General features: G+C 36.2%; 1 protein-coding gene and 1 non-coding gene across 2 annotated transcripts; both read left to right on the top strand.

Annotated features, from left to right (window-relative positions):
• Positions 1 to 24627: 24627 nt before the first annotated feature.
• LOC111883293 (small nucleolar RNA R71) lies at positions 24628 to 24734 on the top strand. The gene has a single exon (XR_002847399.1). It is a non-coding gene; the product is annotated as a small nucleolar RNA R71 (small nucleolar RNA).
• A 32338-nt stretch (positions 24735 to 57072) lies between these two features.
• Positions 57073 to 59378, top strand: LOC111883279 (zinc finger protein ZAT1). The gene has a single exon (XM_023879617.3). The coding sequence runs from the start codon at positions 57589 to 57591 to the stop codon at positions 58846 to 58848; it is 1260 nt and encodes a 419-aa protein (XP_023735385.1). The 5' UTR covers positions 57073 to 57588; the 3' UTR covers positions 58849 to 59378.
• Positions 59379 to 72089: the final 12711 nt, after the last annotated feature.

Below are 72089 nucleotides of genomic sequence, written 5' to 3'. Positions count from 1 at the left end.
GCTAGGGAGGTTCCCTAGCTTTTCCGGGGGGTTTCGGGGCTAGAGAGAGGTTCTAGAGAGAGAATAAAAAGAAGAAAGAATGGGAAATGTGTGAAGAAAATGAGGGTGGTAGAGGTTCTATTTATAGGGTGAAAATGGGTGAACTTGGTGCCACATATCTCCATCTAGTGGCAAGACTTGGGAAGAAAGCAATGGCCAAGATTGTGCCACATCACCCATTTTCGCACAACACACTTTCGACTTCTAAAATCCGTAACTTTCACATACGACCTCCTTTTTTAACGTTCTTTATATCCACGCGTAGGTAAAAATAAGATCTACAACTTTCATTTTGACTCCGTCGGCTAATTCTCGACCGGTCTTAAATTTAACAGTACGGGGATATTATAATGTTAAATGTCCGCGTAAAATTCATAACTTCTACATACAGACTCTGTTTTTGTCTGTCTTTTTACCGTTGAGTTCTTATTAATGAGATCTTCAATTCTCATTTAGGTCGCGTAGGCCAAAAACCGCTCGAACTAAAATTCGAGTTTCGGGCCGTGCCTGCTATGCCAAATCTTAGAAAATTCATAACTTCCTCATACGAAGTCAGATTTGGGCGTTCTTTTTTGTATGTTATCGGTTTAACATATACTACAACTTTTATTTGGATCGATAAGGCTAAAAAGTCATTTATCAAAAATTCACTATTTACGTCTCCCGGTACCGTGCCGGTTTTGCCGTAAAACTTCGACTGGCCATAACTTCTTCGTTATAACTCGGATTTCGGCGTTCTTTATATCTACGGAACCCTTGAGACATATTATAAAACTCGGTTAAGATTTTTTATTCTAAATAATCTTTTGTCAAAAAGTCATTTTCAACCCCTATTATCTCTAAATTGACTAGCCCGGATCTACAGACGTTACATGAACTCGCTGAGTCGTTTGTACTCGGCGACTCCAGATCCAGACTCGACGAGTCAGCGGGTATGGCAGGCTGTTTTCGCGATTTTCTTGTTGTTTTGGCTTGGGATACTTACCATAAACGTTTTTAATTCATAAAATCCAATTTTTATTGATTTTGGGTGAATATCCTTACCAAAATAGAAGATAATTGTCAAAATTTAGATAATCTTTTGTTTTATTAGATAAATATTGATTATTTGTAATTTAGATTTGAATTATCTTGTGAAAAAGTTTCAAATTGCACCCTTTAGGTTTATAGTTTAAATTTGAACTTAAACGTTTTGTTTTTGAAATTTAAATAAGTTAAACCCTAATGTTTTGAAAAGTTTCAAAACTTGCCTCAAGTTTTGGAATTAAAATTTTTTGATTAAAAGTTTAATTTTGAAATATTTAAATTCTAAACCCTAATGTTTTGAAATGGTTCAAAACTTGCCCTCAAGTTTTGGAATTTAAAAGTTAATTAAAAGTTTAATTTTGAAATGTTAAATTCTAAAACCCTAGTAATTTGAAAAGTTCAAATCACACCCTTATGGTTTTATTAATTAATTAAAGTGTATAATTAAAAGTGATTTAATAAACCCATAAAGGTTTGGTCTTTTAATTAAATTAAAAGTATAATTTACTAAATTGAACCACCTAGTATTTTAAAAGTGTAAAATACACCCTATACTATATATAACATTAAAAGTCTAATATTATGTATATATGAGTAAACAGTCAGTCTTACCGTTAGTAGGCCTCATTCACAAAGGTGGTCTATAAGGGGTGTTTAAGGAAATTTCCTATAAAATGGCGATTGAATGGGTATCCACTCTTACCCACCGCACTCTTGACTAGTGGAGGGTCGTTAGCCGAACGGGTAGGATAGGACAGAAACCTTCCATTATAAGTATAATGAAATATACAAAGTAACTAAATACTTTCATAAATTCCCAAATCATAGTTACTTTAGGCAAAATGTGAAATTGTATGCTAATCCATGGAATGACACTTTGTACCCTTGTCAAACGTTAGTGGAGCATGTGTGGTTAACTGGCACACTAATTTGGGTTTGGAATTAGTGGAGAAGGTGGCTCGATATTTGTCATAGATCAATGGAGTGTGTGTGGCTAACCGGCACATTGATTAGGTGATAGTAGCATTGAGTGCACCACGTGATTTGTATGGTTATTCACACCTTATTTGTGATCCTCGACATCCCAGTCACAAATAGTAGGGCATAATCGAGATTTAAACATGCCATTAAAAAGTTCAATGAATCTCAAAAGATCTAGGAGTTTCAATTCATTTAAAACTTAAACTTCATTTTTGTTTTTCGTGGTGGAAATTGGTAAATCGTCATTTACCTACCTTCAAATATTATGCAACTAGATTACGGCATCCCTTTTCTAGGTTGTAGAATATTGTGTTGGATCCTAGCTTTAATAACTCATTTAGGTGTTTTCTTAAGGACTCAATCAACTTAACTTGAATTTTCTCCCATTTTGTAGATGTCTGAATCTTACAATGGTCTTCCCAAATCCTTTGGAACAAGCTTTCCAAATGAAGATGACGTTCCGAGATACGATCAAGGAAATGAGATTCATGCTTCACTTCCTCCACCTCCTCCAATTGTTCTCCCTGACCCATAAGTTCAAAGGCTTGAAAAGTTCAAGCTCACTCAAGCCCTTTTGGCAAGTAAACACGTAGATGGGAAACCTGTATGTGCATACGTCTTAGAGATGAAGTCACACATTGATAGGTTAAGCGTGTTGGGTGTCGAGATTTTGAGTGAGTTGGCTGTTGACTGGGTTCTTCAGTCACTTACTGAATCATATAGTGAGTTCGTTAGAGAGTACTATATGATGGATCATGACATGACCCTCATTGATCTCACCTATATGCTAATAGCTGTTGAATCAGCAATGATTTGGCGTGCTGGTCTAGCAAATTTGTCTGGTGAATCAAACTCCCAAGCTTCAATGGAAACTAGCAACATTGGAAGTCCAGAAAGAAATAAGTCTGTGATTGTCCGATGTGTTGTGCCAAAGGAGTCCATTTTCTTTTATTGCCAAGAGAAGGGGCATTGGAGACGAAGCTGCCCTGTTTACCTGAGAGATCTAAGAGATGGGAGAGTCAAGACGTATGGCTCTGCTTCAGGTAAAATCCATTAACTAACTCTGTAAGTTCCTATTTTTTGATTCTTAATACATGATGTGATAAGATTACATTTTGATGTTTTGCAGGATCGAAGAAAATATAGGAAGCTTAATGAAGAAGCTGCTGAATCTAAACACGAAGAAATGGATTTCGATCGCATGGATTCAAAGATCGGATTTTTGAGCTGCTACTTTAGAGTTAGGGTAGATTGCTAAGAAATATGTAATAACATAGTTTTTCAGTTGAATTGCATTGTAAGGACAAGTTTTTCCGCAATAAAATAAATTTTTATTTTATCTTATTTATTTATCCTTGCAATGGCGTGTGTGAAAAATTGATGTTTGAAGGTTTCTATTATTAGCAATAATGGATTTGATTCTTAATTATGTTATTTGTGGAAATGTCGAGAATTTACCAAATAGGGAGAGTTTCTCATCGCCCAAGTTTCAATTGGACAGAAACTTGGAATCATACAACTTGGTTGCGTGATGAATGAGAAATTTCATATTTGGAAATTAGACTAATTCTTTGACAAAGTGTCAAGTGAAGGACTAGGAAATCAAGTACACTAGGTTGTGCGTTGAATTTAGTCCACCACAAGAGTGATAAAAAATTATTCGTCATGATTTACTAAAGTTTAGTAAATATGATTATACTTATAAGAATAAGTGTAATTCTGAGTTCATTGAAAGAGTTTCAATGAGTAGCAGAACGAATAAAGAAGAATCAAGTAGGCAGAAAGATAAAAGTTTCTCTATTCTAAGAAGAAGGGAGAATACCTTTTATTGTGTTTTATGATAGGTCTTAATGATTAAGAACCATGTCTTAATTGATCCTCTAGGTGAGTCTTAGTGCAATTGCATGTCTAAGAAAAGGAATCAAGAATTGTAGAAAAGGTTAAAATCAAAAAGTCAATCATACTTTGTTCCAATATCAAGTCTTAGATTCAAGATTGTGACTTGAGTGAAAAAGTCTTAAGTAGGTTTGAAACACTCATCAAATGTAGAATAAGAAAAGTTCTTATTCTTGTACATTTGAAATTGATAAGTTGTGATGTCTTGGATAAGACAAAGACCAACTAGGACCAATTTATGAAGTGTTTTTGTCTTGATAATAAATGTACTAACTCTTGAATATTTTCAAGAAATATTTCTTGACAAAGAGAATCATATATGTCAAGAGGTCAGTGGGAGTTTTAATGATCTTGAAAAAGGTTTCAAGAACAAATCAAGAATAAACCTTATCGATCATCACTAGCACACGACTTGAGGTTTACAACCTATCGTATTGACATTATTTTGTTTATGTGCCATTCTAATTGAGTTAATTATGCATGTGAGTTCTATGAGTTCTCATTTGAATGCATAAAGACAAAGCACCTTGATCGATGGAAATTACATTGATATGTAAGGATAAGTTGCCAAACTACTTGGAAGACATGGTGGGAAATCGTGTCACCATAAGGCAAGAAATCAAGATTAGGAAAGTTCAGTCCATATGAGTTTGGATTTGTTGCAAACTTTGGTTTTGGCAAATTAACATGGATAGGAACTTATACACCATAAAATCTAAGTGTCATAGGATTCCCTCCTTCATGAAAATGACTGTGAGGAAATGCTTTTACTAAGAGAGATTTTAAGAAGAAAGCAATTGTGAAAATTGTATTCTCAAATTTGATTATGGTTACGGCATCCCTTTCCATAGTTCGAATTGTGAGATTTGGCAATTAGTCTAACATTTGGGACTTATTGACATAAGTTCTGAATTGTTTAGACACACATATGAGCTATCTAAGGCAAAGGTGTATAAGTTTGAGAAGCTTAGATAAAGGATTATCGAAGCATCTAGTATTAGAAATATGAATTTTTGTGGAATTCATTTAGCATTGTTTTCTAGAAGTTCAGCTGTTTTCAGAATACATGTCAAAGCTAGTGGGAGCATAAGTGTTATGCTTATATGATAATAATCATCATGATAGTGGGAGCATAAGTGTTATGCTTGTATGATTATTATGGAAAGTATTGCAAGTTAGCAATATTAATTATAGAAAAACAAAGATTCAATTTGCAAAGTTGCATGGTTTGAAAAGTTGTTTTGCTATAATTAAGGGAGAGAATATTATACTTCGTTTCAAAATCTAAAGCTTAGATTGAGAAATTTTAATATTTTCAGTCAAAGGATACATTGTGTGTTCTTAAAATTCGATTATGATTACGGCATCCCTCTTCATAGTTCGAATTGTGAGAACATGACACATAAAATATTATGGCAAAAGATTGGTAAAGTATCATATCTTTATGTAAGACATTATGCATCGTGTCCCATACGCTTCGGGTATAGGATCGATTGCAAATGTTATAATATTTTACCATTCTAAAATTTTCTAAATTTCTAGCGTATTAAGAGGGAAAAAGGACTAGAATTGGTTTTGACTAAAATAATTAAACAACTATCAAAGGATGATCCAAAGTTCGCTGAGGATTGGTCGCTTGGAGTAGTTGGAAGTATGGTATTGGATGGACCATATCGACATTATTATGAATAGATAAGATTCTATTAAGAATGAGTTATCATATGGAAAATGTGGAAATGTTTCCATATTGGGAGTTGGATATTGAGATTCTATGCCTAGATTAGAAACTTTTATGCAGGAAGGATGTTCAAATGAATGTACTTTGAATGTGAGACTTCACGTCTATGGAATTGTCTTGTAACAATGTCCGATATAGTACTTTGTAATTTCATTGGCCAAGTCTTGTGACTTTTGTGCTATGACTTTGCGAAAGGATCGTTGCATAAAATGTTAGAATCTAGCATATTCTAGTAGTGGCAAGAACCTTGTGTTCTAACACTAATGATAAGGATTGGGAATTGTGAAATGAGCATCATTGGAAAAGTTTTCAATTGATTTATTTCACAAAGTAAGGACCATAGGAAACATAGTGTGCATTCTTTGTGCATGGGACAGCTATTGTTGTAATTTGAGTAATAAGTTGATTTTCTGAAACAGTAAACGATAAATAATGAGTAATCAATATGGTGGCTAAATAGAAGTGTTTTATTTACTCTCACAAGTTTGGGGCCATATAGGATTAAGTATTGTTGTTGTGTTTTAGTTTTCATGTTTTGACTTCCAGAATAACTAGGTTATTCGAACCTCCACAGTCATTCATACGTTGGAAGTAGGTATGAAGGAAGACTGTCATGAAGAGTCTGTAGATTGTCTAAAGAGTTTAGATATAGCACAAGTTTGCTGCAGAGTTCATGAGTGCTTTGATAAGATTAGGGTATTGGATTAAACCCACGCTCACTTGGATCACTTCATGGATTTATCACTGGTGATTAGTGAGACGATAATCTTGTATATTCTTGAAATCGAGACATGTGAGTTGTTATTTGTTGGTCGGTTGCACATTGATAATAAGTAAATGCACCAGTAACTTGGTGTCATAAAACTTATTGTTGTGTGTGATTCGATCAGTAAATGCAAGCGAGCATTTGAGTTGAAGTTTATCCATTCCTTTTACCCAAAGTGGGATAAAAGCGATATATGTGGGCCCCTCGATGATTTAGTGATGACACCTAAGCGATTGGCCAAGCCGATACTAAGTTGATGTGTTCAATAGTAGTCTGTTGTCAGTCGTCATAAATCGGAAGTCGGGAAACAGTATAGTGAGAATGATTGAAATTCATGTCTTATGTCTATACGATATCTTGAGAATGGAGGAATATATATTCCCTTATCTAAAGGACACGTCTATCTGATAAGATCAGAGTTGACAACGGCTTTTGAAAGTTACGATTGCTGATCAGGTTCTGAAGTTATGCAAAATAGTTATTAGACTTATCCAAGTGGGAGACTGTTGGATTAGTGTCTAAGTCCATAACTATTTTGGTATGTACTTGACCCGATTATGAGCATGGTCTTTTTGGGTTGCCTTCACCATAGCAATATGTAGGATGAATTAAGGAGAGAAAGGTTTAATTATGATTTATTAATATATTATGAGAATAATATATTAAAAGAGAAATCATGTTGTTTAATTAATATTAGTCAAGAATTAATTAAGAATTAATTTTGTGGCTAAAAGAGATTAATTAAACTTGGGGGACTGAAGTTGTAATTATAAGATAATTATAATTGGGCTATAGATCACGTAATAATATATAGGTTGGACGTATTCTATGGGAAGCCCATTAGAAATCGTCCAAGGATATGTTAAAGGAGTCCATGGGCTGTTTAGGGCTTAAGCAGCCAGATTAGGGTTTCCTAGTTGTAAACCCTAATAGCCTACATGTATATAAAGGGCCCCTATGCCCCAAAAACGTGGACAAGAGTTCATTTAGGGTTTCTGTACGTTTTGGGCAGCCTCCTCTCTTCTCCTCTTCATCCAAGTTGCTTAGTGGTGTTTATGACTCCATTAGAGGGTCAACACTTGAGGCACTAAGCTTTCTAAAGCTAAGGATTGATTGTTATTGCTATATAACAATCAAAGGTAAGATCTAAACCCTATTTTATGTTAATATGATTAATTGTATGCTAGATCTAGGATTTATAGCTTTGGATATTCAATTGCATGTTCATTAGACAAACTAGATCCAAAAGCTTTTAGGGTTTGCATGTACACCGTAGGATTGATGTATTGCTTAAAACCCATCAGTTATGGACTTTGCAGTAAATTAGGGTTTGAGGGAAACCCTATTACGCGGGGTATACCTAGGGAGTACGTAGGGCGTACTGGTGCAAGGGTTGGTAGACGAAGCGTACATTGGTATAGGCTTAGCGTACTAGGAAGGACTGGTCGTGGATGTCAGACCTCGTACACTGGGCATACGAGGGTTACGCGGGGCGTACGAGGAGTTAGTGGAAACCCTAATTTATGGTTTTGTACCCTATATAAGCAACTAAAGTCTTTAGGGATGGCCTCTTTACCGGCCTTCACGCCTCCAAAACCCTTGAAATCGCCCCTCAACCTCCATTAATGTTCACTTGATTCATTTGAGGAGAATTTGCTGTTATTTTTCTCATTTTAAAGAGATTGATGAAGGAGGAAGGTCCATAACTTGATGGGGACCTTAGAGATCTAGAATCTTTCATCACTTTGCAAGCTCCTAGAGGTATCAATTTCAAATCTTCACTTGTTAATCCTTAGATCTCTTATTGTCTTGATTTTCATGTTTTTGGGTCCCTTTTGGGTTGATTGATGAGTTAAGATGTTTGAAGGACTTATTCTTTTAGATCTAAGTTCATTGGGAGTTCCTCATGCATAAAGGTGCCAACTTTATGGGGTACATGCATAAAGGTGCCAACTTTATGGGGTATTAGGTCTCAGTCATGCATTAAGTCATATGTAAAATGATTTTAAAGCTTAAGAGATTCATTTAGCCATGCATGAACCTAATGTTGGTAACTTTACGTGATTATCCAGCACAAAGAAGTCAGATCTACATTATGGGATCAATGTCTTAGCGGATTAAGAAGCAAATTGAGTTTGGGATGAATGGAGGAGTACGCACGGCGTACAAGCCCTTAAGCCAATACGCTTAGCGTACATGATACGTGTTTGATTGTACTAGTTTTAATCCTACTAACTTAGACACAGAAACAAACACACAAAAGGTAGTATACCTATCAATTAACAGTTTAGTTCAAGCAAGTAGGGTATGCAACACACGGAATGGTAAACAATTAAAATTAATACTAATATTATCTAAATAAAGAAGTATTTAAAAGGGGGTTTTTCTCTAGTTTTGCATGACTAGAAACTTAAGCAATTACTAAACACTTAAACAAAGGACAATTAGCAACTAAAAGAGAAACAAAAGACAACTAGATTTAATAATATAAAAGAGACTTCCATTCAGATTCGATTCACTTATTTATGTGGTTGATTTCTTGGCAAGTGTAATGGATTAATATATAAATGATTAGTGATTTCTAATATGATTAAGTTCATGTTCACTATTGCTAATCCTTTAATAAACAAGCTAATTCAAACAGTGGCCAGTTGATTAAACTAACAACTTTCCTAGTGTTCAGTTCGAATCAAGTAAGACTTGTAATATTAGTTAAATAAATTGGTTGATTTAATTAACTCGTATGTGGTTGGTCATCACACATGCTCACACATTAACTTAGTTATTTTCTAGTTCACCCTAGGTTCATGTTCACTAATACTAGGCATACAATCTTGTTTTCACAAAACTATAAGATTCAAGCAATCATAAAGATGTTCAAACAACTCAATATACTTGGTTATTAACTAGAAATTAATTATCATTAACACATAAGGATCTTATAACAAGCTGAACAAGATAAATTACTAAATCAATATAATCCAAGCCACTTAACCAAACCATACTCATAAGATCCTCTACATCTAAACAAAAGCATGGAGTTTAGCCCATAACTTCAACAAATAACATCATAAAGACGAAATTCATCATTGTAGACATAATGTAAACAAGAGAATTGAGTAATTTACTAATGATTATGCCTTTAGATCTCTTCAATTCCAAGCCTCTAGTTGAATCTCGAAAACCACAGCTTCTAAGAACCTCTATGGCCTCCAAAAGTCGCTAAAAGCCTCCAACAAAAGTTAGGGTTTTGGAAGAAAACGATCTATATATAGATTCCAAAAATCAAGTTTTCGGAAGAGAACTCCAACTCGTCGAGTTTTATGACTAAACCCGCCGAGTTTTTTTTACTTAAAACACGTGTACGACAAGGCATTCTTTTATCGGGAACTTTCTTGGCAACTCGTCGAGTTAATTGATTAAACTCGACGATTTCTTCTTCAAATTTTAATTATTTCTTCAAAATCGAAGTTCCAAGCTTGCAATTGCTAGATCCGCTTCCTTTCACATCTGAGCATGTCTTTGTTCCTAAAAATGAAATTTTAACATAATTAAGTACCTTTTGTCCATTATTTGAGATAAAATCAATATAAAGTATTAAGATAATGAATGAAATTTATGATTAAATATGCCCATATCAAATTACCCGACACTTGAATTTTGCTTTCCCCCAAGCAAAACTGAATTTTAACACACCAATATCATATAAGACAATCCCAATCGAACCCAGCCATTATGCCAAGACCGTAACAGATACATTTGTGTCTAAATTTTTCCTAAGGACTCCCTAATCCTAAATACTAACAATCCTCATAAACACTCTCCCACTTCTTTTGAACAATGCTCGTTTTATGTATCCCTCCGAATCCATCCCCAGAAAACTTTCTTAACCTTAAGGAATATTTGGTTAAACCCCAAGCACACATATGGAAAATAACCTAGATAAGAAAATTACAATAAAAATAATATACTTGATAACTTGAATCCTCAATAATTTGTAGCTTTTCTTCATAATTTTTCTTTGTTCTTCATAGCTTGTAGATTCTTTCAAACATTTCATGATTTTTTTAACCGCACTTTTCTCACTCAAGTCTAAAAACCTAAAAAAAACCTTTGCTTACGCACGGGGATTTAACTTCATCCTTTATTAATTAAAGGCATCAGTCTCATGTGCAATGACTACTTAAGCTTTCCTGAATATATTTCAAGTACACGATGCTAAACATGTTCTGTAGCATTATAACGTATATAAGCTCAACTAAATATTATAACATATATAGGCTCAAATAAACATTTAGGTCGTCAAGGAATCATAAAACACAATACTAGCATGGAATCCTAATTGGTTTTACCATGATTTTCTAAATTAACACAAGTAATTTTTTTATGCAAAATTTTTTAAAATTAAACCTAGGATTCTAATTTAACTAATGTAACCAACCCCCTACCCCACACTTAATTTATGCAATGTACCCATTGCATGTTATGCATGATAAAAAAAATAAAATAAAAGTAAAGAGAGAATCGGAACAAACTCCCTGGGATAGAAGTTGCGAGGTTGATATTCTTCTTTTTAAGCTTCATCTTCAGCTGACTTTGGCATGGGAACAACTCATCCACGCCTTGGGTGTCAAACTTCTCCTGTGGTTGACAGCTCTAAATATTCTGGAAAAAGCTTCTTGGAAAACTTCAAAAAATGGACTTCAAACATATAGCCAATGCCCGCCTTGACTGGAATCAAACCGAAGACTCAAAAATAAAAGACTAAGAAACATACCGAGTTGTATGTGGAGACTCATCGAGTTTAATCGTCAGCAGAAAACGTGAAATTCCTTTGGAACTCGTCGAGTTACATATGTGCACTCGACGAGTTTTCGGCTCTGATTGGGCAATTTCTCCTTTCTTCTTCAGTTCTGATTTTATGTTCAAGGAGGGTATTAAGGTAATACACCTCGTATATTCTTCAGTGACGAGACTCCTTTTTAACCATTTTAAGTATCGGACTCAATGTATCATTCAAATCTTCTAATCTTCTTGTAAACGACTCGACCCCTCACTTAAATTCCCTTACACTTTAATTATTATATCACTCTCACCCTAATTTTCTGCAAAATCAACGACAAAACACCACATAATAACAAGGAAAACAAACATCAAACCTAAAATTCCTACATTATCCCTAATTACTACAAGTTTTCAAACATAAACAAATAACCCATACAAAAACACAAAAACAAATAAAAATAAAATTGTCTCAAACAAACTTCAAACATAAATAAAAGGATAATCACTTGTCATCCTCGTCTCCTCCTCCGGTTCCACTTCCTCCCGCACCACCTTGTCTGTCCCTCCAATGGTCCTCCCAATTTTGAATATAAGGATAGTTGGGAAAAGATCCGTTGCGTGGTATTTGCATGTGACTTATCATGTACTCCAAGGTCATGTTAGTGTGATTTAAACCACGACCTATATCATCTTGGTATTATCTCAGGCCTACGTTGTACGGGTCCATGGGTAGTTCATCTTCAACTGGGATCACCGGTGGGTCTTCATGCATGGGTGCGGGTCGAGCCCTCACTCTCCTCCCCGGTCCCTCTGGTGCAATCAACTCATCATCATCAGGAATGGAAAAGTTTCCTCCACCATTATCATCAACAATCCTAACCCTCTTATAGATAATAGGATTAAACAGGTGTGTATGCATCATTGTCAGGTAGTTTCCGGCCCCTCTTTCAAATATCCCATACAACCTCGCCAACTTGGTCACCAACATTCCCCTACAAATCCTTGAGATTTTCTGAACCTTAACTCCCCCCTCCACTAAGTACTTCGCCAAACAATATGGAATATTGAAAAAAGTGTTTGGCATGATGATGCACCATAAGTAAAAGACATCAAGACTTGGCACTTTATCATCATCATTCCTCATGTTAATGGTGCTCGAGATAAACATATGGATGAGTCAGTAGACCGGCGACTGGATACTTCCTTCCTGCGCCACCGATCAAATGTAAACATATGCAGTTGTCGTCCACTAATTGGCTCCGTTTACCCCATCCAGAAATACCTTGTGATAAATATCAAGAAATTCACCAAACGCTTCACTCATGACCTCCGATTGATCATACAATCCCACTCTCCAATCCAACTCGGCGATGCTACATTCCTTATACTCTCCACCAAGACAAAAAGTCAAAGCGCATGTGTTAAAGTAATCGTCCCCCCCCCCCCCCCCGAAATTGGACCGTTGCATAGAACTCCAAGCATAATTCCATATAGACTAGTTCTTGAATCTGAAATAACCTTCTCCATGGATCACATGTAACCCGTACCCCATTGATCACAAACACCTTCATTAGATAGGGATTTATCGCGTCCACTAACCAACAACATAGGAGACCAAACAAACAAACAAAAGAGGTTGAGTGCATTCTAGATAATCAACTCGTCGAGTTGTATGAGCAACTTGGCGAGTCCGATGAACAATCTAATTTTTTTTTTGTGATTCAAACAGATTCGACCATATTATCTCAAAATCATTCCAGGGGTTTGTTTAGGGTACCATATCATGTATTAAATCACAAGAAAAACTAATTAAAACAACCTAATTTGCTCAAAATTGAAACCCTATAGTTTATGTTAAGTTCAAAATCGGGGTTCTTTCAACTAATCAAACACCAAACATATAAAAATCCTTACTTTAACCGTATTATGTGTGAAAAATCTAACCTTTGTTGAGAATTTCGAGTGGAAACTGAAAGGAGTTGAAAATTTGTTGCACATGAGAGAGAACACGGCAAATTCTTTGAGTGTGACGGTGAAAACTGCCGAATTTTCCTTTTAGGGTTAAAACCCTCTTTTACTGAGTATAAAAACCTTTTTTATTTTCGATAATAAATGTCAACTTGTCAAGCAGAGATGGGTTTTGAACAAAAGTCACGAAAAATCAAATGAACTCGTCGAGTACACTATTGGAACTCGCCGAGTTTAAGGATTTGGTGAAAAAATTTTTTGAAGTTTTTCTCACAAAAATTTCACCACACCTCACACTCAAACCTTGCTTGCTCTCAAGCAAAATTTAAAAAAAAAAAAACATTAGAAGACTAAGAGTGAAAATCCTAAAAAAAACACAAAGAAATAAAGGAAATAAAAGACTAAAAATAAAAAGAAAAGAAAAAGGAAAAAAGAAAGCAAACTCAAAAGACGTGTTGTCTCCCGCAAGCGCTTCTTTTTTAGGAGTCTTTAGCTGGACTCCTTCCCGCTCTACGTTGTGGCGGCTTCGAACAGAACTTCCATCTTCACCCTTTGCTCTTTCCATCTTCTTTTGTAAGCTTGACTTTCTCTTTATATGCTTTACCACTTCCATCTTATCTATCTCAATTTCCTTTTCACTTATCCCCTCATCATCACTTGAAATCATAGTTTCTGTCTCACTTTCTTGGGAATCGGTGGTTGAAAGGTAAAGACTTCAAAAGTAGTAGACAATACAACGCGAGGCTTGGTTCGTTTTACTTTTGTTGAATGAATACCTTCCACCTTCTGATCAATCTTGTGCAAGTCAATGGAAGGGTTATCATTCTTCTTGTCATTCCAAACCATGGTGTTCTTGTTTGGGTTAAGATCAAAAGTAACTTCCGCCTTGTTGTCTTTATTTTCTTCACCATGCCGCGAATGTTGGTCTAAACGTGTCGAGTTTGTTTCATAAACTCGACGAGTTTCTGTTTTAGAACTTTTTGTATCTTCTTCACTTACAATTCCTTCAATTAGTTTCTCCAATTCTTGTAGGTCTCTTTGAGCATCAAAGTTCTCTTCTAAATAACATGTGAATTCCTTTGAATTGTTTTCTTCCCAAAGCGTTAGCTCATTTTCTAACAATTCGTCAATCGTATCCACCGAGGAAATCGCATCTTTGTTAGACCATGAATGCTTTATCGCTTGATTGACTCCAAAAGTGACCGACTCATCTCCCACCCAGAGAGTAAGTTTGGACTCTCGCACATTTACTATAGCACAAGCAGTGTTTAGAAACGGTCTTCCAAGAATAATTGGGACTTTATGGTCCTCGTCCATATCTAACACTATGAAATTAGTCGGAAACACCAATTTGTCAACCTTGACCAAAAAATCCTCGCACATTTACTATAGCACAAGCATTGTTTAGAAATTTTCTTCGGAGAATAATTGGGACTTTGTGGTCCTCTTCCGTATCTAACACTATGAAATTAGCAGGAAACACCAATTTGTCAACCGTAATCAAAAGATCCTCGCAGATTCCCCTTGGATAAGTTACCATCTTATTAGCAAGATGGATTGCCATATAGATGGGCTTTGATTCGGGAAGGTTTAACTTCTTGAAGAATGAATATGGCATTAGGTTGACACTAGCCCTGAATCAGCCAATGCATAAGTAGTATTCAAGTTTCCAAATTGGCATGGAAAAGTTATACTACCTGGATCTCACATATTTTTTGGTAGTTTGTTCATTATAGCAGCTTAACAATTTTCATTTAAAACTATCTCCAATACATCCTCCTGTTGGATTAGTGTCTAAGTCCATAACTATTTTGGTATGTACTTGACCCGATGGTGCATGGTCCTTTTGGGTTGCCTTACCAAAGCAACTTGATAGGATGAATAATGGAGAGAAAGGATTAAATATGATTTATTAATATATTATGAGAATAATATATTAAAGGAGAAATCATATTGTTTAATTAATATTAGTCAAGAATTAATAAGAATTAAGTTTGTGACTAAAAGACATTAATTAAACTAAGGGACTAGAACTGTCAATTGTATGATAGTTGAATATTGAGCTAATGGACTCCATATTAAAGGGGTGGACGAATTCTATGGGAAACCCATTAGAAATCGTCCCAAGGCCTTTAAGGAAGGAGCCCATGGGTTTCTTAGGGCTTAAGCATCCAAATTAGGGTTTCCTTGTTAGATAACCCTAATGGCCTCACTATATATAGAACCCTTATGCCCCAAAAACGTGGTGAACTAATGGTCTAGGGTTTCCACATGTTTTTGAGAGTCTCCTTCTCTTCTCCTCTTCATGCTCTTTCCCTTGGTGTTTGTGAACCATTAGAGGAGTGACATTTGTGACTCTAAGCTTTCTAAAGTCATTACAAGGAGAATTGTGTTTGTTATTGCTACATAACAATCAAGGTAATATCTTAAACCCATTATTATGTTAATATGATTACTTGTATGCTAGAATTAGGGTTTATAGTCTTGGATAACTTGCATGTACAATAGAGAAACCTAGATCCAAGCATTAAGGTTTGTATGAGCACATAGGATGTTCTTATGAACAAAACCCATCAGTGGTATCAGAGCCTTGACTGTTTTCTATTGTATTGATGCCTTGTTTGTTTGTTCAAGCTGTAAAATCGATTTTTTGGCCCCCTGTCTGATGAACTCGGCGAGTAGCTCCAACTCGGCGAGTCCATAGAGGAACTTGGCGAGTTCGAGCGTCAGAAGGAGGCTGTTTCGGGATTTTTGCCTATTTTGACTTAGGATAATTGCCATAATTGTTTAAAATTAATAAAATTCGAATTTTATTGATTCCTTATGATTATCCTTGTCAAAAATAAAAGATTTTGGTAATCTAATTAGATAATTGTTACCTTATTTGATAAATGTTAAGTTATGGAAATCATTTGATCATTATCTTGCAAGAATTTGAACTAGATCTAATTAGATAACCACCAATTATAGTTAATTGCCTTATTTGAATTATGTGATCTAGAATATTCTTGACAAAGTTTGGAAAAGTTTCAAATTAATCCCTTTAGGTTTTATAGTTTAAATTAGAACTTGAAAGTTTAGAATTTAAATAGTTGAAACCCTAATGTTTTGAAAAAGGTTTTAAAACTTGCCCTCAAGTTTTGGAATTTAAATTTTGATTGAAAAGTTTGATTTTGAAATATTTAAATTCTAAACCCTGATGTTTTGAAATGTTTCAAAACTTGCCCTCAAGTTTTGGAATTTAAAAGTTGATTAAAAGTTTAATTTAGGAATGTTAAATTCTAAAACCCTAGTATTGTTTTGAAAAGTTCAAATCACACCCTAATGGTTTTATTAATTAATTAAGGTGTATAATTAAAAGAGGTTTAATAAATCCATAAAAGTTTAGGTTTACAATTTAATTGAATTAAAAGTATAATTGTTAAACTTAACCTCCTAGTATTTTAAAAGTGTAAAATACACCCTATACTATATATAACATTAAAAGTCTAACATATTATATATATATATATATATATATATATATATATATATATATATATATATATATATATATATATATATATATGTATGAGTAAAAGTCAGTCTTACCGTTAGTAGGCCTCATTCACGAAGCTGGTCTATAAGGGGTGTTTAAGGAAAATGCCTATAAAATGGCGATTAAATGGGTATCTACTCTTACCCACCGCACTCTTGACTAGTGGAGGGTTGTTAGCCGAATGGGTAGGATAGGAAAAAACCTTCCATTATAAGTATAATGAAGTACAAAAGTAACTAAATGTTTTACAAATTCCCAATCTTAGTTACTTAGGCAAAAGTGAATTGATGCAATTCCATGAAATTACACTTTGTGTCCTTGCGAAGACGTTAGTGGAGCGTGTGTGGTTAACCGACACACTAAATGGTTCTAAGCAAAGGTAGCAAAGGGTGACTCAATGTTTGTCATAGTTTGGTGGAGCGTGTGTGGTTTACCGGCACATCGAATGGGTGACTGTAACATGTGAGGGCACCATGTAAGTTTGCATGGTTATTCACACCCGCTTTGTGATCATCGGCATCCCAGTCACAAACTAGAGGGGCATATCGAGATTTAAACATGCGATTGAAAAGTTCAATGAATCTCAAAGGATCTAGGAGTTTTCATAGATTTAAAACTTAAATTTCTTTTTCGTTTTTCATGGTGAAAATTAGTGAATCGTCATTCACTTACCTTCAAATATTCTTCAACTAGATTACGGCATCCCTTTTCTAGGTTGTAACATATTGTGTTGGGTCCTAGCCTTAGTATCTCATTTGGGTGATTTACTAAGGACTCAATCAATCAACTAACTTGAATTCGTTTTCTCCCGTTTTGTAGATGTCAAAGTACGACAACTATGGTCTTCCCAAATCCTGTGGAACAAGCATTCCGCATGAAGATGATATTCCACGATTCGATCGAGGAAAAAAAGATCATGCTTCACTTCCTCCACCTCCTCTAATTATTCTCCCTAACCCACAAGTTCGAAGACTTGAAAAGTTCAAGCTCACTCAAGCCCTTTTGGCAAGTAAACATAAAGAAGGAAAGTCGGTGTGTGCACACGTCCTAGGGATGAAGTCACACATTGATAGGTTAAGAATGATGGGATCCGTTGTCTGTGAGGAGATGGCTATTGATTGGGTTATTCAGTCACTTCCTAACTCGTATAGTGAGTTCGTAAGAGAGTACTATATGATGAACCACGACGTCACCCTTATAGATCTCACCTACATGCTTATTGCCGCTGAATCTGCAATGGTTTGGCGCAATGGAAAACCAAAGTTGATTGGTGAATCTACCTTCCAGACCTCTATGGATATAGGCAATGACAACGAAAGACATGCTATGATCGAAGAGTTTGATCATAAGAGAAAGGCAATATCTGAAGTAGTTCCATGTGTTGTTCCAAAAGAGTCAATTTGCTTTTATTGCCAAGAAAAGGGGCATTGGAGACGAAGCTGCCCTATTACCCAAGAGATCTAAGAGATGGGAGAGTCAAAACGTATGACTCTGCTTTAGGTAAAATCCATTGACTAACTCTTTTAAGCTCCTATTCTAGATTCTTAATACATAATGTGATAAGATTACAATTGATGTTTTGTAGGATCGAAGAAAAGAGAGGAAGCTTAAGGGAAGAAGTGAGCGGAATCTAATCATGAAGAAATGGATTTCGATCGCATTACTTAAAGATTAGATTCTTAAGCTACTACTTAGAGTTAGAATAAGATTGCTAAGAAATATGTATTAGCGTAGTTTTTCAATGAATTGCATTGTAAGGACAAATTTTTCCGCAATAAAATAAATTTTGATTTTATATTATTTATTTATCCTTGCAATGGCGTGTATGAAAAATTGATGTTAGAATGTTTCTATTATTAGCAATAATGGATTTGATTCTTAATTATGTTATTTGTGAAAATGTCGGAAATTTACTGAATAGGGAAAGTTTCTCATCGCCCAAGTTTCAATTGGACAGAAACTTGGAATCATGCAACTTGGTTGCACGATGAATGAGAAATTTCATATTTGGAAATTAGACTAATTCATTGACAAAGTGTCAAGTGAAGGACTAGGAAATCAAGTACACAAAGTTGTGTGTTGATCAAGTCCACCACAAGAATAACAAAGATATTCGTCATGATTTATTAAAGGTTTAGTAAATATGATTATACTTACATGATTAGGTGTAATTCTTAATTGATTAAAGGGTTTAAATCAATAGCAGAACGAATAAGAAGAATCAAGTAGGCAGAAAGATAAAAGTTTCTCCATTCTAAGATGAAGGGAGAGTACCTTTTATGCTTTATGATAGGTCTTAATGATTAAGAACCATATCTCAATTGATCCTCTAAGTGAGTCTTAGTGCAATTGTATGTCTAAGAAGAGAAATCAAGAATTGAAGAAATGGTTAAATCAGAAAGTCAATCATACTTCATTCCAAAACAAGTCTTAGAGTTAAGATTGTGATATTGAGTGACAAGTATTAGGAAGGTTTATAACATTCATCAAATATGGAAAGTTGTGATGTCTCGGATAAGACAAAGACCAACTAGGACCAATTTATGAAGTGTTTTGATAAAAACTACACTAACTCTTGAATATTTGTTTGTCAAGAAATGTTTATTGACAAGAAAATCTTATATGTCAAGGAGTCAGTAGGAGTCTTAATGATCTTGAAAGGTTTCAAGAACAAATCAAAATAAACCTTATCGATCATCACTAGCACACGAGTTGAGGTTTACAACCTATCGTGTTGACATTATATTGTTTCTGTGTCGTTCCAATTAAGTTAATTATGCATGTGAGTTCTATGAGTTCTCATTTGAATGCATAAAAGGCAAGGACCTTGATCAATGAAAAGTACATTGATAGGAAAAGGTGAGCTGCTTAACTACTTGGAAGACATGGTGGGCAGCTGTGTTACCATAAGGCAAGAAGTCAAGATTAAGAAAGTTCAGTCCATATGAGTTTGATTTGTCGTAAACTTTGGTTTTGACAAATTCACATGGATAGGAACAAATACACCATTAAAATCTAAGTGTCATAAGATTCCCTCCTTCATGAAAATGACTGTGAGGAAATGCTTTCACTAAGAGAGATTTTAAAAGGATAGTGAATGTGAAAATTGGATTCTCAAATTTGATTATGGTTACGGTATCCCTTTCCATGATTTGAATTGTGAGTTTTGGCAATTAGTCTAAATTGTTCAGACACACATATGAGCTATCTAAGGGAAAGGTGTATAAGCTTAGATAAAGGATTATCAAAGCATTAAGTATTAGAAATATGAACTTAAGAAATTCAATAAGTATTGTTTTTTTAGAAGTTAAGCTGGTTTCTGAATACATGCCAAAGCTAGTGGAAGCATAAGTGTTATGTTTATAATAATCATCGTGATAGTGGGAGCATAAATGTTATGATTGTATGATTATTAAGGCAAGTACTGCAAGTTAGCAGTATTAATTATAGAAAACAAGAGTTATACTTTGCAAAGTTGTAAGGGTTGAATAGTTGTTTTGCTATAATTAAGGGAGAATATTATGCTTCATTTCAAATCTAAAGGCTTAGGTTGTGGAATAATTTAGTCAAGGAAACATAGTGCGTTCTTAAAAATCTGATTATGATTATGGCATTCATCTTCATAGTTCAAATTTTGAGAACGTAGCACATAAAATATTATGGCAGAAGATTGATAAAGTATCGAATCTTCGTGTAAGACATTATGCATCGTGTCCATACGCTTCGGGTATAGGATTGATTGCAAATGCTATAATATTTGACCATTCTAAAATTTTCCAAATGTCTAGCGCATTTAGAGGGAAAAAGGATGAGAATCGGTTTTGACTAAGAGAATTAAACAACTATCAAAGGACAATCCAAAGTTCGCCGAGGATCGGTCGCTTGTGAGTAGTTGGAAGTATAGTATTGGATGGACCATATACACATTATTATGAATAGATAGGATTCTATTGAGAATGAGTTGTCATATGGTAAGTATGGAAAGATTTCCATATTGGGAATTGAATATTGAAAATCTATGTCTAGATTAGAAACTTTTATGCAAAAGGATGTTCAAAGGAATGTACTTTGAGTGAGAGACATCATATCTAAGGAATTGTCTTGTAACAATCTCCGATAGAGGACTTTGTAATTTCATTGGCAATAGTCATTGTGACTTTAGTGCAGTGACATTACAAAAGGATCATTGCATAAAATGTTAGAATCTAACATATTCCATAAGTGGCAAGAATTTGATATTCTTTCACTTATGAAAATGGATTAGGAGTTGTGAAATGAGTATGATTGGAAATGTGTTCATTTGATCTATTTCACAAAGTAAGAACCGTAGGTAAACATTGTATGCATGCTAAGAGCATGGGACAAGTGTAATAATTCAAGTAAGAAGTTGATTACCCGAAACAACAAATAATGAGTAATCGATATGGTGATAAATAAAAGGTGTTTTATTTATGCTCAAAGGTTTGATGCCATAAGGGATTAGTATTATTCTTGTGTTTCACTTTGCATGTTTTCACTTCCTGAATAATTTAATTGGTTTAGAACAGTCAAATTATTCGAACAGGCCACAGTCGTTCATATGTTGGAAGTAGGTATGAATAAAGATTGTCGTGAATTGGTGTGTGGATTGTCTAAAGAGAATTAGACACAAGAAAATGTTTGCTGCAACGTTCATGAGTGCTTATGAATATGATTTGAGCATTGGATTAAACCCACGCTCACTTGGATCACTCCATGAATTGTATCACGAGTGATTGGTGAGACGATAACATCTTATATTCTTGAAACCGAGATGTGTGAGTTGTATCTAGCAAATCGGTTGCACATTGATAATATGTAAACGCACCAGTAACTTGGTGTCATAAAACATATTGTTGTGTGTGATTCGGTGAGTGAGTGCAAGCGAGCATTGAATCAAAGTTTATCTGTTCCTTTTATCCAAAGTAGGATAAAGGCGATATCTTTGGGCCCCTTGATGATTTAGTAATGACAAACGTAAATGCTCGGCCGGGCTAGGGCTAATTTGATTTGTTCAATTAGTCAGTCGTCATAAATCGGAAGTAGAGAAATAGTACAGAGAGAATGATTAGAAATCATATCTCATACATCCTCCTGTTGGACAATTTTCATTTAAAACTATCTCCAATACATCCTCCTGTTGGATTAGTGTCTAAGTCCATAACTATTTTGGTATGTACTTGACCCGATGGTGCATGGTCCTTTTGGGTTGCCTTCACCAAAGCAACTTATTAGGATGAATAATGGAGAGAAAGGATTAAATATGATTTATTAATATATTATGAGAATAATATATTAAAGGAGAAATCATATTGTTTAATTAATATTAGTCAAGAATTAATAAGAATTAAGTTTGTGACTAAAAGACATTAATTAAACTAAGGGACTAGAACTGTCAATTGTATGATAGTTGAATATTGAGCTAATGGACTCCATATTAAAGGGGTGGACGAATTCTATGGGAAACCCATTAGAAATCGTCCCAAGGCCTTTAAGGAAGGAGCCCATGTGTTGCTTAGGGCTTAAGCATCCAAATTAGGGTTTCCTTGTTAGATAACCCTAATGGCCTCACTATATATAGAACCCTTATGCCCCAAAAACGTGGTGAACTAATGGTCTAGGGTTTCCACACGTTTTTGAGAGCCTCCTTCTCTTCTCCTCTTCATCCTCTTGCTCTTGGTGTTTGTGAACCATTAGAGGAGTGACATTTGTGACTCTAAGCTTTCTAAAGTCATTACAAGGAGAATTGTGTTTGTTATTGCTACATAACAATCAAGGTAATATCTTAAACCCATTCTTATGTTAATATGATTACTTGTATGCTAGAATAAGGGTTTATAGTCTTGGATAACTTGCATGTACAATAGAGAAACCTAGATCCAAGCATTAGGGTTTGTATGAGCACATAGGATGTTCTTATGAACAAAACCCATCACCTCCATCTTCCTTAGATTTGTGAGGAGTTCTTTAAGGAATCTTTCATACTTGGGCATTTGTGTTATCGCTTCAATGAACAGAATGTTAACTTGGAGGGTCTTTATGTGCTCTAAAAACATCTGCTACTCTTTATTTTGTCTATCTTGTATGGATCGACCTGGGAATGGCAAGGGAGGCTGGTACGATTTTAATGGAGGATCTTTTTGTTGGATTAGTGTCTAAGTCCATAACTATTTTGGTATGTACTTGACCCGATGGTGCATGGTCCTTTTGGGTTGCCTTCACCAAACCAACTTGATAGGATGAATTATGGAGAGAAAGGATTAAATATGATTTATTAATATGTTATGGGAATAATATATTAAAGGAGAAATCATATTGTTTAATTAATATTAGTCAATAATTAATTGGTAATTAGTTTTGTGACTAAAAGAGATTAATTAAACTTAAGGGACTGGAATTGTAATTATAAGATAATTGCAATTTGGGCCATGGATTGTCTTGAATCAAGGGGTGGACGAATTCTATGGGGAAACCCATAAGGAAATCGTCCATGGGCTTGATTAAAGGAGTCTATGGGTTGCTTAGGGCTTAAGCAACCAAATTAGGGTTTCCTTGTTAGATAACCCTAATAGCCTCACTATAAATAGAACCCTTAAGGCTCAAAAACGTGAACAAGCAACCTTCTAGGGTTAGAACACGTTTTGGGCAGCCTCTATCCTCTCTCCTCTTCATCCTCTTGCTTATAGTGTTTGTGAGCCATTAGAGGAGTGACACTTGTGAGTCTAAGCCTTCCAAAGTCAATTCAAAGGAGGAATTGGGATTTTTATTGCTACATAACAATCAAGGTAATATCTTAAACCTAATTATATGTTAATATTGATTTCCATATGCTAGAATTAGGGTTTATAGTCTTGGATTCAAAGCATGTACAATAGAGAAACCTAGATCCAAGCATTAGGGTTTGTATGAGCACATAGGATGTCTTATGACCAAAACCCATCACTTTTTTCTAATCAGCGGTAAAAGTCGTCGAGTTCCTTATCTGAACACGTCGCGTTTGTTCGTCTATTTGTGATTCTTGGATTTATTTCTTTATTTCTTGCACCACTTTTGGATCCTCATTATGGATTGGTGTCACATGAGTGAAACTCTTCTCAGACCTTGTTGTTATTGCATTTACATGAGCTACTCTCGGGTTTTGCTTGGTATTGCTTGGAAGTCCGCCCAACAACCGCTCATTGATTTGCCTTGCAAGTTACCCTAGTTGCTTCTCGATGTTGAGGATCGAGGCTTGCTGATTCCTCATCAATGCTTGCTGCTCTTTCATCATTGCTTGTTGCTCTCGTATTGCTGCATCGATTTCATTGTTTCTCTTCTAGGATGCGGATGCAAATCGGGTAAGCATCTCTTCAAAATCCCTCTTATTTTATTGAAAAAGTTATTCTTTTTGGTAAAAACCCCTCGCCTTTTGTCTGAATTTCTCCTCCTTCGCCTTTTTGTATTCTTCATAGGGTAGCACTCCTTTTTAGGTTTATCCAATCTTCGTCATACCTATCCCCGCTCGAGTAACACACTTGAAATTTCCGATTCCCATTCTCATCCAAGTCACAATATTTAGTAAGACGTGGCCTGCTATAATTGTCACAACCCACCCGGATGGCGTAGATGGATTGATCCATCTTTGTAATCCTACGATCCATGCCCTCTAACTTAGCCATGACTACCGACATGTCATCGGAAACTGAGTTCACCACTCCTTTAGTTGAGTCATGTCTTGGGTTATGATATTCTATAGCATGCTTAGAGAACTCTTCAATCAACTATTTTATCACTGTGGGTGCCTTCTTTGTGAGTGGCCCTTGGGAGTCAAGGAGCTGCCTGGTTGTCACATTCACTCCATCATAGAAGATGGAGACTTCTTGCTGAATGTTTAGGTCATTATGAGGGCAGTTCCTCAACAAGCCTTTGTATCTTTCCCATGCCTCATTGAGTGACTCACCTCCTTGTTGTTCGAAGTTTGTAATGGCTTTCTTCAACTTTGCTACTTAGGATGGTAGGCATAACTGATCTATGAATTCTTCTCACATCTTTTTCCATGTCGTAATGGATCCTGGGCGTAGTGATTTCAGCTAATCTTTTGCGGCTCCCTTGAACGTAACCGGTCGCATCCGAAGTAGAACAGTCTCGTGAGGCACATTAGGGATATTGAAGTAGTTGGCTATATTGTTGACCTCATCAATATGATTGTACGTGTCCATAGAACGGGATGTCCTTCAGTTGGACGAGAATGTGACCTTTCAATTCAAAGTTTGTTGTTGCTGGAATCGTGGGGTGCACAGTATCGTCACACATCCTTCGTTTGTATTCGCCCATGGATATGTTTGCAATGTTTGACATTTCTTCTTCTAGTTCAGTTTCACTCTCTTTTTCAGATTCAGGTGCTTTGATCTCGTAATCTTCTACCTTCTCGTCTTGAACTTTCTCAAAACCGCTTGATCCCTCGATTGATTTGTCTTTCTTTTTGCGGATAATCGATTCCGGAATCGTGGGTTGCACAGTATTGTCACACATCCTTCGTTTGTATTCGCCCAGGGACATGTTTGCAATGTTTTCCATTTCTTCTTCTAGTTCGGTTTCACTCTCCTTTTCAAATTCAGGTGCTTTGATCTAGTAATCTTCTACCTTATCGATTTGAACTTTCTCAAAACCGCTTGATCCCTCGATTGATTTGTCTTTCTTTTTGTGAATAATTGATTCCGGATCTTCCACATGTGGTACTACTGAAGTATTGGAACTCCTGGTCATAAAATTCCTGAAACAAAACAAAAATCACGCGTAAAACGAACAAAAACGAAGAAAAAACGAAACTGGAAACGCGACAAACTCATCAAGTTCAGAATTGCACTCGTCAAGTTTAACGCTAAAACAGAAAAAATAAAAACAAAAATTTAAAAAAGAAAAACTTTTACTTTATGTGAGGTAAATCCCACACAAAGGATCGATAACATTAGTAAATAATATTAACTATTTAGAACCGTTCCTCGGCAACGGCGCCAAAAGCCTGATACGTGTTTGCTAGTACTAATTTTAATCTTACTAACTTAGATATAGAAACAAACACACGGAAAGCAGTGTTCCTGTCGATTATCAGTTTAGTTCAAGCAAGTAGGGTATCAAACACAAGGAACGGTACACAATTAAAATTAATACTAATATTATCTAAATAAAACAATATTTAAAAGGGGGTTTTTCTCTAGTTTTGCAAGACTAGAAACTTAAGCAATTACTAAACAGTTAAACAAAGGACAATTAACAACTAAAAGAGAAACAAAAGACAACTAGATTTAATAAGATAAAAGATACTTCCATTTAGATTCGATTCACTTATTTCTGTGGTTGATTTCATGGCAAGTGCAATGGATTAATATACCAATGATTACCGATTTCTAATATGATTAAGTTCATGTTCACTATTACTAATCCTTTAGTAAACAAGTTAATTCAAACAGTGGCCAGTTGATTAAACTAACAACTTTCCTAGTGTTCAGTTCGAATCAAGTAAGACTTGTAATATTAGTTAACTAAATTGGTTGATTTAGTTAACTCATATGTGGTTGGTCATCACACATGCTCACACATTAGCTTACTTATTTTCTAGTTCACCCTAGGTTCATGTTCTCTAATACTAGGCATACAATCTTGTTTTCACAAAACTATAAGATTCAAGCAATCAAGAAGATGGTCATACAACTCAATATACTTGATTATTAATAGAAAATAATTATCATTAATACATAAGGATCTTTTAATAAGCTTAACAAGATAAATAACCAAATCAATATAATCCATGCCACTTAATCAAACCATATTCATAAGATCCTCTACATCTAAACATAAGTATGGAGTTTAGCCGATAACTTCAGCAAATAACATCCTAAAAACAAAATTCATCAATGTAAACATAATGTACACAAGAGAATTGAGTAATTTACAAATGATTATGCCTTTAGATCTCTTTAATTCCAAGCCTCTAGTTGAATCTTGAAAACACCATAGCTTCTAAGAACCTCTCTGGCCTCCAAAAGTCGCAAAAAGCCTCCAGCAAAAGTTAGGGTTTCAGAAGAAAACGATCTATATATAGATTCAAAAAATCAACTCTAACTCGTCGAGTTTTATGACTAAACTCGCCGAGTTTTTTTACATAAAACGCGTGTATGGCAAGACATTCTTTTATCGGGAACTTTCTTGGTAACTCGTCAAGTTAGTTGAGTAAACTCGATGGGTTCTTCTTCAAATTTGACTTCTTTCTTCAAAATCCAAGTTCCAAGCTTCCAATTGCTATATATACTTTCTTTCACATCTGAGCATGTCTTTGCTGCTAAAAATGAAATTTTAACATAATTAAGTACCTTTTTTCCATTATTTGAGATAAAATCAACATAAATTATTAAGATAATGCATGAATTTTATGAATAAATAAGGCCATATCAAAATACCCCACACTTGATTTTTGTTTGCCTCCAAGCAAAACCGGAATTTAGCTAACCATTATCATATAAGACAATCCCAATCGAACCCAACCATTATACCAAGAACGAAACGCATTCATTTGTGTCTAAATTTTTCCTAAGCACCCCCCTAATCCTAAATACTAACAATTCTCATAAACACTCGCCCACTTTTTTGAATAATGCTCATTTTATGTATCCCTTCGAATCCATCCCTGGAAAGCTTTCTTAACCTCAAGGAATATTTGGTAAACCCCCAAGCACAAATACCTTAAATTAACCTAGAAAAGAAAATTACAACCTTGAACAATGCTCATTTTATGTATCCCGCTGCCACAGCTCCTCCCCCTCCCTGCAACCTCGGACAATCGGCCTGTTTCTAGCTGGTCTGTTTGTAGTGAAAACAAATCAAATCCTTCTTGGGGCAGTCCCTACTCACGTGGCCCGGCTGTCCACAGGTATAGTACACCGTGCCCGTCCCTTGGCAAGCTCCACCATGTGATCTCCCACACTTGGCACACCGGCCACGACCCTACTGGCCCCTACTATGAGAATCTGACGTCTTGGGCTTTTTAGCCAGACCTACTGCTGTTTGTGCTTGCTCCGACTTCCGCTTTGTGCGGAAGTCCAACTCCATCTCTCACTCATGGGCCTTCTCCACCATCTCATTCAGGGTTTTGCACCCTGTAAAACTCACAAAATCACGGATATCATTCCTCAACATGAAATGACACCTCGTCCTCCTCATGTCCTCATCGGTAGCATACTGTGGAATCAACAATGCCCGTTCCCGAAACTTGGTGATCATCTCCACCACAGTCTCGGTGGTCTGCTGGAGTTCATGAAACTCCCTTACCAGCCATTGCACCTCATTAGGTGGTGCAAACTCCAAATCAAATCGATTAACAAACTCGGCCCACATCATCTTAGCCACACCGACCGCTCCCACCTGACTCGTCACCTCTACCCACCAATCCCGGGCCCGATCCCTCAGCATATATGAAGCAAACCCCACCTTCACCGCATCAGGGTATGAACTCATGCGTTGGGCGTTCTCTATGTCTGCCACCGAGTGTCGGCTAACAATGGGGTCCCTGACCCCGTAAAACTCTGGCGCCCCTCACGCCTTGAACTCCTGGAACGAGGGAGTTTGGGCCCCAACCAGACCCACAACAATCTCGGTTCTGAATGCCCCGAGCCTCTCCTCCATGATCTCCATTATACCCTCATTGACCGTCCCGAAGATATGTGACATCCCAAATTTCACGGTCAGAAAAGACCTATTTGTTTATGCTTTGTTTTAAAATCAGATTAATCTTTTAAAGAAAACAGTTGCGGAATTTGTTCCCAAACAAAATATGATAAAACTTTATCAAAACGTTTTTCAAATAGAATGTACTTTTCATTAAATAATAAAACCTTGGGATGTCATGTTCCGATACAGACCAAAAAGCATAAATAGTACAATTTAACCTTACATCAGTTATTTACAACTACTGGACTATAATCCAAAATCTCTCATCAAGTCAACCAACTTATACTCTTGTGCCATTACCTGTAATGCAAAGGTAACTGAGTGGGTTAGGCTTGGGAGCCTGGTGAGCATATAGGGTTTTTGACCCACAATAATATAATTATTATATTCAATCATCGATCAATAAATCAATCAATTAATCCAAATTACACATCTCCATTATCTCCTTTATTTCTTAAGGATTTACCATAAGAATCAACTATCCTTTATTTATTTATTCCTAAGGATTGACATAAGGAATTGACACAAAGTCCACCACTGCCAAGGTCCTCAAATTACGATCGGTAAACACTTAGTTCAACATACTTAACGAACACCTAGTTCTAACACTCCTAGTGAACACTTAATTCAAAACATCTTGTGAATACTTAGTTCTAATACACTTAGTGAACACACTCAGTTCAAAAACACCAAGTGAACACAACAAGTTCAAAAATACTTAATGAACACATTAAGTTCAAAAATACCAAGTGAGCACATAGAGTTCAAAAATACCTAATGAACACATAGAGTACAAAAACACCAAGTGAACACATAGAGTTCAAAAATACCCAACGAACACATAGAGTTCAAAAACACCAAGTGAACACATAGAGTTCAAAAATACCTAATGAAAACGTTGAGTTCAAAAACACTTATTATTTCGTCTCACATCAACTATTTCATCTACCCATGTTCTACCCAACATATTTGTAGATGCAAACACATATACAATTCAAATCTTTTAAAACCTGTATAAAACATTAAATCAACATCCATCTCAAGTAAACAAACAATGTATAAACACATAGCATGTACTTCATAGCAAATACTTCATGTATATGTGTTAGAAGAAAGTAACTACACACTCACTTGTTAGACGATTATCATACAGCACTACGGTTCTAAAAGTAGTATTCTTCGGTGAAACTGGGAGATCTTCACAAAAACCGGGCTTCTCGCAGGCAAAGTTTCGGCTCGGGAACTCTATTTCTCGGGCTCTTTAGGGCTTCAGGACTTGCTTCGGCTGTCGGGATGATATCGGGGCTTCGGGGGTAGTTTAAGAAGGCTATATATGGTATCGGGAGTGAGAGAGTGAAGGAATTAGCAACTATGGTCGGTTGCCCTTCGATTTTTATTTATAGGGCTGAAATACCGAATTCACGTTGTGAATCTCAAAATTCACGTCCTGAGTCCAGTAGTCATCAGGTGCATCATCGCAACTTGCGTCCGTCACGCTCCAGAATTCATTAATATTGAGTTCACGTCGTGAACACTGTATTCACGTCGTGAACTCTGACACGGTGTCGGGGTTCGCGCCCTGAACTTTAGAAATTCATATCTTTTGTATACGAGCTCCGTTTTCAACGTTCTTTATATCCACGCGTAGGTGAGATTATGCATTACAACTCTCGTTTAGACTATGTTGGCTTATTTTGATTTTATTTTTTTATTATATTATTTTTTTAGTAGGCCAGGACAGGAAAACTCCGTTAGGAATTCACAACTCCTTCATCTGACGTCCGTTTTCGTCTGTCTTTTTACCGTTGGACTACTATCGATGAGATCTTCGATTCTCATTTAGATTGTTTCGGCTAGAAACCACTCGATCTCATTTTTGAACTTTGGGCTGCTTACCGCTAAGTCGAAACTTCGAAAAATCATAACTTCCTCATACGAAGTCAGATTTAGATGTTCTTCTTATGAAGAAGATGCCATTCGTTTGATGAGAAATAAAAAGGAATATCGAAAATTCGAGTGGCTGAAGCTGTAGCAGCTACTTTCAAAGTAACAGAAAGAAAAGCAACGACTGGAGTGGGAGGGTTAGAGTCGAAAAGAGGATTCCTCACTTCTTTCTCTCATTCAAAACTGTGTATGAGACTTTCATCTCAGACGGCTCCTAAGTGATAAAAGAAAGAAGAACTCATCTTCTTTCTTTTTTGATTACCTTCCTCGTGTATGTATAAGACCGAATCCATTTGATTTCTAAAAAAGATTACTAATCCTTAACTTTTCGAGGAATCCTTCATCAGTGGTTGTGAATGACTGATTTTTCAATCTTTTCGATCTTGGTTCCGTAGGAGCAAGTCATAAAGTTTTTCTTTCTTTTCCTCATCCCATGTCGTGGAAGTGAGCTCCTTCGTCGCTCCTTCATTCTTCATAACGACTATAACCAAGCTACCAACCAATAAAGCAAGCACCTTCATGGACTGAGACCGTGGAAGCTCCGTTAGCACCTTAAGGCTGTCTTTATCCTGAGAACCCTCGGGAATATTCAGAGACTCGGCTAATGCTTCTAGGCCCACATTCGGAGACAGACCAAGCACCTCTCTTACCCACTCACTATCTAACAATCAAAAAAATGGAAATTGAATTCAGTGATTGAGATAGCGACAAGTTAAAGCTGAGAGGACGCACCCATTCCCGAAATCCACTTTAATTAAAGCCTTTTCAAAGGCGCGAAAGTTCACATTTTATCTTTTCTTCAAGCTTTCGCTTGTATTTTCATAGACTAAGTTTAGTAATCACTCTCTAGTAAAGGCAATCGATTAGCTGGAAAAGGCGCTCTTCTTTCCATTTTATGTTATTTGAAGATAGAAATAGATAGAACTCGATCGAACTAAATGCTTTTTGTCTTATCGTATATAAGAGAAAGGTTGCATTTAGGAGTGACCTTTCTCGATTTCAACAAAACAAGCCGATGGTGATCTCACTTTCTAAAGAGAATAGAAAGCGTATTGACTCTGACTGCTATCTACGATGCGATCAGGGGGGAATAGTGCAAGGGCTTAAGTCATCGATTCAAATCCTATCTTTTTTTCGGTATGCCGCTCCGCGAGCAAGGAGTGAATGACAAAGATATATAATAAAATCATGGCTTCCTTTTTGGTTTCATTTTAAGTCCTTATTTTTACTCGCTCTCGGTTTAACTTATTCTATGACTTTCGTTTAGATCGCTAAGGCAAAATATCGCTCTATCGTAAATTCACAATTTACGTCGCGCTGTGTCGTGTTGGTTCTGTCGCGAAACTTCGACAGGTCATAACTTCTTCGTTATAACTCGGATTTCGGCATTCTTTATATATCCGGAATCCTTTTCACAACCACCAAAACTTAGTTAAGATTATTCATTCTAAATAATCTTCTATCAAAAAGTCAGTTTTTATGCTTATCGTCTCTAGATTGACTAGCCCGGATCTACAGGTGTTACAAGATAACTAGGGTGACGTCAAGGATGCCCCTCGTAACCTCGGCTACGATGAGCTCACGTAGCCTCTCGTTAATGGGCTCGGTACCATCGCCCGACCCAAATCCAGATCCCGATCCTGATCCCCCAACACCGTGTCGTGTAACCACCATATTGTACTTCAATACCATAAACATAATGATGAGGATGTCTATAGATGTGACATCCCCAAAATCACGGCCAGAAAAGACCGATTTTGTTTATGCTTTATGAAAATCAGAGTACTTCGTTTTATAAAAAGGTTGCGGAATGTGTTCCCAGAAAAACATGGTAAATACGTTATTAAAACATTTTCGAGGAAACGTATTTATTTCATTTTAAAACGTTTGGGATGTCATCGTTAATACCGAAACATAAGCATAAACAGAACTTACAATGATTTACACTAGTGATCTACATATCTTTAAATCTCTCAGTGTAATGTCACTTCACTTCGTCACCTGTGATATACATAAGCTGAGTGGGTCAGGTTGGGAAACCTGGTGAGTACATAGGGTTTTCAACCCACAATAATATAATTGTTATGTTTAATCATCAAACAATTAACCCCATTACCCATCCCCGTTATCTTCTTTACTCTTAAGGATTTAACCTAAGAGTCGTCTATCCTGCATTCGTTTATTCCGAAGTCCCTTACTTCCAGGGTTATAGGACTGGCACTAAATCCATAGCTACCAATGTTCGTTCATAAAGCACTAATTCCATAGCTGCTATAGTCTATTCATCGGGTACTAAATCCATAGCTACCAGTCTTTATCTAATAGGTACTAAGTCCATAGCTACCAATGTTCAACAGGTACTAAATCCTTAGCTACCAGCGTCTAACTAATAGGTACTAAGTCCATAGCTACCAATTCCCAATAGGTACTAAATCCATAGCTACCAACGTCTAAAAGGTACTAAGTCCATAGCTACCAGTGTTCGTCTCATAGGCACTAAGTCTATAGCTGCCAATATATACTCACGTCATCTTCTATCTCTCATCATTCATCTACCCATCTCATACCCAACATATTCGTATATATAAAATACGTATACAGTTTAAATCCTTTAAAACATGTATAAAACGTTCATCCAACATAGACAGCAAGTATTCAGATAATATGCACACATAGCACGTAAAATACTTCATATCTATGTGTAAGATGAAAGGGACCATGCACTCACTTGAAAGGTGGTGAGTCGGCACTCGGACAGCACTTCGTTACTCTTAAAACAATTATCCCTTGACGAAACCTAGTATCATTACCACTAGAGTTTAGTCTAACGCTTGACGAGACTAATTTAATAGTCTAGCTATTATTACTATTATATAAGCGTTAAATAACACTCAATATAACTCATAATAATAGCCTAAATAATTATTTTAAGGTCCTAACAATGTTACTATAATTAAATAAAATCTATATTAAATATACTATAGGCGTAGCTTACTTACAGCGGGTTTTTATTAAAAACCGGGCTTCGCTGGAGCAGCGTTTCCGAGCCGAAAGCTTTTCTTCTCGGAGCCGTCGGGCGCTCCGGGGCTTTCTTCTCGTGATAGGGAGGTTCCCTAGACTTGGGAGGGGTTTAGGGAGGTTAGAGAGAAGTTAGAGAGAGAAAGAAAGGCTTATGGTGTGAAGAAAATATGAGGAGTTCACCCTTGTATTTATAGGAAGTGTATAGTAAAGTAGTCTCCAAGCTTCGTCCGTAACTTTTGCATACGAGCTCCGTTTTTGTCTGTCTTTTTACTGTTGAGTTCCTATTAATGAGATATTCAACTTTCATTTAGACCTCGTTGGCTAATTCTCATTCTATCTCGGATTTACAAAACTGTATCAAATTCGCCGCGCTCGAAAAGTAGGGACTAAGCTTCGTCCATAACTTTTGCATACGAGCTCCATTTTTGTCTATCTTTTTACCGTTGAGTTCCTATTAATGAGATCTTCAACTCTCATTTAGACCTCGTTGGCTAATTCTCATTCTATCTCGTATTTACAAAACTGTATCGAATTCGCCGCGCTCGAAAAGTAGGGACTAAGCTTCGTCCATAACTTTTGCATACGAGCTCTATTATCGACGTTCTTTATATCCACGCGTTGGTATTTACGAGTACTACAACTTTCATTTAGATCCCGTCGGCTAAAAATCGACCGATCTAAAATTCAGATTTTGGGCTGTGCACTGCTATGCTAAATCTTAGAAAAAGTTCATAACTTCCTCATACGAAGTCAGATTTAGGCGTTCTTTTTATCAATGTTCTTAGTTTAACATATTCTATGACTTTTGTTTAGATCGCTAAGGCTAAATCTCGCTCTATCGTAAATTCACTATTTACGCTTCCCGGTATCGTGCCGGTTCCGTCGCGAAATTTCAACGGGTCATAACTTCTTCGTTATAACTCGGTTTTCGGCGTTCTTTATATGTACGAAAACCTTGTAACATACTCTACAACTTGATTAAGATTATTTATTCTAAATAATCTTTTGTCGAAAAGTCGTTTTCGACCCCTATTGCCTCTAATTTGACTAGCCCAGATTTGCGGGCGTTACAATAGAGGGGATCCTCCCACACCAGTCCTTCTTAGAGCTTCCAGGTCTAACATTGGTTCGGGTAAAGGTCTTGTGCTTTTAGTAGTACGGGTCCAATACTACCTTCCACACCTACATTTACCTTCCCCAAGGTCCTACCTGATAACTCTAATTAGTCCCAAAATAAATCATATCTCATAGCTTAAATCCTATGCTAACCTAAGATTTCCTCCATACATATCAAACTAGAACTCAATCATAACAGGTTTCCTTATGCATGCAAATTATACACAGAATAGGATCAAATGGACTTTCGAATAATAGACTCTATCCTAAGACCACAACCAAACAAGGAATAGGAAATAAGGCCAAATCAATCATTATGAGGCTATAAGATCCTAACTGTATACAATTTTAAAAGCATACACATATCAAGATTCATATGAATATCAAAATGTACATATCAGTATAACATGGCTAACATATTGGGGAACTACTTACTAGGCTCGATCGATCACGAGCATTGCACTCTCCTCTTTTCCAGTCTAAGAAGTTTTTAACTTTTATTTTTTAAAAAAAACAATTTTACCATTTCCTTAGTTTGAGTCCTGGCACACCCGAGAGTGCGCCTGAATCCCTCAAACCAAGGCTCTGACACCAACTTATAACGACCCAAATTTTTCAAATAGATTTTTCATTTTTAATTAGCCAAACATTCCCATAAAATATGAAGTAACATTAACCACTATTTTCAAAATTCATAACATTAACATTTTATTCAAAACATCAGAGTGTCCCATCAAAACAAATGTCGGACATTGCATGCCGCGCCATCAAGCCTTGCCCTTGCCCTTAGGCTCAGAAGTACTTGAAACAAATCAACAAACTGTAAGCTAATGCTTAGTGAGTTCCCCAAAGCATACCCCACATACAATCCACATAAACACGTATCAAATTATCAATAACAGCTACATATACCACATAAGCCATGCATACAACATATAGGGATGCCCTAGAAACCCACCAGGGTCTTATTCCGGGTGCCTCGGGAACCCCCGAGGTCTTAGCCCAAGGATGCCCCGGAAACCTTATAGGGTCTTACTCTGGGTGCCTCAGGAACCCCCGAGGTCTTAGCCAAATGCCTCGGGAACCCCCCGAGGTCTTTACTAAGGATGCCTTAGAAACCCTCCAAGGTCTTACACATAGGTGCCTTGGGAACCCCCCGAGGTCTTTCATGCAAGTATCACAAATAACTGGCATACCACATATCCCATAACCAACTAGCATATCACATAACAAATAATGGGTCGGCCTTGGTGCCTTAGACCCATTGGCATGGTGAGGAAACTCACCTCTTGTGAATGTTGAACCAACAAGCTAATATCAGATAAATCCCACGTGTTGCTCCAACCTAACTGCCTATAATCAATATGTAATTGACTTGTCTTAATCCTAAATTACCATAAATATCCTCAGTCAACCCTAGTCAACCCTCGTCAAAGTCAAGGTCAAGAGTCAATGTTGACCTCAACTCGTTGAGTGCATCCAACAACTCGTCGAGTTACCTAAGTAACTCCTCAATGTCCAGAAGACTGAAAACCCATGTAGACCGAAAACCCTAATCCTTCATAGAAATCACACGGAATCTCGAAAACAGGTAAACCCTACTCGACTCATCGAGTTGTCCAAGGGACTCGACGAGTTCCTTCAGTCCTTTTGTGTTCAGACGTTTTTAAGCTACCCTAAAGCTCCAGATTGCATATCTAGCCTCCTAAGGCATGGTTTCCACGTAAAGTTGCAAACTTTGCGTGCATACAAGCTCTTAATCGCCAAAACCAAGCTGAGGGAGGGGTTTTAGTCAAAGAGAAGGATCAAACTTGATAAATTCAACAACTTTATAATTCTAAGGACTTAGAGGAGTCCAGATCTAAAGTTACAACTCAAGATCTTACCCAACACCCGAAATGCTTCACAAATATACAAGAAATGGCCTAAAACCCAAGAAAAGGGGGATCTAATGCTAGGATGATCAAGGTAACAGCTTGTTACCTTCAAATAGGTGTCCAAACGTTGTAGATGTTGGATCTACAGTCTCCTTCTCTCTCCAAGCTCCTCAATCTTCAACTCCTTCAACTAAATGCACCAAAAACTCTCTCTTAGCCTCTTAATCTCAAGGAAATAGCAATGAATGGCTTACGGTTTCTTCTTTGGATAGTGAAGTGATCAGGGAGGCCACAAGAGGCAGATTAAGTCCATTAAATAGGGTGTAAACCCTAAAAATTAGGTTTTCCTTTATAGTGCCTACTCGTCGAGTCGGGGCCTTCCGACTCGTCGAGTAGGATCTGAATCCCGCATCCTCATAAATGACTCTACTCGACGAGTTGGAGCTCCCGAACTCGCCGAGTCCAATCTCAAAACCCTAAAAAATTAGATAAATTAAATGATACCTGGAACATGTGTTACACACCACATTTTTTTAACCGCACTTTTTTCACTCAAATCGAAAAACCTAGAAAAACATATGCTTACTCAAGGGGATTTAATTTCATCCTTTGTTGATTAAATACATTAGTCTCATGTGTAATGACTACTTAAGCTTTCCTGGATACATTTCAAGTACACGACACTAAACATGTTGTGTCCCTCAAACTAAGCGAGGTTGTATTTTCGTCCCATGATTTCACTATAATAAAGGAGGCCACAAATGCATTATAACGTATATAGGCTCAACTAAACGTTTAGGTCCTCAAGGAATCATCAAACACAATACTAGCATGGAATCCTAATTACTTTTACCATGATTTTCTAAATTAACCATAACAATATTTTTATGTAAAAAATTTTAAAATTAAACCTAGGATTCTAATTTAACTAATGTAACTAACCCCCTACCCCATACTTAATTTATGAAATGTCTCCATTGCATGTTATGCATGATAAAGAATATAAAAGTAAAGAGAGAATTAGAACAGACTCTCCCTAGGATAGAAGTTGAGAGGTTGATATTCTTCTTTTTAAGCTCCATCTCCAGCTAACTTTGGCATGGGAACAGCTCATCCACGCCTTGGGTGTCAAACGTCTCGTGTAGTTCACAACTCTAAATATTATGGAAAAAGCTTCTTGGAAAACTTCACAAAATAGACTTCAAACATATAGTCAATGTCCGCCTTGAATGGAATCAAATCGAAGACCTGAAAATAAAAGACTGAGAAACTCGTCGTGTTAAATCGTGACTCAGTAGAAAACGCGAAATTCCTTTGGAACTCGTCAAGTTTCATACGTGCACTCGACGAGTTTTCGGCTCTGATTGGGCAATTTCTCCTTTCTTCTTCAGTTCTGATTATATGTTCAAGGAGGGTATTAGGGTAATACCCCTCCATATATTCTTCTGTGACGAGACTCCTTTTTAATCATTTTAAGTATCGGACTCAAAGTATCATTCAGATCTTCTAATCTTCTCGTAAACGACTCAACCCCTCACTTTAATTCCCTCACACTTTAATCATTAGATCACTCTCACCCTAATTTTCTGCAAAATCAAAGACATAAAACCACATAATAACAAGAAAAACACACATCAAACTTAAAATTCCTATATTATCCCTAATTACTAAAAGTTTTCAAACATAAACAAATCAACCATATAAAAACACATAAACAAATAAAAATAAAATTGTCTCAAACAAACTTCAAACATAAATAAAAGGATAATCACTCGTCTTCCTTGTCTCCTCCTCCGGTTCCACTTCCTCCTGCACCACCTTGTCTCGCCCTCCAACAATCCTCCCAATTTCGAATATAAGGGTAATTAGGAAAAGATTTTGTAACGCCCGTAGATTAGGGCTAGTCAATTTAAGGACAATAAACGTCAAAAATGAATTTTTGATGAAAGATTATTTGAAGGAATAATCTTAACTAAGTTGTAGTATATGTTACAAGGATTCCGTACATATAAAGAACGCTTAAATCCGAGTTATAACGAAGAAGTTATGACCCATCGAAGTTTCGCAACAGAACCGACACGACGCTGAATGACGTAAAAAGTGAACTTATGTTAGATCGATATTTAGCCTTAGTGATCTAAACGAAATTCATAGAGTTCGTTAAACTATTAGCGCGCATAAAAAGGACGTCCAAATCTGACTTTGTATGAGGAAGTTATGGTTTTTCTAAGTTTCGACTTAGCGGTATGCAGCCCGAATACTCGATTTGTGATCGAGCGGTTTTTAGCCGAAACAATCTAAACGATAATCGAAGATCTTGTCATTAGTAGCGCAACAATAAAAAGACAGAAGAAAACGGACGTCGGATGAAGAAGTTATGAATTTATAACAGAGTTTTCCTGGCCCGGCCTACTAAAAAAAATAATAAAAATAAATTTAGAAATACCCAACGGAGTCTAAACGAAAGTTGTAGAGTGTAGTCTCACCTACACGTGAATATAAAGAACGTTGAAAACGGAGTTCGTATGAGAAAGATATGAATTTTTGAAGTTTTTTAAATAATTAAAATATATATTTAATCTTTAATTCGGATGTATATCCGAAGGAGTCATTGATCTTATCTGAAGTACGCCCAGCGTACCCTGGTGCATGAACCCCTCGGACTCGAGTGCCTCGCATACGTAAGCGATGACGTTTTTTGGCACTACGTCCCGCATAGCTAAGCATTACGCCCAACGTAATTCGAGGGTTCAACCCTATAAATACCTTGCGAGGGCAACCGGCCTTCTTGCTCATTTTCTCTTCTCTCTCTCCCGTTTTACCTCGTTTTTCGTGTAAGAAATATCTTGAAGCCCCGGTATCATTCCCGAGCCCCGAAGCAAGTCCCAAAACCCCGAAGATCCCGAGAAGTGCAATTCCCGAGCCGAAGCTCTGCTCGCGAGAAGCCAATTTTTGTGAAGATCTTCCAGATCTACCGAAGAATACTACTTCTACAAGCCGTAGTGATGTCTGATCATCTTCTGATCAAGTGAGTGTGTGCTCACTTTCTTATATCACATAATTATAAAGTATTTGATATGAAATACGTGTTATGTGTACATATTGTTGTTTATATGAGAGAATGCATATTCACTTTCTTCTAACACATAAATACGAAGTATTTGCTATGAAATACGTGCTATGTGTTTATATATTGTTTTTCTATTTGATATGGGCATAGAATTGATGTTTTATACAGGTGTTAAATGATTTAAACTGTGTAAGTATTTGTATATACGAAAATGTTGGGTAGAACATGGGTAGATGGGATAGTTGGTGACTATGGAGTTAGCGCCTATTGTATAAACCTTGGTGACTATGGAGTTAGCGCCTATTGTATAAACCTTGGTGACTATAAAGTTAGCGCCTATTGTATAAATCTTGGTGACTATGGAGTTAGCGTCTATTGTATAAACCTTGGTGACTATGGAGTTAGCGCCTATTGTATAAACCTTGGTGACTGTGGAGTTAGCGCCTATTAAATAAACCTTGGTGAGTATGGAGTTAGTGCCTATTGAGTAAACCATGGCGACGATGTGACTTCATGCCTATACCTCAGGTCAATCCTTAAGAATGAAGGATAGATGATTCTTAGGGTAGATCCTTAAGATAAATGGAGATAATGGGGGATGGGTAATTGGGTTGATTGTTTGATGATTAAATATAATAATTATATTATTATGGGTTGAAAACCCTATATGCTCACCAGGCTTCCAAGCCTGACCCACTCAGTTTTCTTTGCATTACAGGTAATGGCACAAGGGTATAAGTTGGTGGACTTGACGAGAGATTTGGATTATAGATCAGTAGTTATAAATAACTGTTGTAAGATCTATTTTATATTGTTTATGCTTTTGGTCTGTATCGTAACATGACATCCTGAGATTTTGTTATTTAATGAAAATACATTTCTTTAAGAAATGCTTTGATAAATTTTATTTTATCATACTTTATTTTGGGAACAAATTCCGCAACTCTTTTAACCAAATGATTACTCTGATTTTATAAAACAAAGCATAAACAAATCGGTCTTTTCTGGCCGTGAAATTGGGGATGTCACAGATTCGTTGCGTGGTATTTGCATGTGACTCATCATGTACTCCAAGGTCATGTTAGTGTGATTTAAACCATGCCTATATCATCTTGGTATTCTCTCAAGGCTATGTTTTATGGGCCCATGGGTAGTTCATCATCAACCGAGATCATCAGTGGGTCTTCATGCATGGGTGCGGGTCGAGCCCTCACTCTCCTACCTGGTCCCTTCGATGCCATCACCTCATCATCATCGGGAATGGAAAAGTTTCCTCCACGATTATCATTAACAATCCTAGCCCTTTTATAAATAAAAGGACTAAACGGGTGTGGTGTGTTTGCATCATTGTCAAGTAGTTTATGGCCCCTCTTTCATATATCCCATACGACCTCGCCAACTTAGTCACCCACATTCCCCCACAAATCCTTGAGGTTTTCTGATCCTTGACTCCCCCATCCGCTAAGTACTTCACCAAAAAATATGGAATATTGAAAAAAGTGTTTGGCATGAAGATGCACCATAAGTAAAAGACATGAAGACTTGGCACTTTATCATCATCTTTCCTCATGTTAACGGTGCTCGAGATAAACCTATGTAGGATTCAATGGACCGACGATCGGATACTTCCTTCCTGCACCGCCCATGGAATCTAAACCCATTTGCATTTGTCGTCCACCAATTGGCTTTGTTTACCCCGTCCGGAAGTACCTTCTGATAACTATCAATAAATTCACCAAATGCCTCACTCATGACCTCCGATTGATCATACAATCCCACTCACCAATCCAACTCAGCAATGATACATTCCTGATACTCTCCACCAAGACAAAAAAGTCAAAGCGCATGTGTTAAAGTAATCATCACCCCCCCCCCCCTAAAATCGGACCGTTGCATAGAACTACAGGCATTATTCCCTATAGAATGGTTCTTGGATCTGAAATAACCTTCTCCATGCATCACATGTAACCCGTACCCCATTGTTCACAAACACCTTCGTTAGATAGGGGTTTATCGCGTATGCTAAACCAACTTGGTCCAACCATGTCCAAAATACTTCATTGGCTATGTAAAAATCTTTCTTTTTCAATGTTTCTAGCTTTTTGTTCCATTCAACCATAGTTCTCTTGGACACCACTTGAGGGAAATTAAACCAAGGTAAATCCCCTTGGTCTCTTGGAATTTGTTGCCCTCTATTACCCCTCCTCATTTTTGTACAAAACAACAACATAGGAGACCAAACAAACAACAAAAGAGGTTAACAGACAAAATCTGAGTCAAACTGTGCATTTTGGAAAATCAACTCGTCGAGTTGTATGAGCAAATCGGCGAGTCCGACGAACAATTCGAATTTTTTTTCTGATTCAAACAGATTCAACCATATTATCTCAAAATCATTCCATGGGTTTGTTTAGGGTACCATATCATGTATTAAATCACAAGAAAAACTAACTAAAACAACCTAATTTTCTCAAAACTGAAACCCTATAGTTTATGTTAAGTTCAAAATCGGGGTTCTTTCAACTAATTCAAACACCAAACATTAAAAATCCTTACTTTAACCGTATTATGTGTGAAAAATCTAACCTTTGTTGAGAATTTCGAGTGGAAACCGAAAGGAGTTGAAATTTTTTTGCACATGAGAGAGAACACGGTGAATTCTTGGAGTGTGATGGTGAAAACTGCCGAATTTTCCTTTTAGGGTTAAAACCCTCTTTTACTGAGTATAAAAACCTTTTTTATTTTCGGTAATAAATGTCAACTTGTCAAGTAGATACGGGTTTTGAACAAAAGTCACGAAAAATCAAATGAACTCGTCGAGTGCACAATTGGAAATCGCCGAGTTTAAGGCTTTGGTTAAAAAATTTTGAAGTTTTTCTCACAAAAATTTGACCACACCCCACACTCAAATCTTGCTTGCTCTCAAGCAACATTTTAAAAAACATTAGAAGACTAAGAGTGAAAATCCTAACAAAAACACAAATAAATAAAGGAAATAAAAGACTAAAAATAAAAAGAAAATAAAAAGGGAAAAAGAAAGAAAACTCAAACGACGGGTTGTCTCCCGCAAGCGCTTCTTTTTGAGGAGTCTTTAGTTGGACTCCTTCCCGCTCTACGTTGCGGCGGCTTCGAATGGAACTACCATCTTCGGTCCTGTTGACCGGTACTAAGGACTATTTCACCCCTTACTTCTACCACATATCATACTAGTGCATAACATATAAATCATATACTGCCTAGCTTATTCGTGTGCTGGTATACCCCTTCGGCCCTATCGACCGGTACTAGGGTCTATCCTGCCCTTTCTACCATTATCACATATCATTATATCATACCATAACATAACATACCATATAATTATCACAAAGACAATCATCTAACAAACATCTCCTACTAGTGGGCCGACATTGTGGCCTTAGACCCACTTCTACTGGAAGGTAACTCACCTCAATGTCGTGCAGTAACTGACGATAGTCGTTGCTGGAATCGACTCCACTCAAACTCCTAAACACAACAACCTTCCTTAATTACCGTTTCATACTCATAACCCTTCCAAGGGTCAACTCAGGTCAAAGTCAAAGTCAAATTCAATGCCCTGGCCAAAGTCAACTTTTGAGTCAAAGTCAACATCTGGTTGACTCAACTCGCCAAGTTGGTCTACCAACTCGTCGAGTCCCATAATCCACAAAAACACTGGAACTTCGCTCCTACTCGACAAGTCTTTCAAGAACTCGTCGAGTTCTCCTACATACAAAATCGAGACCTTTTTGCTCTTGACTCGTCGAGTTCTTCTTAAACTCGTTGATTACTTCTTCATATATGTTGAAGTGTTTAGCCCTTTACTTGCCAAGTTCTTCTTCACATAAGTTGGGACATTTCCATAAACTCGTCGAGTTCTTTTATCCTCGATTCCATAATCACGTCCAACTTGTTGAGTCCTCTTCTAGACTCAACTATATCAATCAGAAACATAAAAGGTTGGGGAACCATAAACCGACTCGCCAAGTCCTAAGAGCGACTCGCCGATTCCCCCGAAGTCCAAGTCTACCAATTCGATTTTAGTCGGGCTCAATGCATCCAGAACATAGATCTGACCTCCTAGGATTGATATAGCACGTAAAGTAACAAACTTTACGTGCATGCATGGGTTAACTAGATCATAAGGACCCAAATTGAAGTCTATAAGGTGCATGGGACTCCCATGGCCATAAAGTTAGCACCTTTATGCCATGGGAACCCTTAAAGGTCCAAGATCTGAAGTACAACTCCATTGATACTCATAATCCCGAACATGGCTTTACTAAGACTTCGAAAAGGTAGAAAATAGCCCTAAATGAAGATCTAAGAAATGTATAATTAAGGTATCAGCTTTATACCTCAAATAAGCTGGGAATGTGCTAAAACCTTTGGATCTACTTGTTTTCTCTTGATCTCCCAAGCTTCCTTCTTCTTCTCAAGCTTCAAATACACACAAATGGCTCAAAAAGTTCAAGAACACTAAATAATTGATTAGGGTTTCGAGGATAGGGTCTAAGGGTGATGGAGGCTAGAGTGGAGGCTAGTTAAAGTGTTTAAATAGGGTGCAAACCCTAAATTTTAGGGTTTCATCCATACAGGTCTACTCATCGAGTTGGGGTTCCGACTCGGCGAGTAGACTCTTCCACCCGCGTCCAACCCTTGGCATCTACTCGACGAGTTGGGCCTCCAACCCAAAAATACGTACCAGGAACCGGGTGTTACAATCTTATTCGTGTTATTGACCGTAGGGTCTTATTCGTGTTATTGACTGGAGGATCTTATTTGCTTATACTGAGATATGTGTTATTATGCATTCTGTCTTTGTGACTTATGTTGTTATATTATTCTGTGCATATATTGAGTTATGACCGGAGGGTCCATACCGAGACGTGAGACCGGAGGGTCTTCACTGAGACAGATGACCGGAGGGTCCATACCGATACGTGAGACCGGAGGGTCTTCATTGAGACACATGACCAGAGGGTCCTTAACGAGATATAGCCATGAGAGGCTAATTATTTGTGTATGTGGTATTTTGGGGAACTCACTAAGCTCCGTGCTTATAATGTTGATTTAAATGTGTTTCAAGTACTTTTGTAGATTCCAGGAAGGCGGAGGCATGATTCTACACATTTTCCGGCTTACGAAGATTTGAGGATTTTGGGATACACTGATATTGTTTTGATTATAACTTACAATTTATGTGATGACTTGAATTTATGAGTAATATCTGGAGAATTAAAAATGAACAATTTTTCTTGAAATTTGAGGTGTTACAATTGGTGTCACGGGAGTGAAACTCTTCTCAGACCTTGTTGTTATTGCATTTACATGAGCTACTCTCGGGTTTTGCTCAGTATTGCTTGGAAGTCTGCCCGACGACCGCTCATTGATTTGCCTTGCAAGTTACCCTAGTTGCATCTCGATGTTGAGGATCGAGGCTTGTTGATTCCTCATCAATGCTTGCTGCTCTTTCATCATTGCTTGCTGCTCTCGTATCTCCGCATCGGTTTCATTAAGTCTCTTCTCGGATGCGGATGCAAATCGGGTAAGCATCTCTTCAAAATACATCTTCTTTTCTTGAACAAGTTCATCTTTTTCGTAAAAACCCCTCGCCTTTTGTCTGAATTTCTCCTCATTTGCCTTTTTGTATTCTTCATAGGGTAGCCACTCCTTTTTAGGTTTTCTCCAATCTTCGTCATATCGATCCCCGCTCGAGTAACACACTTGAACTTTCCGATTCCCATTCTTATCCAAGTCACAATCTTTAGTAAGATGAGGCCCGCTACAATTGTCACTACCCACCCCGATGGCATGGATGGATTGATCCATCTTTGTCATCCTACGATCCATGCTCTCTAACTTAGCCATGACTACCGATATGTCATTGGAAACTGTGTTCACCACTCTTTTAGTTGATTCATGTCTTGGGTTATGATATTCTCTAGCATGCTTAGAGAACTCTTCAATCAACTCTTTTATCACCGTGGGTGCCTTCTTCGTGAGTGGTCCTTGGGAGTCAAGGAGCTGCCTGGTTATCACATTCACTCCATCATAGAAGATGGAGACTTCTTGCTGAATGTTTAGGTCATTATCGGGGAAGTTCCTCAACAAGACTTTGTATCTTTCCCACGCCTCATAGAGTGACTCGCCTCCTTGTTGTTCGAAGTTTGCAATGGCTGTCTTCAACTTTGCTACTTTGGATGGTAGGCAGAACTGATCTATGAATTCTTCACACATCTTTTTCAATGTCGTAATGGATCCTAAGGGTAGTGATTTCAACCAATCTTTTGCATCTCCCTTAAACGTCACTGGTAGCATCCGAAGTAGAACAATCTCACGAGGCACATTAGGGATGTTGAAGTAGTCGGCTATGTCGTTGACCTCATCAATATGCTTGTACACGTCTTCGTGATCTTTTCCATAGAACGAGATGTCCTTCAGTTGGGCGAGAATGTGATCTTTCACTACAAAGTTTGTTGTTGCTTGAATCGCGGGTTGCACAGTATCGTTACGCATCCTCCATTTGTATTCGCCCATGGGTATGTCTGCAATATTTGCCATTTCTTCTTCTGGTTCGGTTTCAATCTCCTCTTCAAATCTAGGTGCTTTGGGCTTGTAATCTTCTACCTTCTCGTCTTGAACTTTCTCAAAACCGCTTGATCCCTCGATTGATTTGTCTTTCTTTTTGTGAATAATCGATTTCATATCTTCCATAGGTGGCACTACTGAAGAATTGGAACTCCTGGTCATAAAATTCCTGAAACAAAACAAAAATCACGCATAAAATGAACAAAAACGAAGAAAAAACGAAACTGGAAACGCGACAAACTCATCGAGTTTAGAATTGCACTCGTCGAGTTCAACGCTAAAACAGAAAAAATAAAAACAAAATTTTAAAAAAGAAAAACTTGTACTTTATGTGAGGTAAATCCCACACAAAGGATCGATAACATTAGTAAATAATATTAACTATTTAGAACCGTTCCTCGGCAACGACGCCAAAAGCCTGATACGTGTTTGATAGTACTAATTTTAATATTACTAACTTAGATATAGAAATAAACACACGGAAAGCAGTGTTCCTATTGATTAGCAATTTTGTTCAAGCAAGTAGGGTATCGAACACAGGGAACGGTACACAATTAAAATTAATACTAATATTATCTAAATAAAACAATATTTAAAAGGGGGTTTTCTCTAGTTTTGCAAGACTAGAAACTTAAGCAATTACTAAACAGTTAAACAAAGGACAATTAACAACTAAAAGAGAAACAAAAGACAACTAGATTTAATAAGATAAAAGATATTTCCATTTAGATTCGATTCACTTATTTCTGTGGTTGATTTCGTGGCAGGTGGCAATGGATTAATATATCAATGATTACCGATTTCTAATATGATTAAGTTCATGTTCACTATTACTAATCCTTTAGTAAACAAGTTAATTCAAACAGTGGCCAGTTGATTAAACTAACAACTTTCCTAGTGTTCAGTTCGAATCAAGTAAGACTTGTAATATTAGTTAACTAAATTGGTTGATTTAGTTAACTCATATGTGGTTGGTCATCACACATGCTCACACATTAGCTTACTTATTTTCTAGTTCACCCTAGGTTCATGTTCACTAATACTAGGCATACAATCTTGTTTTCACAAAACTATAAGATTCAAGCAATCAAGAAGAGGGTCATACAACTCAATATACTTGATTATTAATAGAAAATAATTATCATTAATACATAAGGATCTTTTAAAAAGCTTAACAAGATAAACAACCAAATCAATATGATCCATGCCACTTAATCAAACCATATTCATAAGATCCTTTACATCTAAACATAAGTATGGAGTTTAGCCGATAACTTCAGCAAATAACATCATAAAAACGAAATTCATCAATGTAGACATAATGTAAACAAGAGAATTGAGTAATTTACAAATGATTATGCCTTTAGATCTCTTCAATTCCAAGCCTATAATTGAATCTTGAAAACACCACAGCTTCTAAGAACCTCCCTGGCCTCCAAAAGTCGCAAAAAGCCTCCAGCAAAAGTTAGGGTTTCAGAAGAAAACGATCTATATATAGATTCAAAAAATCAACTCTAACTCGTCGAGTTTTATGACTAAACTCGCCGAGCTTTTTTACATAAAACGCGTGTATGGCAAGACATTATTTTATCGGGAACTTTCTTGGTAACTCGTCAAGTTAGTTGAGTAAACTCGACGAGTTCTTCTTCAAATTTGACTTCTTTCTTCAAAATCCAAGTTCCAGGCTTCCAATTGCTAGATCCGCTTCCTTTCACATTTGAGCATGTATTTGCTGCTAAAATGAAATTTTAACATAATTAAGTACCTTTTGTCCATTATTTGAGATAAAATCAACATAAAGTATTAAGATAATGCACTATGATTAAATATGCCCATATCAGTACAAGCTGAGTACGCCCCGTGATTAAACTCGACGAGTTCTTCTTCAAATTTGACTTCTTTCTTCAAAATCCAAGTTCCAAGCTTCCAATTGCTAGATCCGCTTCCTTTCACATCTGAGCATGTATTTGCTGCTAAAAATGAAATTTTAACATAATTAAGTACCTTTTGTCCATTATTTGAGATAAAATCAACATAAAGTATTAAGATAATGCATTATAATTAAATATGCCCATATCAGTACAAGCTGAGTACGCCCCATGTACTCAGCAAGATGGGATTTCAGTGTTTGGGCTTCAGTTTGGGCCATCTTTTGGGTTTAGTTGCTTTGGGCCCTGTTAGGCCATTTGGTTTTGGATTGATATTTATTTGAGGAGGCCCACTATGGGATTTGATCCCAATTTGGAAAATGTGGTCGTGATTTGGGCCCTGGTGGCTTATTAGGATTGGGCCTTTGGATTGTTGGATTAGGCCTTGGCCTTGGGACAAGTTATGGAGTGGGTAAAAAGGTCTTTTACCCTAGTTCAAACTTTTAGTATGATTTGGGATCCCAATATTTATTTGGATTATGTTTTGTGATTATAATGTGGGGATTTTAGCAGGTCATGAGCCAAAGATTTATCTACGGGATTTAGAAGTGCAAACTGAGTTTCCTCACCGTGTTTAGCGGGTATAAGGCACCAATGTCGACCCATGATTGTTATGGTTAGGATGTAAGATGTATGCTTGACTCTTGCATAGGTTTGTGGATTGTATGTTTACCGATCAAGACTGATGTCGGGCGGGGACTTATGAGTATATTGTACGCTAGTTATCAGTATGTGTTCTTATGCTTAGTGGGCAAGGCCCAATGCCGGGCGGAGCTCGATGAATTTATGGTATGCTATTGTCTTTATGATTATTGTGAAAACCTATTATTTTCTATCTTGTAAAAGTCAACAAAGGTCAAACATATAAAATAAAAGTCAACTTTGTTTTGTTAATTTAATAAAGTTAAATTAATAATGTTGGTATGTATAGACTTTTAGTAAAAGTGTTGTAAGAATTAGAAGTAAAATCATCCAAAAATCCAAGGAGTCTCGCATATACCTTCTAAGTATCGGACCGAAAAAAGTTCCCAACCGAGAACCTTCGCATCTAGACCCTTCTCCTCGCACCGCAAATGTTTACAACCGCAAACCTCGGATAGCAACCCTCGTTTTTGGCCGTAAACACCTTTGGTCTGAAAAGGAAACCCACCGAAGAGGTTTACGGTCCGAAGGTGTTAACAACCGAAAACGAGGTTTGTTCCGAGGTTTGCGGTGAGAGGAGAAGGGTCTAGATGCGAAGGTTCTCGATTAGGAACTGTTTTCGGTCCGAGACTTATAAGGTATATGCGAGACTCCTCGGATTTTTGGATGATTTTACTTCTAATTCTTAACACTTTTTACTAAAAGTCTATACATACCAACATTATTAATTTAACTTTATTAAATTAACAAAACAAAGTTGACTTTTATTATATATGTTTGACCTTTGTTGACTTTCACAAGATAGAAAATAACGGATTGTCACATTATCCCCCCGTTAAAGAGAATTTTGTCCTGAAATTTAAGACTATAGAGGTACAATAAGACTAGGGAAAGAGATGCAGGTGTTTTTGTTTCATTTGATCCTCCCGCTCCCAAATGAATTCAGGTCCTCGCTTTGCATTCCAGCGAACCTTCACTATCGGGATACAACTTTTTTTAGTTCTCTTGACTTCCCTATCTAGGATTTCTACTTGTTCTTCCACGAAATTGAGGCTCTCATTTATCTCGATTTTGTAAACCTCTTCGTTGGGTTTCCTTTTCGGACTGAAAACCCTGCAATGCTATCCTCTTCGGACCGCAAAACTCTCGCTTCGGTTTGTGTTCTCGGCCGAAAACCCACATGTATATATAAGTTGCCCAAAATCTACCTCATTCTTACATCTTTCAACCGGAAACCTCACCTTTTTTCTCAAGAACTTCAACCGAAAACTCCTCTCTCCTCTCAAGAACATGCGAAACCTCTCACTTCTCATTAATTCCATGCGAAAATCCTTTGTATCTTCTTAGAATCTTGCAAAGTATCATATTTTGTTCTTGATATCATCCATAAACACCTTCCAATCTCCTTATATTGGGCCGAAAACACCAAAATACTCTAGTTTTCACGAAGAACACGAATAATACTAAGAGCACCCACACACTATTCTAAGGATTATTGTAAGTTTTCTTACAATAATTAAGTGTTGTTTAACACTTTAAACACTACTAGATTATCTAATTTATACTAAATTTTATGTTAATATAAATTAGGATTCGGTTTTTATCACGAGTTCTAACTTGTGGATTTAGCTCCACTACACTGTATCTTCAGCCGGAAACTCACAAAAAGTGAGTTCATACCCCTACATTTTTACTGTTTTTCATCGTTTTAGGGGGGATACAAGTCTAACACAAGAATATTGTGTTTACAAATAAATGATTTCTAAATATTTCTAAAATGACTTTAAATTACTGAAACTCTTTTAAATATCGTTAAACTCCTTTAAATGTTTTATAAACTCTGTTAACTTATATTTTACCAAAATCATATATATATATATATATATATATATATATATATATATATATATATATATATATATAAGTTACTTCAAACAGATTCATTACCATTTGTATCTTGCCGAGCAAAGGGGTACATTTATGATAAACTCATTTCAAACAGAGCATACATATAAATTATAATATGTATAATTTATGATACATTCACACTATTTTACTAGTCAAGTTTACAAGGTTACACTATTTCGCTAAGACGTGAATACAATACAAAACTAAGCACGCAAGTACAATTCACTTTACATTTAAAAAGGAATGTACTATCAGTTCATTATTTCAGAATAACTATTCATCATTATATACTCGTAATCGTGAATATGGTTTTTGTGAGACAAAGTTCACCCGCTTAATTATTTAAGCAATACTATTAAAGACCTGATAATTATAACCAGAATATCCTGATAGAGAGCGAGACAAATTTGTATAAATATATACGGGATTGACAATCCCACACTCAGACTGTTCGCTATAGTTAGGCTGGTACGCCTATGAGTGACAAATGTTGTTACAGTTTTAAAGCACGTAAAGCGTTGTATCAGGCTTACTAGTCTTAGTATGGTTATAATAACTCACAAAAAGATATGAATAATACGATGAGTGTATGAATAAATAAACCAAAGAGTACAAATACAACGTACTGATTTTACAATAATACGATTTACAGTATAATACTACAACTTACAATTATAGCTGGTGGAACCAGGCACGCTCACAATTATAGGGTTTTTAAAGAATATAATTACATCATACTAGATACAACTAAGAGAAACATAAACAATACAGAAAACATTTCTTTTTATAGTTTTATTGTGAACTAAAACTATGTTACACTATTTTATAGTACAATAACAATTACACAGAACGGTTTTATGGTTTTGAAACTACTTTTTAGTTATATTAGAAAATATTGAATTTTCTGGTAAAATAAACATGATTACTATTTCAAGAAACAAACAACAAGCTTCTAAACATAAATACTTATGAACTCACCAACTTAAATGTTGATACTCCCTTTTTCAAAATACTTGTATTCTCAGGGAACCAGTAGACATGTACATTCCCAACATTTTGAGAAGACGGAGCAGTATAGAGTCACGTCTTCTATCTTTTGCTATATATAACTTTTGATTTCATATATACAATGACTTGAACACTCATGTAAAAACTTATACATTATTAATGCAATGGTTGTTGTACTTTTATTACTATGATGCATGTGTTGTGATACTTAACATGAAGTCATCCACCCCCGGACGTTTCCGCCACTCCGGTTTGGGGGTGTGACAATTATCGCATGTGTCGTATCAACATGCTCGATGTCGGGTGGGGCCCGCCGGCCCGAGGCCGAGTGGGACTCGATACCGGGCGGATCCCGATGGAGGGCGGGGGCCCAATATGTGATTATTGTGTATGGTATGAGGAAGTTTGGGGAACTCACTAAGCTTTGTGCTTACGGTTTTCAGTTTACGTTTCAAATACTTCTGGTTTCAAAGGGTATTATGAAAATGATATGATTTAATGGTTTATTAATCTAAAAATGAAAATTTTTATGGTATTATTTATGGGACGTTACAAGTAATTCCAATTCATTATATTGATTGATCTACTTATGGGAGGTGTGTCTAGAATGGTCACATTGGTTTGGTTGTTGGATTTCAGAAAGGCTACACGTCAAAATGATTCTGCCTCCCAATTGTCATGTCTGGCTAATCCTTACTTGATAGATCTTGATGTAGACATTGGGGTTAGTGAGGAATTTAGACTATAATTATTATGGTCACCAGGATTATGAAGCTAGACTAAGGCTTAGTACTTTATGCATCTAGGTCTTTTTAAAGTACAAAGCGAAGCGCTGGCGAAATTGTTTGTCACCCATTTTTATCAAGTGAGTGCATAGTTACTTTCAAACTTACACATAGATACATGTATTCTAATTGTTTGAATGCTATGTGTGCTATCTTGATGTGCTTAATACGTACATACAACATGATATAGTTATTATTTGGTTAAACTACCTATACTTTATCATACTTAATAATAAGACTGGGTAGTAATGGGCCGTGTGAGATAATAAACGAGAGGATGTGTTAGAGTCGTGTGAGATAGTAGTTGTGATAGGTTAGTGAGAACTGTGCAAAATAATAAGCCATGTCTGTCATGTCTATCCCAAATATTGTTGTACTGTTGTGCCAAAACCAAAGTACTGTTGTACTATTGTGTCTTTCGTGACTATTCAAAGTACTAATGTACTGTCATATTGCCGTTTTTACCCAAAGTATTATCATGTTGACGTGTATGATCATCTAGGAATTATAGTTGACTGTTGATAAAGGTCCTTTAAGAGAGATCCCTCGAGATCAACATATTAGGATTAGTAAGTGACAATAATAGGAGTGGGGTAATTAGGTTATTTGAAAGCCAAAAAATATATAATTAAAGATTATAATATTATAAGTTGAAAACCCTATGTATCCCACTTAGTTTCTTTGCATCACATATAATTATATATGGATAATGATGTATATCTGCCGAGAGATTCAAGGAGATGTAAACGGTTAGTGTAATGAAACGTAGTAAGTCTTTGTTTTTTCTTATGTTTCTTGTATCAGTTATGAAATCTCGAGTTTTGAAAATATAAATGAAAAACATTTCTTCTGAGATGCCTTGATTTGATTTCATATCATATCAAGCATATTTTGGGACTAATTCTGCATTAACAAACGTTTTAAATAAACATAAATAAAATTTTTAAAATGACCGTAAATTTGGAGATATCACACTCTTAAGTCTTACCGTTATTTTATTTTCCCATAACCCTTTCACTACCCGATATAGTTTAAATATGATAAAATAAATATAGCAGTAAAATCATATCATATTATTGCAACTAGCACATATATCCAGAAGACCAGAACACAAATAATAGGCACACATAACATTTAATTATCTAAATACTTCATATCTATGTGTAAGATGAAAGTGACTATGCACCCACTTGCTAAAAGTGGATGATTGGTGATTTAGGTAGCGATCCGCCTAACACCTTAGCTTTTCCTTTTGAAAGACCTAGGTATAAATATCACTAAGTCCTAGTCTTTATTTCGTAATTATTGTGTCTATAATGACAATAATTTAGATTCATCAACAATCCCAACGAATAGTGACATATAGCTGATAAGGAGCAACTAGGTAAGATTATATCGGAGGTAGGGTCCATTTGGTATACAAAGTATATTTTTTTGGAAATCTCACTTTAAACATCTTATTAAATCTAGCTTAGACATCATCCACGTACATAGATCAATCAGTATTATGACATAGAATTACTGATAAATCTTTTTTATAGGTTCATAGTAACGATAATGAACTTAAATATAATGCACACTTAACGTAAACCATGTCAACTTAACTTACATAGATTTCTAGTGAAAACCGAAAAATTCACAAGCAGAACTTCGACTTGAAAACTTCTATCTCTTTGACGATTCAGGGCTCCGCTAAAACTTTCTAAAAATCTATGGAAATTTGAGCTAACTTTCCAGAGAAAATGCAGAGAGTGATTGTTGAAGGTGTGAGGAAATGAGGAATTATGGCTAATTATTTATAGCTAAATTTGGGTAAGGCGCGTTGGGCTCTTAAGGCAACGTCATTCCTCCTGTCTTCTGCCATGTGTCAGAATTCGGGTGTGCCACATTGCCCCTGCGCGCCGTGCTTCTCGAAAATCTTCAAAAAGTCGTATATTTCTCATATGAGTTTTGTTTTCGACGTTTTTTCTCATACGAGCTTTGTTTTCAATGATCTTTATATTCATGCGTATGTTTCTCATATGAGCTTCGTTTTCACCCTTGCGCATCGGCTAACTCTCACTTTATTTTTAATTTTATATTTTTAAAGGGTTGAGAATGCTAAAATCTGTATAAAAATCATTACTCTTTCATACAAATTTTGTTCTCGTCTGTTTTTATATCGACAGAATCCTATTCATGAGATCTTGAACTCTCGTTTAGATTGTTTTGGCTAACAATCAACCGATCTGAATTTCGATTTCTGTGTTGACACAGTTATGCTGAAACTTTGAAAAATCACAACTTCCCCATACGAAGTCAGATTTGGATGTTCTTTATATGCGCGAGTTCACTTTTATTATTACTACGACTTTCGTTTAGATTACTTAGGCTAATAAGCATCCTATCTCTGATTCACTATTTACGACACACTTTGTCGTATAGGGTTGAACGTGAAACTTCAAACGGACATAACTTTTTTATATAAAGTCAGATTTAGGTGTTCTTTATATGTATAAAATCACCATCACGACCACCACAACTTTTGCTTTAGATTATTTGTTCTAAATAATATTTTATTTCCAACGTTTATTTTAGCCATATTTATTAATACATGTTTATATACACATAACACATATACATACAAATAATTCTCTTTCATTAATTCATAAAAAGATTAGGATTATAAGCGATGAAAATATATTTTTTGCCTAACCAAAAATACGGATGTTACGTTAAATAATACTTATATGAGATTAAGATACATAATTTAAGAATATACTAAAAAGATTATACTTTTTTGCAAACCTTATCCAACAAAATTTATCTTGTTTTGACCCTTTTATAAACTTTGGAAAAAAAGGACAATAAAATTAGTTGGTAGCATAGTGAAATCAGTTGAATCCTTTTTGAAAGTTGCACCAAAATGACAAAAAAAAAGGATCCTACTATGCCAACCACTTCTAAAAGTTTTACCTCATGCTTGTAAACCACTTTTTAAATGTTTGTTGAAATTTGAAGACTTTAATTTTTTTTTATAACTCGAATTATAGAAAAAAGAAGTTTTGTTTAAAAATATAAATTTAAAACTTTTATTTTAGAACAGCAAGTTTTTAATCAAAATACAACTTTGAATAGTTTTTAAACAAAAGTCTAAAAGTTCATGTTCATTATAATAAAACTATTAGGTTGTTATTAATAGTCATTTTAAAAAATTTTATATATTTTTAAAACTTATAATTACTCTACCAAATACTTCTACAATAAATAAAAACTAAAACTAACCGGCTGTTATTATAAAATATATCCTTAACCTTTTAAATTTCAACTATGTTGGCTTATGGATTCTTCCCTTACAATGGCTTAAACCTATTTTATGAAATATGTTAATATCATAAATCGTTAACTTTTATAAAAAAAAGTAAAAAATTAAAAAATAAATAAATAAATAAAATAAAATCTAAGCTAAAACAGTAAGTTTTTTTTTTTTTTTCCAAAATTAATAAAAAAGTTTGAGTTTTTTTTAAGCTATAAATTCCGCACACCCTCCCGAAAAATCGTTGTAGAGGTCTGAGAAATTAAAAACGTCGTTTTGTTCAATTTCATTGTTCCAGACAATCATATTTCAAGAGAGGCATATGGAATTTGTGGATCTCCACAAAAAAATTACGTATATTTTTTTTACAAACCAAATGAGATTTTATTAATTTACTGTTTAGCTTATATAATTTGAACAATTTCCACATTTAGAGCCTACATATTCTTGAAGACTACTTTTTCTATCACTCAAAATCATGGTTCTAAAAAGCGTGTCATGGCGCGCCTCAAGGCGTGCCATGACGCGAGGCATGGTGTAGCCGTTACGAAAACGTCTAAGGCGGGTTTGTTAAGCTTGGCGTCCAAATAACGTGTCAAGGCACGCCTTATCGCGTTATGTCGCGAGTTTTTTTCAAGGCACGAGTTTTTTTGATTTTTTTTCTTTTGTTTTTTTTATCGGGTCTAAAATAAATGAGTTTTTGTTAATTTTTTTCTATTAGATATTAATATAAAACTTCTAAAAACTTCATATATTTGATAAAATTCAATAATTATATGATTTATATCTTTTTATGTATATAATATACTCACACCTTAAAAAACGTCATGGCTGGCCAAGACTTATCGTGGCTTAACTTTTACCTTGCCGTCAAGCCACGCCTTACGTTATTTAGAACCTTGCTCAAAATTTAATCATTCACCTTGCTAAATAAAGCTTACATAGTTTTAACGGCTAAATTTGGGAAAAAAAAAATTATTTAGACGATTAAATCGAAAAACCATAAAATATATTAATTTTTACATAATTCATACCATATTTTTATAATAAAATAAAAAAATTATATTTCTTATAATAAAATTAAAATAAAAAATCGTCTCCGTCATAGTTTTATCACTTATTAAATTGTAGAATAGCCATTCAAAAAAATAAATTGTGCAATAAATAAATATTCATTTTGTTTTTAATGGGTAGTACTACTAGTGGGGTTTGTGCTTCCAAGGGAGAATAGTTTAGCTGGAGATGTGGGGTAGAATCAGGGGGGAGAGGATCTTGCTTCCACTACCATACTCCATACAGATGACCAACGTGGCGCAATCTCATCCGTTGATTTTCTGCTGCCTAGGATCCTTACTCCGAGTACACGTGCGGCCTTCTTTGCTTTACCTTCTTTTCTATCCTTGCTTCCATGCATGGATTTCTCCAATCGTCCTCCAAATTTAGCTCTCTCTCTCTCTCTCTCTCTCTCTCTCTCTCTAAAGATTCATGTTCATGGGTTTCTTTCTCTCTAAAAGTATATGAGAGAGAGAGAGAGAGAGAGAGAGAAACAGAGTGTGACTGTGAGTGTAAACCACTTCTTTCCTTTAATTTCTCTTTGCTTCTTCTTCGCCATCATTAGCAACAAAGGTAACCGACCCATCATCCCCCTTTTATTTAACTTCCATTCTCAACAAACCAACCAAATACCTTCTACTCCATACTAGCTACCTTCAATCATCTTCTTCATCAAGAATTAATACCATGAAATGCCAGATGCGTTCTTCGTTCTTCGTTTTTCACTTCAATCTTGAAGGATTAATTCTGATTTCTGAATACGCACTCCCGATCTGAGCTTTCGGTCTTGTTACTTACTCAAATATAATTCACAGTTTTCGTTTGGCTCTGTTCTTGAATTTGATCTGAATTTCGTATATTCGATCAGAAATTAATGGAAGAGATTGATCAGGAATCGATGAAACACATGTGTAAATACTGCAACAAGAGCTTCCCTTGTGGAAGATCTTTGGGGGGTCATATGAGGTCTCATGTAATCAGCTCCACTGATCACCATCATCATCATCATCATCATCAGGTCGGGAACAAAACTTGTTCGACTGTTCTCGATAAACTCTGTAAAGAATGTGGAAAAGGGTTTCAATCGTGGAAGGCTTTGTTTGGGCATATGAAATGTCACTCGATCAAACTCTTAAACAACAAGAACAAGAATATTGCAAGTCTGAATCGAGATTCTTGGATTAGCTATTCAGATAATGAGAATTCAGATGCCAAAAATCGTCAAATAAAGAGATCGAGAAACAGACGAAACAAAAGGTATATAGTCGCTTCTAATGCAACTGCAATAATCACAACAGTGTCATCTTCAATTTCTTTGAATGCTAATAGTAATCAAATTAGTAGTAATAATGCTTCAACAAGTATGGTGTCCGAAATCCAACAAGAACCAGAAACAGATGTTGCTATATCTTTGATGATGCTTTCTAGAGATTTGGGGAAATGGGGTAATGAATTTGAATCCACCGATCACTATAATTCCTCTGTTTTGGTAAATTTGAGTAAAGATTTGATTGGTAATGGTTCCAAGATGAAGAAATTAGCAGAAACTCAAGTTGGTTTTGATTTTCTTGGAAGATCTGAGGTAGGTTTGATAAAACATGACAAATTGGATTCAGGTTTTGGTGAATTTGAGGATTCAAGTAAGAGAAAATTCGAGTGTGTTACTTGCAACAAGAGTTTTCATTCTTATCAAGCACTTGGTGGGCATAAAGCAAGTCACAGCAAGCTAAAGGGAGATTTTGATTCAAAAATCCAAAACGAAAACAAACCCGTGTTAGATCACGATCAAACAATCAAAGGGTTTGATCCAAAAACATCTAAAGGTCATCAAGAATTATCAAGTTTCGATCTTGGTGTTGGTTGTTTGAAGAAGAAAAAAGTGGTGTTGGGAGCACATGAGTGTCCAATTTGCTTAAAGATGTTTTCTTCAGGCCAAGCTTTAGGTGGCCACAAAAGATCACACTTGATTTCCGAAGCTAAAATGAATAAAGAAAACACGAATGTGATCAAGAAACGCAATGACCTCTTTTGTGAAACTCGAGGGTTTCTTGATCTCAACATGCCTCCTGAAGACGAAGAAGAAGAAGAGATGGTTATGAGCAGTAGTACAACAGAGTACAAGTCATACTTCTGAGTGCTCTTGAATTTATGATGATGTTCTTGGGTTTTATCAAGAGTAAATTACACGAATGGTCCTTATGGTTTTGGGTAATTTGCGCGTTTAGTCCCTAACTTATTTTTTTAACTCGGAAGGTCTCTACTATTTGTTTTTGTTACATTCTTGGTCCCTACTATTTATTTTTGTTTATGCACTTGGTCCCTATCTTACCTAAAAATACTATTATTTAAATAAGGGAAAATGATGGGGTAGGTAAGGTAAGGTGACGGGGTGAGGTTGGGAGTGTGTTCGATTAAATAAATGAAAAAAAATCAAGGGAAAGTAGTCTTTTTAGGTAAGACAGGGACCAAGCACGTAACAAAAACAAATAATATGGACCTTCCGAGTTAAAAAAACAAGTTAGGGACCAAACGTGCAAATTACACCAAACCATAGGGGTCATTAGTGTAATTTACTCTTTTATCAAAACAAACCCAGATGGAGAGAGAGAGAGAGAGAGAGAGAGAGAGAGAGAGAGATGTTGTATATGAGAGAGATTTCATTTTTATTTTTTTTATTTTGTTATAAAAAATATAAAAATAAAATTGAAAATGTAAATTTTCTTTTTTATTTTTTCTTTTAATAAAACAAATATTTAAATAATAAAAAACTGAAAAAGAAAAAAAATAAAGGGCAAAATAATCATTATGAAAAAGTTTATAGATAACTGGACCAAACTCACAACAAAATGAAAAGTTTGGACCTCTAGTGCTAGTCCAAACTTTTTTGGACCAAAGTGACAATTTTCAGCTAACCATAAGGACCATTTGTGCAGTTTTGTCTTTTCTTTTTCCAAACAAGAGGAATTGGAAAATAAAAGGATGAGAGAGAAGGGGGGGAAAAGATGAAGAGAGTGTTGTGAGTATGAGATAAGAGGAGGACAGAGACTTGGGAAAGGGTACCAAGCTTCTTAGTTATTTTGTCATGCCACATGCACTTCCATGGGTGGTGTTTGTCATGTCAATTGTCACACATGCTCGACATATACATTGCCGAGCTCCGGTTCTGTAGCCTAAGAATTTCGAATTGTTTAGAAGTTATCCGAAACATATATGTATACAGTAAAGTCCCAATATTTTCATCGATTTGACAAGAAAGTCCTAAACTTTATTTTTTTGACAGTAAAGTCCAAATTACCGGCAGTTTTTGACACTTTTACCCTTTTTTCCCGGTTAGCCGGTAATTAGGATTTTTTTGTCAAAAAAATAAAGTTTAGGATTTTTTTGTCAAATCGTCAATTAGGACTTTACTGTCAAAAAAAATAAAGGTTAGGACTTTTTTGTCAAATCGTTGAAAATATTGGGATTTTAGTGTATATATAATTTTTTTGGTTAGAAATTTAATGGTATGATACTCTTTAAACATACGAGTTATTGAAACATTCTCTAATCAGCTAGATCCTATTGAAATCGTTTACATTTGCTTCTTGTTAATTTGTTTTTTTAATCTCAACAAACTGACATTGAAAAAAATTGAGATAATCAAGAAAGAAAGAAAGAACCAGGGTTGTGTTGGCTTTTTGAAGTCTCAAAAATAGAGAAATTAGAAACCTAAAAAAACGAATTTGTTTGACAAGAAAGTCCTAAACTTTATTTTTTTGACAGTAAAGTCCAAATTGCCGGCAGTTTTTGACACTTTTACCCTTTTTTCCCGGTTAGCCGGTAATTAGGATTTTTTTGTCAAAAAAATAAAGTTTAAGATTTTTTTTGTCAAATCGTCAATTAGGACTTTACTGTCAAAAAAAAAAAAAAGGTTAGGACTTTTTTGTCAAATCGTTGAAAATATTGGGATTTTAGTGTATATATAATTTTTTTGGTTAGAAATTTAATGGTATGATACTCTTTAAACATACGAGTTATTGAAACATTCTCTAATCAGCTAGATCCTATTGAAATCGTTTACATTTGCTTCTTGTTAATTTGTTTTTTTTAATCTCAACAAACTGACATTGAAAAAAATTGAGATAATCAAGAAAGAAAGAAAGAACCAGGGTTGTGTTGGCTTTTCGAAGTCTCAAAAATAGAGAAATTAGAAACCTAAAAAAACGAATTTGTTCTAGCTTTATACAAACACAAACAACACATGCCTAGTCAAAAGGGTGTGAATGTGGAGAAAGGAAAGAAGGGCAATTTCGTTTTTTTCGGTTTCTTATTTCTCCATTTTTGAGACTGCAAAAAGCCAACACAACCCTGGTTCTTTTCTTTCTTTCTTGATTATCTCAATTTTTTTCAATGTCGGTTTGTTAAGATTAAAAAAACGATTTAACAAGAAGCAAACGTAAATGATTTCAATAGGATCTAGCTGATTAGAAAAGGTTTCAATAACTCTTATGCTTAAAGAGTATCATACCATTAAATTTCTAACAAAAAAAATTATATATACACTAAAGTCCCAATATTTTCAACGATTTGACAAAAAAGTCCTAAACCTTATTTTTTTTTTTTTGACAGTAAAGTCCTAATTGACGATTTGACAAGAAAGTCCTAAATTTTATTTTGTTGACAAAAAAGTCCTAATTACCAGCTAACCGGGGAAAAAGGGTAAAAGTGTCAAAAACTGCCGGTAATTTGGACTTTACTGTCAAAAAAATAAAGTTTAAGACTTTCTTGTCAAATCGATGAAAATATTGGGACTTTACTGTATATATCCCTTTTTTATATCATAAAATACTTTTAAAAAATACGTAAACACTAGTTGTCTAGTTCTCGTACAATCTAGTTTTTTTGTCCAACTTTTAAACAACGAAATACACAGATTGTGACGGAGCCAGGTCCGAAGGATTAAGCTAATACTTAAATACTTAACATATCTAGTTAATATGTTCAAATTAAGCATTTTCTCACCTTATTAAAACTGACATTGTAAATATATCAACTTTATTGGAAAACTCCAGCTTAAAACAAACAGAAAATTAAAAGAACAAAAAGAAAAAGAAAAAGGGAAATTAAGTATACTAACCTGTATAATAGTAATCACTTTCTTCTTAATACCTCATTCTGGACTCTAATTTATATTTCAGAGTTTTTTTTTTCCTTCAAAGAATGTTTTATTTCAAATGCTCTATTCCTGGTTTATCTTCAAATTTCAGTCATTTTTTGGTTTTTTTATATAATATATCATCATCTATATCTAAATCATTTGTTTTGAAGTGTTTTGTAACGACCTAATTTTCACGTCCAAAAATTTCATTTTTAGATCAATACTTTGGAAATCATTTGTGAATAAACATCGTTTGATCATATCATTTCATAAACATATTTCGTGTCTGAAAACCAAAATAAAAAAACAACCATAGTGTCAGAGTACAAAATCCCAGAATAACTCATGGTGCGGAAAACAAAGTGCGTGTATGATGTGCAGCTACCGCGCCAACTCCTTCCCCTTCGATAAAGAGGTACCTAAAAACAAAACTGTAAACTGTGAGCACAAAGTTAAGTGAGTTCCCCCATCGTACCACATACCATAAATCCACATAACATACAAATATTGTCGGGCATATCTGGGTGCCCGACCTACCCCTTCGGTCCTTTCGACCGGATATTGCCTAGCATATATGGGTACTGGCCTCCCTTTCGGTCCTTTCGACCGGATACTGCCTAGCATATCTGGGTGCTGGCCTCCCCTTCGGTCATTTCGACCGGATACTGGGGACTATTTCACCCCTCTACTACTACCACATAACATGTATCAAATAATCACATTCGATCTAACATAACTGGGCATGACTACCCCTTCGGCCCTGTCGACCGATGATCTTGGGGACTATCTCCCCTACCGCTACTAGCATATAACATATCGTATTGGCTCGTATCATAACAGATAATAGCAAACCCAGATGATATCACAAAGAACATCATCTAACATACGTCTCCTACTGGTGGGCCGGCATTGTGGCCTTAGACCCACCGTTACTGGAAGGCAACTCACCTCGAAGTAGTTGCTGATCTGTGCGGGAATCCTCTGACTGCTGCCGCTGCTGCTCCGGAAATCCTCCGGCTATAATTCCCACAAAACACTTAGTCATACACTGCTAACTGTACTTAGGGTAAAATGACCATTTTACCCCTGACCAAGTCCAAGTCAAAGTCAACTTCCAGTTGACCTGACTCGCCGAGTACCTATCCTTCTATTTGTTCTTATACCTGCCTCTACTCGTCAAGTTAGGCGATGACTTGACGAGTTTTCCTTCTAAATGAACATCAACTGAATCTTCATCCAACTCGCCGAGTTGTATGAACAACTCGTCGGGTTCATCTTCAACTAATGAACAGGTCATGTCCTTGACTCGCCGAGTTGTATGAACAACTCGTCGAGTTCATCTTTAATCTTAAGAAGATTGCCTTGGACTCGCCGAGTCTGCTCATTCACTCGCCGAGTCCCATGAATTTCCAGAACAATGGCTTAGTCCAGAACGTTGGGTCACTCCCTGGGACTCCTTAAAACCTTTCCACACTCAACTGGGTCCTTTTGACCCTCAACTGATATGGGGCAGAAACCTTGGACTCGCCGAGTCCAAGAATGGACTCTTCGAGTCGGTCACATCCTCTCACTAAATCTTCGATTTCTGATGTACAACCCTTGATCAAAAGATAGATTTATGCTTCTACAATCGATCTAGCACGTAAAGTTACAACCTTTACGTGCTTGCATGGGACTTTGAGTTCAAAAGGTCCTAAAACAAGCTCTTACAATGCATGGGGCCTCCTTTGAGTGCAAAAGCCACTCCTTTCTGACTTGTAACCCCTCTAAGGACCTAGATCTGAAACATCAACCCCAATCCATGCTTGTAATCATGGTTGGTGACCAAAATGGCTTAGAAAAGCCCTAAAACTCCACAAAATGGGATCTATCACAAGAACAAAACAAGGTATAAACTTTATACCTTCTGTAGACTGCAAATGATGCTCAAAATCGGATCCCTCTAGCCTCTTCTTGATCCTTCAAGCTTTTCCTTCCTTCCTTGGATCACAAAACACCAAAATCACTCCAAATGCCTTAGATTGCTTCAATAACGGCTAGGGTTTGCTATGGGGGTGTTCTGGGAGAAAATGGGACGAAGGAGGTCGAGTTAAAGTGTTTAAATAGGGTACAAACCCTCGGATTAGGGTTTTTGTCCAGACAAAGCCTACTTGCTGAGTCCGGGACCTGACTCGTCGAGTCCACAGCTTAAACCCCACGTCTCATCCCGCATCTACTCGGCGAGGTGGTCCTTCGACTCGCCGAGTCCAAGGCCAACATGCAAAAATATTAAGAAAAGAATACGTACCAAGAACCAGGTGCTACATGTTTAATGTCATTGTTGTTCAATAAAATGTTTGATTTTATGTACAAATATCATCATGGGGGCGTTGAGGGAGGGTCAAAATGGGCAGCTGCATGCGACCCAAATTTTTTGAAGGGACTATTTTTTTATTATTATATTATATATGTATTATATTTATATAAAAATAAAAAACTTATAATAGCTATAAGGAAGTTTTTTTAGTTCGTCCAAGACATTTAAGGATATTTAAACCCTCAGGATTGGCCATGAATATCATATACGCTTTAGATTTTCTATGTTTGATTAACTTTTTGTTAGATTTAAATAAAAAACTAATTTTTTTCTCAAAATTCCATAATTGTTCATCGGATTTCAAACTTGTCCTTGAAATTCCGGAGTTTTTTTTTTCGTAATTCAAAATTTCAGTCCGAAATCCGGAATGTTGTTCCATAATTCAATCCGACATATATATATATATATATATATATATATATATATATATATATATATATATATATATATATATATATTGTCAGGAAATATGCTTTTCTTGGTCCAGAATGCGTATTCCGGACCAAATGGTTATTTTTGCTAAAAATATTTTTTAGTTATTTAAAAAAAATCATATCAAATTATGGTTAGATTACCTAATTTCCCAAAGAAAAATCTGACATCGTACCCATTCATGAATTTAGCCCAATGGTAAAATATAACGGACCCTAAATTATAACTAGATTAAATTACATGAATCGTGCATCGTGTATGTATCAAAATGTAAGTTCGGTCCTTATTTTCAAAAATTAACTCGGACATGTCAAATTTAGTCCATGCCGAATCTGAAATGATCATAATGATTATCTGTATTTCTTTTCTAATTATTTTAAAGTTGTTGTTGTTGTTATTTTTATTATTAATTACCCACCCAACATTTTTAAAACTCTTAACCTAATATCTCTCTCTCTCTCTCTCTATCTATCTATCTATATATATATATATATATATATATATATATATATATATATATATATATATATATATATATATATATATATATATATATATATATATATATATATATTTCTCTTTTCTCTAGATACCATTACCAGAATTATTCACCGCCAACGCCAAATATCTGAACCACCATCGGAAACATCTTTGCTTCCTTCGGTGAGTTGCTGTCACCTACCAACATCTCATAGATTTGTCTAAAACCCTAAAAAATCACATAAATCTTTGTCTTTGTCGCCATAAAAAGCTTCATTGTTCATAAAAGAATCGCCTCTTATGGATCTATCATGTGGGTCATGATGGTTGCCTCGTCGGAGAAGGTACTTGAGCAAAGAAACATAAAACCCACACACCTTGTGTGCTGCCATCACCAACTATTCACATGAAACCCTGAAGGCAGGGCCGGCCCAAGGGCAGGGCGAGCTGGGCCACTGCCCAGGGCATCAATGGACATAGGGGCATCAACTTTTGCTTTCTTCTTTTGGGTGTGCATTATTTAGGCCCAAGACATCTATTTCCTGACAAGGGCACGATTTGAGGCTCGAGAAGGCAAAAGTCGGGCAGGGAAAAAAAGAACGCTTAATTTTCTTGATGAACGCACCCGGCACGCCTAATTCCAAGAGTCAGGAGAATCAGGGAAGACGAGGTGACCTGGAGCAGTAGTAAACATCAACGGTAGTTCTGTTTTCTTATTTCAGTTTTTTAGTTCATTTTCTCCCTTAGTCCCTTTATAGCTTTAAACTACCGAGAAAGCCCAGTTCTTCTTCTGGTTTTTGAGTTCAAATATGATATTAGTCCAAAGCGCATGGAACATAATTAGAAGCAACAGTTGATTTCAGTTGTTTTCATTAAGTATTGTTAATATTAGTTCTTTTTTTATTATTATTGTAGTATTGTTAACATAGGTTTTGCACTGATTTTGATTAAGTATTGTTATTATTGGTTCTGAATTGATTTTGATTTTTGTTAATCTCCATAATTTCGTTAGTTCAGAATTTTGATTTTGGGATATTGTTAACAATGACTGTTGATTCTGATTTCAGGATTTTCTTTTTCTTTCAAATATTGATTTTGATTTCTAGAACCCTTCCTGCGTTTAGGACACTTGCAGTATGCCATTGGACTTTTTTTTTCTTCTTCTTGATTTAATAGTTTTAGGTGACACTTATTGTTTTTCTATAATTTTTTTTTGATGTTTAGCTAGTTTTGCTTTACAGGAAACAACACAAGGTTATCATTTTTTGATGTGGTTAATTAACTTATCATTTTTTCATATGTTTTGTTGAAATTTATTGTTTTATTTCCGATTCCACATAAATGCTTTTTTTTTCTTTAGTTTATAGAAAAATTCATTTTGATTTATTTAGTTCCGTTCTCATTTGTCATTAAAAAATTGTTGAAAGATATATTGTTGAAAGATATAGAATCTTTATATATATATATATAATCCTATTAAACATCATATTGCTTATGGGATTATAATAAATTATATAGATAATATATTGATGCAACAAACGAAACTTTTTAACTTTCATTAACGATTTCTAATTTAAGGTTTTGGGTTATGTTGAATAGAATGCAACTTTTACTATTATCATAGGATAATTAATGTTTTTGCTTCAAGAATTGCTTTGAACATTTAGTTTGTACTTTCTACGAATAAGTAATTTAACAAAAAGTTCTTTTAAGTAGTTGCTTTAGAAGATTATGTTATAAAATTTGAGAATTGTATTAACATAGTATAAAAATAGGGCACCGTCTTCTCTATTTGCCCGGGGCATGGAATTCCATAGGACCGGCCCTGCCTGAAGGTCCCAAACCTTAACACTCATGTATGAATCTAACAGAAACACGGAATAATAACATAAGTATTCAACAAAATAAAACCAATTTTATTTGTTGGGGTTTTGTTCGTTTAAGCACAATGATTCAGAAATAACAAATATTTTGAATCCTCTTCATGGGCTCAAGAACTCTCATATCTCTTTACAGAAACTCTTAAACTCTAATAATACAATACAAATCATCAGCTCTCAACTTATGAAGCATACGATATAAATACTAAAAAAACCTAACAACCCTTCAAAAAGATAGGAGATAAGAATTCTGCAGATTCTCCAAATCTTCTGATTAAATTAAATCCCTGATTAGAAGGATTGAATCTTCTAAGATAAATACAGATATGGTAAATAAGGAACATATCAGATAAGAATCTTCAGAATACTTCTTCACCAAGTAATTTTGATCTGCCCCAGAATCGGACATGTCAACACCAGGGAGTAGCGAGACATATGTTCATCAATATATTAGGCCATGGAGTCGCACCAGGACCATGTGAGATATCCCATGATCAGTACATCAGGTCTTCAACATAGTATTACAACAGTGTATCAAACTCATTAGTATATCAACTCATTTGTGTCATTAATGTATAAGAAATTCAACATATGGACATATTGATCGGTCACCAGTGTCTAAATAAGTTGATGAGGATCAAGTCTTCAGTGACTGGTGCTCTTCGTTCTGATAATACTTTCAATGTATTTTGATGTTGATAAATCTTTAGTGGATTCACATGATGATAACTCCATTAGGTCCAACTATGTCATTAACATGTCATTAGGGGATAATCTTCAACTGTACCAAAAACTAGATAGCTTTAGAAATTAGCTCCAGATCTGATTAACTAAGGTAGCTCAAATCCGGTCTTCAGTATTAAACATCTTAACTTCGGCAGTTGGTAGATGAGTAACATATATCTAAAAGATCTTTATGCCCAAGAGTCATTATAGAATGATATTGCTAATGACATATGATCTTATAGGGTCACACCTTATAGCAATTTACTACTAACTAATTATTTATTATAGTAATTTTGATTATTAATAAATATCAACACTTGTATTTAATTGAAAAAACATTATTTTATGAAAATAATATGTTACCAACATAATGGGAATTATTTTTTATAGGAAATAATAACAAAAGAGAACAAAAACTAAGGTATGAACATATATGTTATGTACAATATTTTAGGCATTTAAGGTAACAATTAAGTTACATTGTAACTACTAATTAGGAGGTAATGTAAAATGTACTCAACTTTTACTCTATATAGAGTCAAAGCTGTGTGTTTTTAAGAGATACGATTTGTTGCTTGTAGTCTTCCATTTATGTAACACTCTAATTCAGGTACACATTTGAAACCCTTGAAAATGAATTAATTGAAAAAAATGGTCCCTCTCATACGCTAGGAATACCTAAGGGTACGCTTAGCGTACTATGGGAGAAGGATCGCGAAGGAGCCTTGTGTACACGGGGCATACGTAAGAGTATGTCGGGCGTACGCAACAGAGGGCCAAAACCCTAAATCTCAGACTTGACCCCTATTTAAACACCTTTTAGCCTCTTAGACCAAACCTTATCAGTCTCTTTAGCCTTATTTCGTCCACCTACAGTTGAGATATTGTGTGAGAGGGTTTTGAGCTTAAGGAGTGGGTTTTTGTGGCCATTTTAAAGTTCATTCAAGAAGAGGGAAATGCTAAGCAAGCTTAGGGTGGTTTGGTTCTTCAATAATCTACATCTAGGTCACTTTGTCCCTTTGGTTGATTTTGGACCTCCTCTTGTGAGTTAAGCAACTCCAGAGGATGGAAATGACAGATCTGAGGTCCCTTGGTCCTTTTGCAACATAAAAATGGAGTCTTGGTGGGTGTTTTTGCCTCATGCATGGGTTAAGAACCTTAGAAAGGTCTTAATGGGGGTGTTGGGAACATATGAGGCATGCAAAGTCATAAAGTTGCCAACTTTATGCCCTAGGTCATCTTAATGAGCTTAGATTTGACTTTTGGACGTGTGGAAATTGAGTATTAAGCACTTAATGGAAAAGGTGCTTAATCTGTTAGTACGCTGGGCGTAACCCAGTGTACGCGGCGCGTAAGTCCCTGAGCCCCAGTACGCTGCGCGTACCAGGGTGGTACGCTAAGCGTACGCATCACAGATGGGCTTGAATCTTTTTTGGGCCTTGAGCTGTTGGGCCTCATTTAGTTATTGGACTTGGTTGCATTCTAAGAATAGTGGGCCATTTTATCTGTTTTGGGTCATTGGTGTTATGGTAGGGCCTTATTGGGCCAAGAGGCCCATTAATGATTTTTGGCATGGACTTTGGGCCCATTAACAAAGAAAGGATATTTGGGCCCTTTTGGAAGGACTTGGGTTTGGGTTTCCCTTTGATTATATGATGTCCTAACATAGATTAATTTTATTGCTCAGCATGGGAGGTTACAGACAATTAGGAGAGCAATTTTTGGATTCTTCGGAGAGAGGTGAGTCTCCTCACCATACCAATGGGTCTAAGGCACCAAGGCTGGCCCGTTTCTTGATATGTAGTGTCCTAGCTGAAATTGTATCATTTGGCACGATAGTTGATATAAGCTAGGAAATATGCTAGTAGTATGTGTGGTATGTTTGTATCGAAGACCATGGGAGAGCCCATGGCACTTGGACGTAAGACCATGTGAAGAGCCCATGGCTTTCCTATCAAAGACCATGGGAGAGCCCATGGCACTTAGGTGTAAGACCATGTGGGGAGCCCATGGCATCCTGGAGTAAGACCCTGGGGACGAGCCCACGACCTCCTTATCTTTTGTATGCATGGCTTATGTGATATGTATAGTTGTTTTAGCTAGTATGATATATGGTATGTGGTTTGTGTGTGGGTATGCTCTGGGGAACTCACTAAGCTTTCAGCTTACCGTTTACGGATTTGTTTCAGATACATCTGAGCCCAAGGGCAAGGGCAAGGCATGATGGCGTGACTTGCACTCTCTCTCTCTCACCGGTATGTTATGGGACACTCTGATGTTTTTAAATAAAGTTGTAATGAATGTGGATTTGAAAACAATTGTTTTGGATTTCATGGTTTATGCAAATGTGTTTGATTAATTAAAAATGAAAATTTTCTGTAACGCCCCCATTTTCTGGTATGTAATTTAAATAAGTAATTTTTAATTCTTAAGGGGTACTCGACGAGTATGTAGCCCAACTCGTCGAGTAGAGACGGGATGATCACGCAAATGGAGTTGGTTACTCGACGAGTCCATATGTTGGGACTCGGCGAGTCTACATGTCTGGATGAAGCCCTAATTCTAAGGGTTTGCACCCTATTTAAACATCTTATTGCGCCCCAACTTCGCCTCCATCACCCTCAGAGCATTTCTTACCAAACCCTAGCCCCCTTAAAGAGTGTGTGTGAGTGATCGTTGCTTTGTGAAGGAGCTTTTGGTGCATTTTGGAGCAAGTAGAATAAGGAGAAGGTTGAAGAGTTCAAGGAAGAAGAAGTAGATCCACAACATACTCCGTTATGGTCATCTTTTCTGTTAATAAAGTCTCCATCTTGCTTATTTATCTAATAGATTTAGTTTGTCCCCAAATTGTTGATATTAAGATCAAAAACCTCAAATTGAAGCACCTGGTTCCTGGTATGTAAAAAATTATCTAAGAGTTTTGCATTTTTAGCCTTGGACTCGGCGAGTTGTAGGCCCGACTCGCCGAGTAGCGTCGGGATATGGAGCAAGTTTAAGTTGGCGACTCGACGAGTCTATATTCTAGACTCGGCGAGTCCCCGCTGTCTGATGAAACCCTAAATTTCAAGGGTTTGCACCTTATTTAAGTCATCTTATGCACCCCCAAGCTCGCCCCCTTCACCCTCAGAGCTCCCTATATCGTCCAACCCTTGTTCCTTGTGAGATTGAAGTGCTTTGGTGTGTTTTCTTGAAGATTTTGAGAGAAAAGGAGAGTAGATCAAGAAGAGAAGAAGGAGGCCAGACATCTTGGTGTTATTTCAGTGATTTCCTTGAGGTATAACTCAGTTTCCCTCTGTTTTCATGCTTATAGTCCCTTATAGCTCCATTAAAGTCCTTCTTGAGCCATTTCCAAGCTTGATTATGAATTAGGGTTTGTAATAAGTTGATTAACCTTTAGATCTAGGCATGATTGAGCTCCATGAGCTCGGATCTACTGCCTTTATGGAGCCATATTGCATGAAAGCCCTAGATCTACTCTTTTAGTGCATTTTGAGCCCTAAAACCTTCATTGGTGTTTATTTATACGTAAAGTTGGAAATTTTACGTGTTAGTCAATCCCTAGAAACCCAGATCTATGAATGGAATGAGTTGGATTCAAGCAAATTCGAGTATATAGTATTTTCATGTGAAAGACTCGGCGAGTCGTTCATCGGACTCGGTGAGTCGAGTCGCGAGTCCACGAATTTTCCCCATTTTCGTGTTTGCTGGGTGGAGTAGTGAGTCATGGGGTGTGACTCAGTGGGTCGGAAGCCAGACTCACTCATGAGGGAACTCGACGAGTCAATGCCCTGACTCGGCGAGTTCAAGGCAATCTTCTTGCCTCAAGAACAGACTCGGCGAGTTGTTCATACAACTCGGCAAGTCTCAGCATAGAATGTTCGTCGGATGAAGATGAACTCGACGAGTTGTTCATACAACTCGGCGAGTAGGATGAAGGACTATTGGATTTTGGTTTAGAAGGAAAACTCGTCGATTCAATGCCTAACTCGACGAGTAGAGATGGGATTAAGGTCAATCGAATGGATAGGGACTCGGCGAGTTGGCACGCCAACTCGGCGAGTCGGGTTAATTGGAAGTTGACTTTGACTTTGACTCTTGGTTTGGTTAAGGGTAAATGGTCATTTTACCCTGAGGTCGGTTAGCAGTATTTGACTGAGTGTTTTGTAGGGATTATAGTCGGAGGATTTCCGGGGCAATAGCAGCAGAAGACAGTCAGTTCCCACACAGATCAACAACTACTTTGAGGTGAGTTACCTTCCAGTAGCGGTGGGTCTACGGCCACAATGTCGGCCCACCAGTAGGAGTTGTATGTTAGGTGATTGTCTTTGTGATATCATCTAGGTTTGCTACTACCTGATACGTTT

This window comes from Lactuca sativa, chromosome 5 (assembly GCF_002870075.4).
Source record: "Lactuca sativa cultivar Salinas chromosome 5, Lsat_Salinas_v11, whole genome shotgun sequence".
NCBI classification, from domain to species: Eukaryota; Viridiplantae; Streptophyta; class Magnoliopsida; order Asterales; family Asteraceae; genus Lactuca; species Lactuca sativa.
Note: the sequence above shows the minus strand (reverse complement) of the source record. Positions and strands in the feature narration are given on the sequence as shown.

Coding starts and splice junctions, on each gene's coding strand:
- LOC111883279 (XM_023879617.3), top strand. CDS start 57,589: ATGGAAGAGATTGATCAGGAATCGATGAAACACATGTGTAAATACTGC.